Source organism: Ostrea edulis, chromosome 9 (assembly GCF_947568905.1).
Source record: "Ostrea edulis chromosome 9, xbOstEdul1.1, whole genome shotgun sequence".
NCBI lineage: Eukaryota > Metazoa > Mollusca > Bivalvia > Ostreida > Ostreidae > Ostrea > Ostrea edulis.
Genome location: NC_079172.1, coordinates 38,130,704 through 38,193,569, shown reverse-complemented (window position 1 = coordinate 38,193,569; position 62,866 = coordinate 38,130,704). Strand labels below are relative to the sequence as shown.

The 62,866-nt window shown below is 35.7% G+C and overlaps 4 protein-coding genes across 14 annotated transcripts; 3 read left to right on the top strand and 1 right to left on the bottom strand.

Annotated features, from left to right (window-relative positions):
* Nucleotides 1–2,204: 2,204 nt before the first annotated feature.
* Nucleotides 2,205–12,317, top strand: LOC125660356 (uncharacterized). Its single transcript, XM_056150729.1, has 6 exons — nucleotides 2,205–2,245; nucleotides 5,262–5,515; nucleotides 7,217–7,418; nucleotides 8,975–9,201; nucleotides 9,482–9,721; nucleotides 11,896–12,317. Exons 1-6 carry the CDS (start codon nucleotides 2,205–2,207, stop codon nucleotides 12,033–12,035), a joined length of 1,104 nt encoding a protein of 367 aa, XP_056006704.1. The 3' UTR covers nucleotides 12,036–12,317.
* Nucleotides 12,318–14,425: 2,108 nt separating this feature from the next.
* On the top strand, nucleotides 14,426–15,773 carry LOC130050522 (uncharacterized). Its single transcript, XM_056150728.1, has 2 exons — nucleotides 14,426–15,245; nucleotides 15,394–15,773. Exons 1-2 carry the CDS (start codon nucleotides 14,426–14,428, stop codon nucleotides 15,771–15,773), a joined length of 1,200 nt encoding a protein of 399 aa, XP_056006703.1.
* Nucleotides 15,774–22,665: 6,892 nt separating this feature from the next.
* Nucleotides 22,666–45,213, bottom strand: LOC125658752 (arsenite methyltransferase-like). 9 transcript variants are annotated; one of them, XM_056149136.1, is made up of 12 exons: nucleotides 44,729–44,979; nucleotides 44,077–44,662; nucleotides 41,599–42,733; nucleotides 33,564–33,742; nucleotides 32,036–32,186; nucleotides 31,208–31,344; nucleotides 30,861–30,930; nucleotides 29,887–29,968; nucleotides 28,475–28,606; nucleotides 25,235–25,377; nucleotides 24,095–24,223; nucleotides 22,666–22,995 (listed from the first exon to the last, which is right to left on the bottom strand). In XM_056149136.1, exons 4-12 carry the CDS (start codon nucleotides 33,722–33,724, stop codon nucleotides 22,909–22,911), a joined length of 1,092 nt encoding a protein of 363 aa, XP_056005111.1. In that variant the 5' UTR covers nucleotides 33,725–33,742; nucleotides 41,599–42,733; nucleotides 44,077–44,662; nucleotides 44,729–44,979; the 3' UTR covers nucleotides 22,666–22,908. The 9 variants fall into 9 exon arrangements, with proteins under 9 accessions (XP_056005111.1, XP_056005106.1, XP_056005104.1 ...); XM_056149131.1 differs by lacking the exons at nucleotides 41,599–42,733; nucleotides 44,729–44,979 and adding an exon at nucleotides 45,146–45,213 and having other exon boundaries at nucleotides 44,564–44,662; XM_056149129.1 differs by lacking the exon at nucleotides 41,599–42,733 and having other exon boundaries at nucleotides 44,564–44,662; nucleotides 44,934–45,052.
* Nucleotides 45,214–49,610: 4,397 nt separating this feature from the next.
* LOC125658748 (protein mono-ADP-ribosyltransferase PARP14-like) lies at nucleotides 49,611–61,090 on the top strand. Of its 3 annotated transcripts, none has more exons than XM_056149126.1 (8): nucleotides 49,611–49,978; nucleotides 51,730–53,045; nucleotides 53,772–54,230; nucleotides 54,448–54,603; nucleotides 55,790–55,861; nucleotides 57,448–57,657; nucleotides 59,333–59,494; nucleotides 60,479–61,090. In XM_056149126.1, the coding sequence occupies exons 1-8, from the start codon at nucleotides 49,743–49,745 to the stop codon at nucleotides 60,616–60,618; spliced, it is 2,751 nt and encodes a 916-aa protein (XP_056005101.1). In that variant the 5' UTR covers nucleotides 49,611–49,742; the 3' UTR covers nucleotides 60,619–61,090. The 3 variants fall into 3 exon arrangements, with proteins under 3 accessions (XP_056005101.1, XP_056005103.1, XP_056005102.1); XM_056149127.1 differs by lacking the exon at nucleotides 49,611–49,978 and adding an exon at nucleotides 50,234–50,524; XM_056149128.1 differs by lacking the exon at nucleotides 54,448–54,603 and having other exon boundaries at nucleotides 49,621–49,978.
* Nucleotides 61,091–62,866: the final 1,776 nt, after the last annotated feature.

Below are 62,866 nucleotides of genomic sequence, written 5' to 3'. Positions count from 1 at the left end.
AAATCATATTTCGTGACAAAGAAATGTAAACTTGATTTCCAATATATTACTTCCAATGGAGTTCTTTTCTTGAATAACAAATATATTCACAAAAACATGTTCATTTATATTTCTTAATCAATGTTTACAGTTATCTGACTTGACCATGAAAGAGCGCGGGAAATGGCGCTCGGCCCTTTCGATCGAAGATTACATGTTTACACCCAGATTTAGTATTAAAATCTCAAAAAATGCGTCCAAAAGAAATATTTTGGTAAAATTGTACGAAATTAACACATTGGGTTTCAGATAATTACCTTGAGTTAATGCGTTGGCAAGAATATATCAGTTCTCTCAGGCAAGACGTTTTCTCCTTGTTGATAAACAGGATAGCGTGGCGCGTATGGATACAGAGAAATAGTGCAGAGTTTAATATTAAAATTCTAATTACACACAATTTCTGCTTGATAAATACAACAGATCACATACAAGGAAGACTTCTTCAATCTGACATAAAACAGAATTTATATATAACAGTTTAATAAAAATGGAACATAGTATCAATGTGAACTATTTTTTGATAGGCGATAAATCGGCTAATTAACATAATTTTCAGACATAAGAGGAGACAGCTGTTTACCCAGAATTCCTAGAGAAAAATAGACCATGTTTTCCCCGTCTATATGTGAAAATGCGAATGAATACAGAAGCAATGCAAATCGTTTCCTACAGTCCAATTCTGTTTTTCTAAGATTGTGGAATAAAATGTTGGCAAACGACAAATAATTTTGATCTTGTTTACAAACCTAAACACTAATTCGCGATTCCTTTTGATGTATGGACTTTGTTTCATATCGAAGGGATAAAAATTGCGATTTCATAAATTCTTATTTAACTCGCTTATCGTAGAGGGTAAACATATGGATCCTATATCAATCTCAAAGTGAATTGTGACAGCTTTTACGTTGCATTAGCATATGTGACAACAAATTTCTTATATTAAAAATCAAAGTGATTTCGCAAATGGTAGTGATTAAAACAGGGCGCCATTGAAGCTGGGGTCTGACATACGAGGCTGACTTACTTCACCTCGAATTATATTGTTCTAAATTGCTCTTTAAAAATATATCAATGCTACATGGAAAAAATTCGATAAATTATCAGGATAATCACCGTCTTCCAATTGAATTATTATGCTACAGATTTTCTCTTTCCCATGTCCGTTTGAATTAAAGCATATTTTTCGCTGGCAGAGGCTAAGTAAAACGCGTATCTAAAGGGATGAACAGACGGTCCGAACTTAATGATCTTGGTAGAAAATAAATATGTTTGCCTATCTTTATGCACTTCTAGTTGTAAAATACTCAGTGTTAGTCCTTAGTTCGACTGAACCTTTGGAAAAAAAATATGGACCTCCCCCTCCCGCATGTATATGCAACTGCGCTTTTATAACATTGGATTTAATATATGAACAAAAGAATTATTATTACTGATAACAAGTGTTTTTTGCTTCAAGTTAGCATGATACAAGAGCAGCAGTATAATTTCTCGGACAAATTAATTCTAAGCAGACTGGGCAAATATTCATTGGAAATTGATCAACCACATATCTACCAATCATACATTACAATGCAGTCATTGTTGCTGCTTAGTATGCTATCAGCTTTCTAGATCTTGTTTACCGAGTTAATGATCTGCAATGTGTTCTTATGGATTCGCCGAATTCAGGCTTAAAACATTTCAGACACACGTATTTCAGAAGTTTTTAATTCAAACATCCCGTTCAAATACACGCCCATTAACGTTAATAATGTTGTTTAATTATCTCTAAAAATCGAAACAATTTCAGAGTCGACCTCTGTAGATCTTTTCATCATATATCTGGAGATTGTGTCATGGTGCGGGACAGTTTCCTTTGATCTTAGCCATACTTTAAATCAGACAGAAATCCAACTTTATTCATTGTTTGAGATGTCATCCAAATGACTTTGAAATTCTAAAATATCAATGTCACCGATCTCCATGCCGAATGCAGCTATTATCGTTCCTACTTTAACTTTTGATAATCCCATACTTATGCCGTCACATCGTGTACAATTTTGCAATGGTGTTATGAATATTCATCACACAAGACATTTACTGCGGGACTCGACTATCACGCCCCTCTGTACAACCGCCGTGGGTCCTCTATCTTCATCAGACAAACGGAGTAATCTGCAGTCAAAATGAGTGCGGACTTTATACCTTGTCAGAATGAATATAATAGGTATATCAAAATCCTGCATTAGACACAGCAAAACAAAAGTACGTACCATCTGTCCTTCTGCTTTTAGTCAAGCCAGAAGTGATAAAGGAGTTAGATTATATGAGGAATATATTTTGACTCCAGTTTACAAAGACTGTAACAACATTGTCTTTTTTAGTAACTTAAGCTCATTATTACAACCGTACATGTATTTTAAATGAACCTGACATCAAGTCTACATTTGGTAATCATACTTATACACCTTTAAAAAAAATGAAATTCTTCAAAATCAGGAAAAATTAGTTTAAAGAATTTTTCTTCAGTTTTAAACGAATTCAATATCCCAGTCAATGGGACGGATGAATATGAGTTACGGTACCTATTCTGGATTCCTAAACTTCACAAAAACCTTTCAAAGATACAAGTACATTAGTGGATACAGTAAATATTCTACCAAGCCCTATCTTGGCTCCTCAAGAACCACAGTTGTGAAGGAGAAACTTCGAATACATTGTGCCACAACATATGCCGCCAGAAGTGGCGTAAATCAAATATGGATTCTAAACCATTCTAAATAACTTTTAGTAAATTTGAAATCACAAAACTTTTTAAAATCAACATCAATACGTATGACGTTCCAACACTTTACACGACCATCCTCACGATAAATTAAAGACTAGACTTTTTGACACAGACAGTTGCTTCTTTAACAAAATAAGAAAAAGAGTGTATTCATATCTAGTGATCATTCATTCAAAAATCACTTTATCAAACACAACTCTGATTCCACGCACGAGTAATCTGAACCTGATATAAAAATATGCTGGAGTTCCTCATTAACAATGTCTTTGTAGTCTTCGGTGATCAGTTTCACGTCTCTTAACAGTCTGATAGAATTTCCATGAGCATGGATTGTGCTCCTTTGTTAGCTAACCAGTTTCTATATTCTAATGAGGCAGAATTTATTCAAAACATTCTACTTGAGAAGGAGATATCTTTAGCTGTAGCCTTAAATTCGACATTTATATATATATATATATTTATATATATATATATATATCGACGACATTTTATTGATGTTGGCCCAACTCTCTATTTTGTATTACTTATAGAAGTTATGAGATTAATCACTGTTCGTTATCTTCACCTTTCATCTATTAACAATGATAATTTTCATTCATATGCTGATTCGATATATATCCCATTGAACTCAAAATAAAACACACCACAGAGTCTTTTACATCTGCGTCGTACTTAGATATTTTATTGCAAATAGATTATAAAGGCGAAGTAACAACTCAACGTTTTGACAAACGCAATGATTTGAACTTCTTCATCGTCAAATTCACATATATATGAAGCAATATTCCATTATCACTTTACAATTTGTCAATCTACAAGTTGGTAGGAAGTCGGAACATTGTGTTACAAGGTCAAATTTTATTCCCGAGGTGCGAGTGTCTATTTTGTGAAAATGATAAAGATCACAAGAGAAGGCATATACTGTAACTCTGCTTAGCTTCTACATAACCATTGTCTCACAGTTTAACTGGGTTTTAGTTCAACTGCTTTTTGGAAAATTTTACGGACTAACGCGACTGGGTTTTTGAACGACAAAGTCCTTGTATATGCAACACAGATGCTTTAAAAGTAGACGTTCTATTTTCAACCTTAGAACCATGAGCAATATATAAATACTATCAACTCAGAACAGTAGACTCTCTACCTTGATCTTTTAAACAAAGTCTACTTAGAAAAAAATCATGTACTGCATTTTAATATATGATTCCCACTACTATGAAGCCTAATTTATATCAAATAGCAATATTCCATTAACACCTGCATGTGGTGCTTATATCTCTCAGCTGATTCGATACACAAGAGCTTGTTCTGCTTATGTTCAGTTTTTAAATCGAAGCACACTACTGCCAAACAAGTTGATGGTGCAGGGGTTCCAACAGTCTCGTTTAAAGTCAGTATTTCGTAAATTCTATGGTCGTTATAAAGATCTAGTTTGCAAAAAGAACTATCATTGGGTCAAATGCTGTCTGACATGTTTCATACCGATTGTTAGACCGTTCTTGGCACACTGATTTTGAATGGTTATGAAGAGCACATAATTCTCTACAAACGTGAAATATCTTACCTCTGCGTTAGAAAGGTGAAAATAACGAACAGTGATCAATCTCATAACTCAATACAAAATAGAGAGTTGGGCAAACACGGACCCCTGGATATACCAGAGGTGGGATCAGGTGCCTAGGAGGAGTAAGCATCCCCTGTCGACCGGTCACACCTGTCGTGAGCCCTACATCTTGATAAGGTAAATGGAGTTATCCGTAGTCAAAATCAGGCTTTTTCAAAGTGTGCACTGATGGACAAGGATGGGGATTTTATGGTAAGCTTGAAATTTTGATTTAACTAAAGCTTGCTTGCTTTCTGATCTTAAAGATTGCCCCGGTTAATAAATGCGTATCAGTTCAAAGCACCCAACATTGCTGCAAAAACGCCAATTGTGAATTTATTCCACGCCAATTACTCCTTCCAAAATCGTCCACTTATGTGAATATCCTCTCTGAAGTCATGTAAGGGGGTAATATTTTGAAGCTTAGCTAGAAAGTTTCAAATGACCATTCCCTGATGATGAATATGCCAACGAAATTCATTGGAATGCATGATCAATTTCGTTTACAATATATATATATATATATATATATATATATATATATATATATATTGCACAGGATGTCAACGAAAATATTTACCATTACGGTATTTCCCCTTCCAGATCATTTTTTCTCTCGCTACCCTGTTCCATTACAGTGCGAGAGAAATCATGATAACTTTCCAGCAGAGTTAATAATAAAGACACCCTGATTTGTGCTGCATTTTCATTGACTAGATACGGTTATATCGGCTGGTCCTCTGAGATTGATGTTTTAAGAAAAGTATTTGAAACGAGAAAATGTAATTTGTTTAATGTAATATATGTATTATCATCGACATTTTCGTAGCAAAGTTTTTATTGTTATTACAGTTCGGACACTTTCTTCGGAGTTATTGATGTGGGGAAGAATAACCTTTGGACGCAACTTGATGGTACAGTAATAGATAGTTCATTCACGAGCACATTCGATGGATCCACTGGTCAGCCCAACGGCGGAAGTAGTCAAAATTGCATTGTGATTAATGCAGAGCCAAGTAGTACCCATGCGCCAGATAAAACACAGGATAAAGCCTGCTCTTCTAGCTACAAGACAAAATCTATGCTCTGCTACATTGACACTAAAGGTGGTATTGGTATCTCTTTATTTGACGCACAGTCTAATCATACATTCCGATTGTATACAATGTAATTGGATAATTACCTGTAAAAGTGGAATTACATGTATTGCTTTGTACACAGTAAATCCCCACATGCTAAACCGTCCAGTACATTTGCAAAATTACTAAAAATATAAAATTATGAGAAAATGGTTTGAAATTTGAGTAATGTTTAAAATGCTGTAAGACATATTTACACGTCACCGTCCTTTAATCGTGTTTATTTTCAAAAGAATGTTTATATTATCTAGCTATTTATTTATCCATCTAACTATCTATCTATCTGTCTATTTATTTATTTATCTCTCTATCCATGAAAGGTTAAGATAACGAACAGTGATTAATCTCATAATTCCTATAAGCAATACAAAATAGAGAGTTGGGCAAAGATATTTTTTTTTAAAAAACGTCGTCGATATATATAAATGTAGAATTTAAGGCTACAGCTAAAGATATCTTCTTCTCAAATAGAAGGGCAACCTGAATCAATCAGAGGTGGAATCAGGTACTTAGGAGGAGTAAGCATTCCGTGTCTGTCTATCTAGCTATCTATAATAATCTCGTGGAGATCCAGGTTAGAATATATCCTTAGTACTCTTTGCTTATCGTAAGAGGCGACTGAATGGGGCGATCTTTGGATGAGATCGTTAAAATCGAGGTACGGCACTAAAGATCCCTCCCTATTGATAGGCCTAAATCTTACAGTCCTTCACCGGCAATGGTGACGTCTCTATATGAGTGAAAAATTCTCGAGAGGGACGTTAAACAATGTAAAATCTATCTATTTATCTATCTATCTGCGTAGCATTATCATATCATAATAGCCATTCAATACATTTTGTATTTGTAAAAGTGTTTTTTATATCCTGTAGGTGTTGCAGCTTTTGCAATCTTACGTTTACTATGTTAAAGGCGCTATCGTTTGTGTGAGCAGAGTTTCGTATACATGTTTGGATCCAGAATATTTCCTCGAGAGAAAATTAATATTCTTGCTACATGCACACATCGCCAGTACTTGTACAAACGAACTGTAAAATAAGAGGGTCCACACTAGAAAACTGTGGGAGGAATTAGACGGACAAATTATGTACGGTCCTTGATATGACATTATATTTGAAACAAAGGGTCAAAACTCCTGCAAGAGAAGTTGAAATGGGTCAAAATTGCAACATGATATAGAGTGACCCACAAAGAAAGTACACAGTAAGTTTAGCTTGATATGTCACAGAGAAATAGAAATAGAAACATAAATCCCTGGACGGACGGACAGACGGAAGGATGGATATACAGGCATCGCTGCGCCATAATATGTCCCTTTTTATAGCAGGTGTTTGTTCTTCTTGATGTACTAAACGATCTCCTCAATTAGATTCCCCCGTTTCTCTTTTATATACATTGATCTACTGTTGTAGTCCGGCTATGATCATACGGCAACATGCATTTATAGGCTTCCTCGTTTCCAATGTACAGGTAATCATATCTCAGGTTAACGAGATGTGACTTTTCCTGATAGAAAATGACGGTTGTTAAGAATAAAGGAGTTTATTTTGACGTCGACAAGTTCTTGGCCATATGATATATAGGGTTCGAATTTTCTCTGTTCTAATCTTTATTTGCTATGCGGGCGGCTTTTAGACGGCTTGCTATAATTCACTATCTTTGTTTTAGAGTTCTGCTTCGGGTGGACCTCCACTGCAGATAACATAGTTAGAGAACACTGCTACTGGCTCATCACGAAACCTAAGTCTAGCAGTCAATGGAACGTCGTGGACGCCCTCTATCGGTGTACCTCAGAAGGAGGTACCCTAGCACCTGCCATAGACACCGTCCAGATGTCCTTCATTAAGGAGTCTTTGACATCAATATTTGAGTATGTTATTAAAAACAAGGTTTTTGTTTAAACCAGTTATAGGAATGGACCGGAGGAGTCCGAGAAATGACGGTGATAACAAGGTCTAGGATAAATATCCATAGTCCTAAATCCACATCCGGCATTTCGTTACTTCATGGGATTTTGTGTCGCATCTGAATGGCTCGCGTCGATGTTAAAAAAAAAAAGAATACATATTTTGATAAGCATTTTTTAATTTTGATTAATTATCATCCTCATATAATCAAATCTTTAACGTTATGTATGAAAACTAGTTGGTTTTTTTCATGAAATAATATAGGTTTCTTTCAATGCTTTTTATTTGTTTTTGAAAACAAGCACCTTTCACAATTTAAGGAAAATACTTTTATAATTTTGTTCGTTGCCAAGAAAAGAGCAGAGGTCGTTTGAAGTTCGACGCGACCTACCGGTGATGGTCACACACACACACACACACACACACACACACACACACACACACACAAAACGATGTTAAATAAAAACTAATGAAAATGATGTTATTCAGAATGATCATCCGGGTGCTTGATCGGAACAATAATTGGTTAAACGTTTACATGATTATATTGAATTTTGATATCCCTAATAAGTAATAGCTATCTTTCCTTGTCTGAACAACCTTTAATGTTCTGTCATGGGTGCACATAGGTTCAAGTTTCCATGTTTGTAGAGCTAGAAATGCTCATTATGATCCGGGAAACTACAGACCTACCATAATGGACATAATGCTGCAGAAATCAATTCACTTTGGGCTTTCTTCGAGTTGTTACATGTTGCCGTTAACTCCTGTTCAGTGGTTAGAGAATTTGTCTCATGGCTGGAGCGCGTGAGTTCGAGTTCCGCTCGTGTCAGGGTCGCGACGGCGTATAATTAGGTAGTGGTTGCTCCGTCACCAAACTTTCGACATTTAAAAATGAGAACCATGGATCTTTCTGGTATTAATTTTAAAAGGTTGGCCCTGTGTCGCGGCAGGCGTTGGTACGGTAACGACCCCTCACTACTACGGCCCTGTACGCTAAGCATAGGTCTAAATTGATGGTACTTCACCCACGGCTGGTGACGTCTCTATATGAGTAAAGAATTATCGGAGGGACGTCAAACAAACAAAAAACTCCTTTGGTTATACCGACCGACAATGCAATTGTTCTCGGCCATGAAGAAAAGATCATCATAAAACACAATACACGGAAATAATACTAACAACCGAATACTTTCTTACAACAATCTCATTAGCTAACAATTTAAGGGAAATAACGTATTACTTGTGAAAGGAAGTGAACATCACACAAGCGCTTGATGTTCTTCTCGATTACTTCTTGATAGTTGTTACGTCACATGCAGCTATAAGTTCACAAATCCGACAATTTTTCAGATTTGTCCGCCTCTTCTCCATCGATTTCGATAAATATCTGCATATGTTTACGTTGTATACTTCGTTCGGATTAGAAATTAATCAATTATAATGAATAGCATTGCAGACATCCTTAAACAAGAAATTTGCTGTTCAAATTAGCAACATAACTTATATATGTACCCAGGTCCAGCACCGTCACAAAGACTGGGGTTTGGATGGGTTCCAACACAATCAGAGGAAAGGAATGGAACTTGGACAACCAACCCAACTTCCTCTCTTCCACATCTACCGGAAGCATAACTCCCGAGAAGTGCATGCGTCTGGAGAAAGATTCTCTAAATACGGGTTACATCAACTGTCGGAGTGATTCTACGTCAGTACGTGGGGCCGTCTGTGCCAGATATGGTACAGGTAAATGGAATTATTGAAATAGATTTATTTTAGAATTTGTATGAAGACAAAATCTTGCGATAATATGGTCTGGTGTTGTACCATTTAATATTGTATGTAGATAGAATGTTCACACCATATTACTTACTATACGGTCATCAAAGTAAATCATTGCTGGAATCACCTGGTGGAACGTATTGTGTAGTATTTACTAGTACTTATAATCTAAGGACATTTTATTTTCAGAATATACATATATTAATACAAAATTCCATGTATACATGTATAAATCTGTTTATAGGAAATATTGTGATAGAGCATGTGCCATCATCCAGCGCCCCGACAGTCACAAATACAACAACATCAACTACTACACTAAAAGCTACAACAACGACCACAACAACAACGACACCAGAACCCGAAACAACGGTCACTCCAGCATCTACAAACGCGCCATGTGTCGCGAGATCTGACGTCTACAACTTGACTTCTGTGGAAACAATAAAGATGGCGCTAACAGTGGACCCAAAGGAAACTACCGGTAGTTAACGATTGTTTTAACTTATGATTGTTGAGTTTTCCCGAATGGTAATGTGATCGGGGTGAAGGCGTAAGTGATCTTTAATAATCAGAGTTTGTCCATTGTACGTCGTCGTTCTTGCAGCTGTAAATCTTTCACCTTTTTTTTTTACTTTTTCAAAACCACTGGGCCAATTTGAAACAAACTGCCACTGTATGTGGTTGCGTGCAATTTATCCAGGCGAGTTAATCGTTGTGAAATATAGATTCACATTTGCTTTCCATGGCCCATTGTGACAGAGTGTAACTGTGAGAATAAGGGTTCAAAATTTACATTGACATACCAGTATTTAAGAAAATTATTGATATAATTTCCCCTGAAGCTAAGAATAGCTATAGTACAATTTATCAAATAAACATGCAAGATTATTCATGTGTATACCGAAATATTGTTTAGATTTAAAAGAGGGGTCCTCGATAGGTTGTTTCACATGATAATGTTTCTTTAAAAAAGATATTTCAAGAACAAGGGTAACACAATTTATTATTCAATATGCAGACATTTTGATGTTTATATTATGTTTAGTGTAAACCATCTTCCCCCAAACCCTAGCAGTTTCATGATTTACATCTGTACATGTATATAGGAAGGTTTTTTTTAAAATCGTTTTGACTGGTCTTTTTGATTGCTTTTCAATTGATTAATTGACCTATTGTAATTGGGCAGCTTCTGTTGTCGTTCGTGCATCAATAATAAATTATTTGTAACTTCTTGATAGCTACCATTTTTATTCTTTTTAAATTTGACATGAGGCATCTTTTGGGACGAATAAATAAATTATTTGTAACTTTTTGATAGCTACCATTTTTATTCTTTTTAAATTTGACATGAGGCATCTTTTGGGACGAAGGGGGCATATTTTGTAAATTTCAGGACTCCTGCACCCCCGGGGCCATAGGGACGGGACAAAAACTGCCAAATAATTGACAAATTTTCACAAATATTCTCGACAACCGCACATATGTAAGGAAAACTAAATGCATAGTGATGTAAAGCAGGGAAGCTGCTACCATAATATCAAATGTCATGATCCCAGGGTACAGGTTCTGACTTCAGGGTGGGGCCAAACTTGGTATATGTAGTGTATATGTGTAAAGCATTTAGATAAATCTTCTTTAATGCTATTGATACTAAACTGAATAGATATTTAGATTGAGCAGATAGTCCTTTGCTAGAATTATAAATTTCATGATCCCAGGGGTTAGGGATTTGGTTTCAGTGATTATTGTTTTTATCATTTGAAATGCTTCTTTAACTTTGCTGATACGGTATAAAAACTAAATGCATATTTAGGAAAAGCAGAAAAGGGTGTACCAAAATTTTGAATTTTGCAACTCCTGGGTTTTGACTCTAGGACGGGTCCAGATTTTTCATATTGTGTAATATTACATATCTTATATTATGTAAAGTCTTTCATCAGTATAGGCACTTTCTGGGCATTATAGTTGGGTTTTTTTTGTTTTGTTTTTTTAAAAGAACATGTCGTGTTTTATACCGTTGCTGAATTTTAGAATTTAGTTTAATTATGCAGAACAGGAATTTTGTCTTGATTCCATAGCCCTTTGGACTAATTAGCTCAGGTGACCGATATGGCCTCCGTACCTCTTGTTTGTGTTTTACACCTGATTTCATAAACCTGAATGATACAGTTTACCATGGTTATCAAATTTGAAGACGTCGTCGTGTGGTGTAGATTCGTTTTTCTTAATTCCATGACCCATGGGTCAGAGGGGGTTCCCATTGGGGTTCAAGGACTCTTACGCAGCTTTATGTACATGCAGATAATGGATATCTATGAATTGGAAACGTTTTTATAAATGTTTGTGTAATATTTCCCAGTTATCGTAATCCGTTAGAAAATCCTAAAGCTAAGGACTTTCGAAGAATATAGCAAAAAAAAAAACAAAAAAAAAAAAAACAAAAAAACAAAAACAAAAAAAAAAACAAACAAACGGGATGCTTGAAGTTTAGTTTGTTACGAGTCTTTCACTCACATATGTACTCTATACTTTTGCAACAACAACAAAAATGTAATAAAAATAAAAACCAGCCGAACTGAGTTTAAAAAGTGCTAGGAGTTGTTTATACTCGTATTCATACTGATATGCATTAATTTTCTGTGGTCTGATTTACAGCTTACAAGTCCACTCTGACCTGTGCAGAAGATGACCGAGTGGTCTCCCGTTACATCGGCTACACGGGAGTATTCACTATATCAACTGTAATGGCGTCCTTTATATTCATGGACTGCATTAGAATTTGTACTGGATGCTGATGGGACACTTACAAACGGGAAATAATGTTTCACATTCAATTATGGAAGCACTATTTACAGTACATGATATAACAATAGAAATTGTAGAAAACTGCAAATATGCAGGTCTCTACCATACAGTAAAAATTGTACATTCACTACATTTTAAGATGCAAAAGTTATGTCTAGTTTGCTACAGATTGTATTTCAGATGTGTTTGCTATGAATTAATTACTTGAAAATTACACTAAAAATTTCGTAAACACATTTGAAGAGCACTTGATAAAACAAATGGAAGCATGATTTTTCTACTTATTTCGGTTGTAATAACTACAAATATTTAAAAATTCCTAAATTGAAAAGAAAAATATTTGGAAATAAAATCAAAGACAGAAGAAAAAAATAGTAAAAGACACTTTAGATTTCACCCTAAGTGTAGGCCATCACAGGGTGTTCGTGGCGCGAATTCTTTTCTATGATGTTCAAAACGTTGGAATATATTAATCCTCTCGCTATAACCCTATACAAATTTGGACCTCCCCAATTTAGCTGTATCTTGTGACCCTTGTTTTACCATACCTTCTTTCAAAGAAAAATTTATATATCTATCAAACGTTTTGGTAAATATTAAGCACTGAAATATCGCCAGTAAGTATACAGTCTATTCCCCTGGGATATGAGAAGATAGGGTAGAAAACTAAGTTTTTAAAAATGGTCATCCCTAGCCTGATTACTACATAATTATTACCCAAGATATATACAGGTAAGTGAGGCAGAAAGAAAATGTATAATTTTTGCAGAATTTTTTAAATGAATTTCATCACCAGCATAAGATTGTCCAGTCTTGCCTTATGGATACATTTTCATTTATTACAAAAAAAGACATAAGAAAAGTAGAAATCTGGAAAACTTGGTGATCGATATAAACAAAGGCTTTAAAAACGGGCATTCGGTGAATATCAATAGAGATTTAACAAAAAACAAAAAAAAAAACAAAAAACTAAAAAAGAAAAAAAAAAAAAAAAAAAAAAACCCCAGACAAACCCGACTTCAAAGGACTGCATACGTGTAGCTTTTAATGGTAATTAAGCTGTCAGTTAAATCAAAATGCCAAAACTTTAAGTTAAGGTATTAAAGGACATTTTGGGGCATTAAAAATTGCATAATTCAAACGTTGATGTTTTACGAAATCATCGGGGGCCGTATATCACGGATAAAGTAGAAAGGGTTTTCCCCCATTGTTTTGAATATAATTGAGAAATCATGAGGTATAAATTACATACTGTACAGCAAATTGTGTTAATTTTATTTATAAAACATAAATTTATCCGCGAATTCCATCATTTTTGAAAAAAAGGTTTGTTTGTAGCAAATATCGTTAAATCTAGAACCATCTACACCAATATTTATTTGTGTATGGTGAATTAGACTGGGAACCTATTGCTATAAATATGAAAGGAACGTGTGATAAGTTTTCGGTGTCCATTGCACGTTTCACACGACGATAAATTTCCATCAAATTTATTTTGAGTTTTAAAAATCAAAACAATCCTTGTTGCAATTTTATTCAATCCACTTTAAAAGACTGTTACCTTGCATGAATTTAGCAAATAGGTCGACATAGCACGGGTAAAGAAAATTGTTTTAATATTCTATATGATCAAATTCAAATAGTCAGGGTACAGTGAACTATCTAGTTATTTAGATAAAGGTCTTATGGAAACTCCACCGTCATATGATACTAATAGAATCCTTCATTAGTACGAGTGTGGGATAGGGAAATTCCACCGAGGGGACAAGATTCGCAGTCTAGGACGAGGCTTTGCCGAGTCCTAGACAGCGAATCTTGTTCCAGAGGTGGAATTTCCCTATCCCACACGAGTAAATAATGAAGGATTATTTTTCTCACATTTTACCTACAGTTTAGTGCATAAATTTAGGAGCTTTGAGAAAATTCTAAATTATCAAAATCCTCATTTGAACTTCGATGCAAAAACTAATTAGATAGGCAGAAAGAGCATACCCGAAAATGGTTTACACTGTAAGTGTAAACTAAAAAACCCAAGGTTGTCCAACAGAAAGCTATATACATTAAAATTTAAAGATAACAATGCAAAATATTTTTGCTTCACCGTGTAACATAAATCTTCACCGTGTAATGTAAATCATAGAAAATATATGACGTCACAATCAAATGACGTCGCAGCAGTGTGAGACAGAAAAATCTCACATGGCTGTCTCACATGGGTAAAGTCTTTACCCCACCTCTGACAAGTTAGCGCGGGGATCCTGAATAGTGATTGGCTCATTACGGTCACGTGAAGACGTGGGATATTCTATCCCAGGTCACCGTCAAAATTTATACCAGGCGTCCTTGCGAGTTATCTTTCTTGTTGCATTTGTCAACAACAATGGCGGCCAAACGGTTTGCAAGTTTGGCAGCAGACGAGATCGAAAAAAAGAAATTACTGATTAACTCCAAAGAAACTATTCGAAGCAATCAGAAGGCAGCTCGTTTGTTAAAGGCCTACTTAGGAGAACTCAATCAAAATCAAAATTTCGAAGAATTCGATGCTGTTCGCTTGAACGAAGTGCTTTGCCATTTCTACATGAATGCACGAAAACAGGATGGTGAATTTTACAAGGCCACAACGTTTGAAAACATGAGGCATGCGATCAACAGGTACTTGCGGGACCCCCCATATAATAGGAAATTTGATATTATAAAAGATGACGAATTTCGCGATGCAAATGTGTCATTCAAGGCTGCCCTGGCTGAGCTAAAACGGATAGGGAAAGGGAGTGTACAACATCATCCTGTTATTAACGAGAGTGACCGTCAAAAACTGTACGAGTCGAATCAAATGAATCCCCAAACACCGTACGGACTTTTGAATAAAGTTCAATTTGATGTAAGGCTATACTTTTGCCGGAGATCTGTAGAGAACATGCATATTATGTCAAAATCAACGTTTGAGGTCATGCAGGAACCAAAATCAGGACTGAAATATGTGGCGAAATGTACAGACGAATTAACTAAAAACCATAGAGGTAACGACAGGGAAACCACCTCCGGTGTGATGCCAGAATCCCCGGGATCTCCATTCTGTCCGGTAAGATCTCTTGAAAAGTATATTGGCAAACTTCATCCCAGTTGCTCAAGTTTATGGCAGAGACCAAGGGATTCGTTTGACGATGATGATGAAACTTGGTACTGTAACGTGCGATTGGGTGAGAAAAAACTAGCATCATTCATGTCAAAACTAAGCCAGGACACAAATCTATACCAACCATTCAATAAGGGCCACTGGTGCTACAATTTTAACCAAATGTTTGTTTAGTCCATCACAAATAATGGCCGTGACTGGACATAAATCAGTGCAGTCTCTAACAGTCTACCAACGAACCGATACCGAGGAAAAAATCGCCATGGGACAGGCAATGGGGCAGAGTCTTGCACTGCAGAGTTTTAAAACTGTCTCTGCTTTACCGAGCACTGCAACACTTGCTCTACCTCCACCCGAATCTGTTGGAGACACTAGCCTGGTGACATTACCTCAGGAACATGGTGATCATGAAGCGGTTGCCGAATTGCAGGGAATCAACATTTCGGATCTCTTTGGTGACTTTAACTGTGATCATACTCTACAATCTCAAACAGAAACCAGGTTTTCGAGTGTCCAGACCAGGCAAATTATGCCAGCTTTCCACAGATGCACAATAGGGACAATCAACTTCAGCATAAACATATCAAAATAATAACTGAAAATTGTAGTGATTTGTGCCATGTTTTGCCAGTTCTGTGTTCATCACGTTCATATCAATTTGAATAGACTGTGATATCTGTTTAATGATGTTATATTTATATCTGTTAGTGTTCTTATTAAATTGTTATATTTGAATTTTGTATTCTTCCTTCAAAAAGGATGCGACATGAAGCACATAAATGAATTGACTAGGTTATAGGATTGTATTTCCTCTCAATAGCCTGGAATTAAACCCAGCTCTCTATGCAACATGTGCAATGCAGGGAAAAAATTATGGTATGATTTTGTCTGACCACAAAAGCTCGTTTAAATACAGTCGTCTTTGAATAAGGAATATTTATGGTATGGTGTTGTCTGTAGTTCTGGTATGCAATAGCCTCATGCATATTATCAAAATAGGTCATCGGTGGGGTAAATTCGTTACCTAGTCATTTAGTGACCTGGTACGGGATGACACCAGGTCACTAAGTTTTATACCGGGCGAGGCTACGCCTCGCCCGGTATAAAACTTAGTGACCTGGTGTCATCCCGTACCAGGTCACTAAATGACTAGGTAACTAATAATCTCACACTGGTGATAATGTGAGAAAAATAATCCTTCATTATTTACTCGTGTGGGATAAAGCCTCGTCCTAGACTGCGAATCTTGTCCCCTCGGTGGAATTTCCCTATCCCACACTCGTACTAATGAAGGATTCTATTAATCATAGGTTTTTGTAACATCGCTCATTAATCAAACATCGTGCATGATAAGAACAAATCTTGTAGAATATCTGTTCAATAAAAAATCTTTAAACTATTTCACAATGACTTTCTTTTTATTATTTTCTTTCAATTATCAAATATTTCAAGTTTAAAAAAAAAGTTGTCAAGGGCAATAACTCCTATGCTAATATTTTCTCTGTTGTACATGAAAGGCGAAGAAAACGAACAGTGATGAATCTCATAACTCCCATCACTCAATCTCATAACTTCTCAAATTCTACACCATGTTGACGATGCTGCGTCATGCGTATTTAGTTTCGTTTTCGACCGAAATGATTATAAAAGCTGTTGTCTGACTGGCTCCACGCTACAGTCTGTAAACTAATCATATCATGCAGTGCTCGAGCTGGGCTTCGCCATTTTCCAAATTGCAAAATCTTCCATACAAAAACGGAAATTTAATAGGGAATGGTTGAGATACGACTCTAAATTGGGCTTGATGTTTTGTGACATCTGCATTTCCGGCAATGTACACAATGTTTTCACTGAGGGGTGTAGCATCATGAAGTTAATATTTATATGATTTATTATCTGAATTTTGATTTCCATAATAGAATTTATCCAACAAATCAACTTCTTATTATTTCAGAAAGAAGTGTTTAGGTATGGTAGCTGGATATGATTAAGTAATGTAACTGATTCAAAATACTAAAATAAGTGTAATGAATAAAATATTAAAATCAATCGACGGTCACAAATTCTACAACATGTTGACGATGCTGCGTCATGCGTGTTTAGTTTCGTTTTCGACCGAAATGATTATAAAAGCTGTTGTCTGACTGGCTCCACGCTACAGTCTGTAAACTAATCCATATGTTACGTCTCGAGTCCATGTTTTGAATGGTGGCTGGTGTCAAGGGTTAGTGCGAGGTAGCGAATTAATAACTATTGACTTGTGAAGATGAGAATGGCCCAACAATTGGTTTGAAACACGTCGAAAAGCATTCCACCTTATGAAGTTTTTATTTGCAGATAAGATCATTATACATGCAATCTTTGTAATGCCGAATCTACAAGAGACTATTGAAAGTCCTGTAGCAGCTGACGATGGAGAAGCTGAAGTAATACTGTATGAGTTGTTCATTTGCCGTTAACGTTCAATGTTCTATAAAATTTACAAATATGAGTCATATGTGGAAGAATCTGTCGTGTCTTCAATGTCGAGTTCACTAGGAAATATTGTAACAGATAAAACGCCGTTTATGTATCTAATTGTCGAGTTAAAGGACACAACAAGAGATGTTTTCTTCTCACATAGAATGTTTTGAATAAATTGTTTCATACATCAGAATTACAATAGTACCGGAAACAGTACACACACTTCCGGCGCAGGCTTATGAAGGGTATTCTCTTTTTTAAGGCATGAGTTATAAAATTTTACTTAGGTAGTATCAGCCATTATCAAGTTGTGACATACTTTTTTGAATCGTATAAAATAAAAGAGTGAAGCTTGAAAAATGTGACAGAGTGTGGAAAGACAAACCGAGAATTATGTGTACGAGATATGTCTCCAAAATTGACTTAGTATAACAAACAACTTTAATACTCATGCAAACACTCTGTAAATAAGAATATTCTCACTTGCACTCTGCGGTAGGGGTGGGATCGCCGCATTTTCTCAAAACTGATTACGATCAATTCAGTAAAATAAGGAGGTCCTCACTTGAAAACTGTGGGAAGAATTAAACATACAAATTCTGTACTTCTATGTAATGTTTTCTCAAAGCCGGCCAAGTCCAACAAAATGTTGTTTTTCTTCAAAACTTTAAAGTAAATCAAAATTCCGTTCACATACATATCTTCAATACCCACACACTTAGTCTGTAAAATAAGGTCCTCGCTTGAAAACTGTGCGAGGGGTTAGACGGACAAATTGTGTACCCTCCATAAACATAACATTAAATTTCAAATAGAAAGGCAAAATTCTGCAAGAGAAGTCTAAAATGATCAAAACTGCAACATGATGTAGAGTGGCCATAACGAAGCTACACAGAAAGTTTCCGCTTAACCTGTAAAGGAGATATGAGAATAGAATCAGAGAACCCTAAATGGACAGACGCCTGAGATGTATATGCATGTCATGTCTAAAGACGAGCGTATAAAAACAGATTAGTTAATAAAGGAGCACAATTTGTGCGCATGGAAATTCCAGATCAAAAACTACCTATATACTGTCAATAAGAGACTCCAGCATCTTTTTAATATTAGCTTCAGGGTTCTTATGTGTCGAATTAAAGAGGTGGTTATCAACGTCATTTTTAATTACTGCTCATAAGGTGCACGTTAAAAATATTTCTGACTTCCATTTTTATTGAAAAAGCAGCTGTCTATGAAGTCCAAAAGCATAGTTTTAATTGATCGCAAGAAAGTGTCGTGTAATGTGTTCTAAGAAAGGTGAAGATAACGAACAGTGATCAATCTCGTAAATCCTATGAGGAATACAAAATAAAGAGTGGGGCAAACACGGACCCCTGGACATACCTTTGTCAATTTCCAATTTTTAATTTATGAATTGTTCCTGAATGTTAATATGAATTAAAACTGATTATATTTAAGATTTATCAATTGTCAACAAGAATCTTGAATGAGGAAATGCATTTATGGGCAACATTTTTCTATTCACGGGGAAAACAACAAAACATTTTTTAAACAAAGTATGGTCATCACTAATTAGATCATTACTGTTTGTTATCTTCACTTATTCACAGCAACATATCAAAGTAAAACATGAGAAACTCTATTTATAAACTGTATCTAGTGTGGACTCATTCCGCAATGGCAAATTTTTGTGAATTGTCAAAATTTCACGGTTACTTTGGGAAGTAATTTTGTTTCTGTACATTAAAACATCATATACAACTTGTATTTCATTGTGGTTTGCATTTCGTGGGATTGGGGTATCCATGGAATCCATAAAAATTGATACCCTAAAATCTAATGATTCCATAGAGCTCACCAGAAAACAACAAAGCACTAAAATGACCAACGACACGAACGAGATTGTCAAATTTTCGGGACGACCCGTCCCTTCAGGACAAACGAAAACAATTACATAATGTGGTCAATATCAACAGAGCATAATAACAAAAACTACATATAAATACATCTAGCACTACAACTACACTAATCTACAAACGTATTTACAACGCAGACTACATGTTTTTGGTCTTTAGGCTTGCCAATCAATGTTAAAAGTGGAGCGAATTAGGACATGCCTTATTCGTCCAAAGAGCTGATCCAAAATGTCCGAAAAGAAAAACAATAATAAAACTTAATTAATCTCAAGTGGAACGAGTTAACCCAATTACGTTGACAAATAGTAAAGCTAACTCGTACCCAGAGAGATTCTATTTTAACCATGCATAATTTATAAAAGATAATAATAAGTAACAAATACAAAAAAATAAATAATAAATAAATAAATGAAAATAAGCTATGTAAACGAAGTAAGAGATGAACAAAGTTTGAGAGAAAGATAATGTAAACAACAAGTTTGAATAAGTTAACAAAATGGACCAACTCCAAACAAAAACAAAGAATAGGCAGCCCAGGAAATTGAATCAACATCAGACATTCCCGTACTGATTATGTCTAGGGTAGATGTGTAAGAAACACATAGAATCACGGAAACTGATAAATGGGTTTTACATGTAAGCAATCAGTTATGAAGTTCAAAAAAATTTAAAAAGATGGACTGATTGTAAACAGAATTGAAAAGAAAAATAAATTGTGTTCAAAAATGGTCATAGTACCACTGTTAGGGACATGATCAGACGAGTAGGTCTAGATGAAGCTTAAAATCTAGTAAGGGTTTAGCCCGTATTCATCCTGGTGAAGTCAGTAGGTTTGTTGATACCATGCGGTTCAAATGACTTCAACCTGTGCATCCAGAATTTTTCCTTCTGCTTTCTTTCGGTATCTGACCAACTAGGGTCATGATCAATAACCACTACTGTCATGTCCTCCCATCGGTGGTTATTGCCATTGAAATGTGTTGCTACTGGCAAATCTTTTTTGGTTCTGATGGAGGACCGGTGGTTGTTGGGTCTGCGAAGGTCTGTTGTTTCTCCCATGTACTGCTTCCCTATTTATATATATATATATATATATATATATATATTATATATATATATATTATATATATATATATATATATATATATATATATATATATACACACACACACACACAGCTTACTCCACTTATATTGATATATATATATATATATATATATATATATATACACACACACACACACACAGCTTACTCCACTTATATTGAAGTCGCTTATTTGAAATATCGCTTATTTTGAAGTAAAGCAAAATCCCCAGTCTCAGTCTCTTATTTTCTTTGCATTAAAATATCGGTTAAATTGAAATCGCTTATATTGAATTATCGCTTAATTTGAAATCAATAATCGGTCCGCTGAGTAGATAATCTATTGTTTTTATAACGGCTATATTGCGATTAAATGCGATGGTAGTTGTCCGGGTTGGTGGCCTCATAATTACACAGGTAGGTGTCAGTTAATTGGTTTCCCATGGATTACTATTCATTGCGTGCTTTTATAGGAATAAAATAACAGTGGGGTATAATCACTCTTTGAAAGCTTGATGACAGGATCGTTTGTAAAATTTGACCTCCCCACAAAAAAGGAAAACTTTATCATTGGACACCAAATACAAATTAATAACTGCAATAGATATAAGAATTTGAAGTCAAAATCTGAAATGGCAATTTTGCTTAACCCCATTAATTTCAAACACTTTACCGCTATCACAGTGCATTAAAAATACTTTTTGCAAGACTGGGTTCACATTAAAATCTCCAAATAAAGTATACAACATCTGACGCGGACAACGTTAATGTCTTTACAGAAAACATGATGCCACTTGCTTATGTTAGTGAATTTTTTTTTTTTTTTTAAATGGTTCTGAAATTCTGATGTTTGACATACATGTACATGTGTGTCAAACGTTTTCACGGCGATCGTTTCCAGGGAAGAACTTACTTCCGATATTATATACATGTACATACAGCAATGGAAATATCGGCGACGAGAGCAAAAACGAAATTCCGGATGAAAATGTGACGTACAATCAACCTCGAAATTGTATGTGTAAATTTAATAATAATAATAATAAAAAAAAAAAGATTATGAACAGACGCTACCTAAAGTAGACGACGAAATTTTTGTAGACATCGGAAATTGAAATATTCATTCTTGGTCAGCTCAATAAGAAACAAAAGTTAACAAAACTCACATATTTTTTTTAAAATAAAAATCTTCAGTGGACTAAATTCAATCAATTATCTAAATGTTGTAAATTCTGTAATGTAATAAATCCATATTTCTGCTTTTGTAATCGGGATCGAGATGCCAAATGAAGCCTCCGATATGGTCGACATTTCCGATTTCGCTTATTTTGAAATTCGGTTATATTGAAAGAAAAAGATTGGTACCCTGAATTTCAATATATCCGGAGTAAGCTATATATATATATATATATATATATATATATATATATATATATATATGCAAGGTGAAGATAACGAACAGTGATCAATCTCATAACTCCTACAAGCAATACAAAATAGATAGTTGGGCAAACACGGACCCCTGGACACACCAGAGGTGGGATCAGGTGCCTAGGAGGAGTAAGCATCCCCTGTTGACCGGTCACACCCGCCGTGAGCCCCATATCCTGATCAGGTAAACGGAGTTATCCGAAGTCAAAATCAGTGTGCCAAGAACGGCTTAACAATCGGTATGAAACACGTCAGACAGCATTTGACCCAATGATAGGTTGTATTGACGAACTAGATCGTTATAACGACCATAGAATTTGCGAAATGCTGACTTCAATCGAGACTGTTGAAATCCCTGTACCATCAACTTGTTTGTCAGTAGCTTACCTCGATTTAAAAACTGACTATACCCAGAACAAGCTCTTGCATATCGAATCAGTTGAGATATATAAACACCATATGCAGGTGATAATGGAATATTGCTACATAAATGTGGGAAGTTGACGATGGAGAAGCTGAAATCATCCCGTTTGTCATACAGTTGAGTTGTCAGTTTGCCGTTAATGTCTACTTTCAATAAAATATTTAAGTATGAAGCAGAAGTGGACGACTCTGTGGTGTCCTTTATTTCGAGCTCACAGGGATATATCAAATCGACATATATATATATACATGTACAAAACTAGAGACACTGCATATGAAAGGTGAAGATAACGAACAGTGATCAATCCCACAACTCCTATAAGCAATATAAAATAAAGAATATACAATATCATGCAATACTCTGTATTGTATTTGTGTACGTTTTGTAATTGTAATGTCTAAGCAGAACTTTATGATCCACCACAACTGAAGGGTTTCACTTTCTCTCCTTTCTTGGCCAGGTTCTCCAGGTATTCAAATGGATTTTCAAACTCCACCTATGAGACATAAAAAACAAATTAAAACCTAATGAATATCGGTGAATAAGATGTTCATAAATATTCATCGTGAAATAATACTAAGAAATACTGCATGTTTGGTTCCATGTTGTTTTAATGAAAACTCCTTCGAAATTTATAAACACTAAGTTTGACCTCGCCCCGGGGTCAAAACGCCTACCCCCGGGGATCATGAAATTTACAATTTTGGTAGAGACCTTCTTGCTCTACATCATTATGCATTTAGTTTTTTCTTAAACATGTGCGGTTTTAGAGAAGAAGATTTTTGAAAATTGGTTAATTTGGGGGAGTTTTTGCCCCGCCCCTAAGGTGCAAGGGTCCTGCAATTTACAATTTATGCCGCCCTTGTTCCAAAGATGCTTCATACCAAATTTGAAAAGAATTGGAATGCCAGTTATCGAGAAGTTAAAATTTTCTGATGTTCACACATTTAATAACTGACAATTTTGGCCGCACCCTACTACCAAAACCCCTACCCTTGGGATTATCAAATTTACAATTTTGGTAAAGGACTACCTGCTCTTTCTAAATATCCATTTAGTTTCAATTTAATATCAATAGCACTAAAGAAGATGTTATTTAAGTGTTTGCACATAAACACTATATACTATATTTGACCTCGCCCTGGTGTCACAACTCCCACCCCGGGGATCATGAAATTTACACTTTTGGTAGAAGCCTTCCTGCTCTACACCATTGTGCATTTAGTTTTTCTAAAATATGTGCGGTTCTAGAGAAGACGATTTTTGAAAATTTGTTAGGTTTGGGCAGTTTTTGCCCCCACCCCTTGTGCCCCCAGGGGTGCAGGAGTCCCGACATTTACAATTTACCCCCCCCCCCACTGTCCCACAAATGTTTCATACCATATTTGAAAAGAATTGGAATGGCAGTTATCAAGAAGAACTTAAAAATTTTCAATTGTTAACGGACGACAACCAATTGCAATAGGTCACAAAACCAAACCTACATCACTGACAATAAACCTGTAATACTGATTTCAAGTACCTTAGCAACAATTTGTCAATGAATAAACCACTCATTCCATCATTCCCAAACCTGTTTCCCAGTTCCAACTAACCTTGTTACACGTGATTCCATTTGTGTCAGAGGAGTTCCTAGGGAATGGATGGTACTCAAACTCATCCGAGAATCGCGAACACTTCAGGAATGCAGCAACTGGCCCAGGAACCGTGCGAACATCATTCTTCTACTCGTAAAGATAGAAATCAAAGACGATACATGAACATCACTAGCATAACTTCATCAAAGCATACAACTGATCATAATCTCTACTTACTAATCAGTACTATCGGTTGTGGTCAGAATGTCTGATGAACAAACAGGAGGCACCATGTTCAATTCTCTATCCTACCTCAAACCAAAGACAATTTACATTGGCCATAACTTTCCATCACCAAGAGTCCGGTATTAGAAATGGAATTCATTGGTCTCTTACTTTAGATAAGGAGATCACGTGTTACAGTAGACGTTCACACGATAATGAACCACCTCTCTCACTGTCTAAGACATGTCATTACATAATTTCAAAAATATGGAATGGGACGTAAAGAATAAACAAATTGAATGCCTGATTTGATTTAAACATATTTCATTGATAAAATGAAACGATTAGGCAACAGGTACACCCTATATAGGTCCTCTCTAAAATCCTATAAAAATGCACAATATGAAAAGTAGGGTGAACAAGGGAACCTGGAAAAACCAGAGGTAGGATTGAGTATCTAGAGGGAGTAAGCATCCCCTGTTGACCGGTAACACTCGCCGCGAACGTTACATCTTGATCAGGTAAACCGAGTCATTCGTAGTTAAAATCAGTATGCAAAGAATGACCTAACATTGAATGCTTCATGAAATAACCAAATATGTATTACTCATTTCATATTTACACATATTTTTAATTGATTACATACGGTTCCATCAAATATCTGGTATTTTTTTTTTTCAATTGTTAATATTATTTGGAATATTTCTTCGAAGTATTTTAATGAAAACATATTCTTATAACATTATTAAGATAAGTATAATTATATATGGAACTGTGTGTTGTCAATATTGTGTATCCGCATAATCCACGTTGTGCAATAGTCCAGAAAATACGGTTTTGAAAAGCACGTATCTAATTATCATTTAAGATGTAATCAATGCAAGTCAACACCAGATAGTATGCTATTACACAGATAGAAAGAATCATATTTACCTTGATTATGTACTGATGATCAAACTTAAATTCTTCCTCATAGCCAGATATTTCGCCTTTGTAGGTGACCTGTGTCGGCGCTTCATTAGCAGTGGGCGGAAGTTTAAAGAGTCGGTAAGTCACAGAGGCATAGCGAGCATCACCTGGTCAATACATACATTACTACACTAAGAATAAATACATGAAGAGGTTAACAAAACGAAAAGTGATCAATTTCAAATAAGAATACACAAAATGGACAGTAGAACGTATATGGACCCCTGAAAAAACCATAGGCAGCATCAGATGCTCATACAGAATAAGCTTCCACTGCTGACCGCTCAAACTCGCTGTGAGGATTACACCTTGATCAGATAAACAGAGTAATCTGTAGTTAAAATCAGGTCTAGCATTTGATTTGAAATATACCAGACAGCAGTGAACCTAAATACAGATTGTATTTGAAAAGGTTACGATACCAAACAGTGATCAATCTCATAACTCCTGCAAGAAATTAAGAGTTGAGCATATTAGGACCTCTGGACATACATGTACCAGATGTAGGATCAAGTATCCAGCAGCAGTAAGCACCCTCTGTTGACCGGTCACACATACGACGTGAGTTCTATATATTGATCAGGTAAACGGGTAATCCGTAATCAAAATCAATAGGTAAAGAACGTCGTAACAATTGTAATGAAATACGTCAGACCGTATTGGACCACATGACAGGTTGTACTGGCTATAACGACCATAGAAATTCGCGAAATGCTGACTTTTAAACAAGATTGTTGAAACCCCTGCCATATCAACTTGGTTTCAGTAGGCTGATTCGATTTAAAAACTTATGAAACGCAGAACAAGCTCTTCCTTATCGTTTCAGTTGAGAAACATAAAGACCATATGGAGATGATAATGGGGTATTGCTAAATAAATATGGGATTTTAACGATGGAGAAGCTGAAGTCATCCGGTTTGTCATGAAGTTGAGTTATTAGTTTGCCGTCAACATCTATGATGAATAAAAAATCTAACTTCGAATAAGATGTAGTGTCTTATTTCGAGATCACTGGGATATATCGAATCTATATATGAATGAAAAGGATTATTGCTAATAAATAAAACGTAGTCGATATACAAGTTAAATGCACAGTTGAAGGCCACAACAAGAGAATTGTTCTTCTTGTGCAGAAGGTTTGAACAAATTCTGCTTCATAAAAATATAAAAACATGTCATCTTAGAAAAGAGCACAATTCATGCCCATGTGAATTTCATAAGATTTTTGGCGAGGGTCTCTACAGCCCAGTAGCTAAGTACTTCGTTACTCGCTTGAAAATACGGATGTATATTTAATTGCTGTTATAAAATTTAGAAATTCATTTCAAAATTAAGGATTATCTCCCTCATGCATAGCTCTTATCCTTGGACGAATTTGGCTCCACCTTTTTTGGCACGCTGTTTTTGGCTATATTTAGCTCTAAAGCTTCATAGTTATTTCGGATTTCAAACATTTCGGTTGAGCATCACTGAAGAGACATTATTAGTCGAAATGCGCATCTGGTGCATCAAAATTGGTACCGTATAAGTTTTATAATATGATCACCAAAGAATACAAAGATATTGTCAATGAGGAACTCCAGGATCTTTTTGATATGAACTTCAGAGTACATGTGCGTAGAATCATGTAGTGGAGCTTAACAAACTAAATTTTAGAATGATTGATCACTAGAAGGAATATTTCCCTTTTTTCATTTTTGTTGAAGAGGCAACTTTCTATGATGTCAAAAAATCTAGTCTTTGATTTATAATGAGGAATGATCGTGTAAAGTGTTCAAAGGTCATACATTTTGATGTTGTTGGTTTGAGAAGATCTTTGTGATTTCAAATTTACTATAAGTAGCTTTGAATTTTATAGAATCCACATTTGATTTACACCATTCCTGGCACATGTTGTGGCAGAAAAATATTTAAGTTTCTCCTTCCCAGCTGTTAATAGTTTCGTGAGGAGCAAAGATAGGGGCTTGGTAGAACACTTACTGGGTCCAGCAATGTGTCTTTATTGTATGTGTTTTTTGTGAAGTTTAGGAATCCAGTATAGGTACGGTAACTCATATTCATTCGACCCATTGACTGGGATATTAAATGTGTCTAAAACTGAAACATGGTTTTGAAGAATTTCATCTTTTGAAAGGGCAGTTGGAGTATACGTACGATTACCAAAAGTGGAATTAATACCAAGTTCGTTTAAAATACAGTTACAAGAATGAACCTTACAAACAAAGAGAATGTTATTACAAGGTTTGTCAGCTAGAACAAAACATATTCTTGATGTAACCTATCTAATTCTTGGATCACTGCTGGTTTACCACTCACAGAAGGATAAATGATACGCATTTTTGTTTTGATATGTTTAATACGTGCTTTTGATATTTCTCTTATACTTTTAATCCATTGTCACAAGGTATCAAGTTCTTTTACATATTTAGTCCATCGTCTGGCATATTCTTCGACATTATTCATGAAAGAGATGAAGTTCTGTCGCCACTTGAAAGACCAGGGTTCTCTGGATTTTGAACTTTTAAGATAAATGATTTCAGGTCCTCAATTTAAACCATATAACATCATCACTAATGACATGTCCAGCTGGACCATAGTTGAGATAAGACGAACAACAACAACACGTAGGTGGATTAAGTATAAGATGGTCTATATCTAGCCACTGTCAAGTTTGTAATCAATTTTTTTAGATGCAATAATAGAAATATGTTTGTAAGAAATACAGGGTGTAGACTTGAACTTAAAGTATGCTTGAATAAAAGACTGAATCTTTTATGACGAAGAATGTTGCTTCTGTTGACGGCATCTTTTCCTTTGTTTGTAAAATAAGATCATAATAACGACCACAGAGTTTTGCGAAATAATAACTCTAAACGAGAAAGCTCTGTAATATCAAATTATCTATCAGAGCCTACATCGGTTTCAAATTAATTATATGCAGTACGTGCTCACATTATCGAATCAGCACCAGATAATAAGGAAGATTATTATTATTTTAAGTTGGCGGTGGAGAACCTGAAGCTATCCGTTTGCCATATAGTTGAGTTGTTAGTTTGCTGTTAACGTCAATGTTCTGAGAAAATATATATATAAAGCAGATGTGAAATACTCTGCGGTGTCTTTTATTTAGAGTTCATCGGGATAATTTGCATCGACATGTCAATGAAAGTAAATATTGTTAATATATAAAATTTAGTTACACACCAAGGATCTGTTTAAAGTCCTCCCTTTCAACGGCTACTGGTACTGCAGTCACGAGGTATGGTCGACTGAATCCAACTTCAGCAGCAATTGTGACCAAATCCTTCCAGTACAAGGCTCCAGAAAAACCCTCTCCTACATTTCAAAGCAAATATGCTATCTTGTGATCAACGAAAAATAAATACTGTTAGATCTAGTGAATCATTTCTAATTGAATTGTAATGAGTAGTCCATAACCTTCAGTTAAAAGTATCATTAAATGATCAAGAATCTTGATGCTATTTGATTGATCACACGATTATTCTAGTGTGCACCCTGGGGTTAGTTCATCTCCATATTAACTTTGAGAGGTTTATTTGAGATGTCACTCTTAACCAACAACAGATTTGATTATAGTTTTATCGGCCAATCAAATTACACATTTTAAAGCATGTATCGGTAAGCCAAATTCAATGTCGTTAATGGCTTTCCCAAACATTACTAATTGTTGTTAAATCACTATCATGAAAGGTGAAGATAACGAACTGTGATCAATCTCATAACTCCTACAAGCAATAAAAAAATAGATAGTTAGGCAAACACGGACCCCTGGACACACCAGAGGTGGGATCCGGTACCTAGGAGGAGTAAGCATCCCCTGTCGACCGGTCACACCCGCCGTGAGCCTTATATTCTGTTCAGGTAAACGGAGTTATCCGTAGTCAAAATCAGTGTGCCAAGAACGGCTTAACAATGGGTATGAAACACTACATCTACAACGTAAAAAAAAACCTTGAGATAATATCTCATCACTGTTAAGTTTTCTGGGTTTTGGCGGTTGGGGTATTTTTATTTGTTGAGGGAATAAGACATGAAACATGTAGCAGAAAGTTCTGATCATTTAATAAAGCCGTTATTGACTTTTGATTCAGTCAACTCACAACTATACGGACCTAGTCAGGTATTGGTTAACCAGCCTCGGTCAACCGCTATCTGAACAGGTCCGTATAGGTACGTGTAGACCGACTTAACAGTCAATTATCGAATAATATTAACCTAATTTAGAATCCTGATCATAGTATTTACATAACGGAAGGGAGCAACTCCAACGGGTTATACCGGGTTTCCTTTATTTCTCCAGTTCGGTACCATACCAATTAAGGTGTCTTGTCACCAACCATTGAAGACTACATTTTACGGAGTCCCGGGGCCACGCTAAATCTAAGATTTTTTGTTATAAGCAGTGAGGTTTCTTCGCCAAGCGTCCGACGTTAGAAGTTACGAGTCTGTTAACAAATGTCCCATGTCATAGTTTGCGTTAGCATGGTAACGAAACATCAATACTACAATCCTGAACACAATGCGTGACTCTAGATGGGTGGCCCTTCACCTACACCCGGTGAAGTCTGTAACTGTTTCTCGAATCAAACACTTACCCCACAGAATTTTATGTTTTCTGATAGAATCATCCAGCTGCCTGTCGACATAAATGTCACTGAAGTAAAGCTCGCCTCCCTCCTGACGGAGAAAATGAAGAGATGAATGTAGTTATGGTCTGAAATTAACTATTTTTGCGTTTGATGTTTTGATTTAAAAAGTTTCTATCATGTAAACCTAGACATGACATGTAAAACTAGACACACTAGAAGCCGCTGAAGTAATAGTCTAGTAATAGTCATTTTTTAAAATTAGCTGCAGAACTGTACCTTCTTGGGATATACCAAAAAGCTACAGAAAAACCCACATTTTCTGTGTACCATTTGTGTTGCATCTCTGCAATGTTACACCGGTGACCTATCTAATATTTTCAACATACTGTTCCAGTACACATGCCTTATCAAGAAATATCTTTAATTATCTTGCTATCGCCCCATCCAAACCAAAATACACCAAAGCGATGGATCAGGGGTTTGCGCATTTGTTTTGTAGTAAAAGAGGGAAAAAAATGGAGATACCAGTGTATCAAATCTGATTTCTACCAAGCAAATGGTTCACAAGATATATTTGAGCGGACATTTTTTCATGTCTGGAGTAATTTGACCATGGCCTTTGACCTTGTAACCTAATATCATTTTGGAGTTTCACTGAATAAATATCTTTGAAAAATAGTTCAAATATAGGCGTTCTTTGTAAATGTAGAATGAGACTGATATACATGGGGGTACGAAATGACTAGGTAACGGTTACATGGCGAGCTTGGAAAAAGCAACTTTCAGCTCCAATGGGTCTTTAATGAACTTCCGGTATTCAAAGGAAATGGTTGACACATGTGCACGGAGGAATACATTGTATTTTAGATATTGTTAGATGTTAAAATCTTGAGGGGGATGTAAAATTACGGATATACCAGATCTGTAGTTAATAATTGATACGAAACTTCCATACACTTTATCAGAACTGAGGACTTTACCTTTAACACGTTAAAAGCCTCCCGTATAACAGCTCTCTTGTCTGGGGATAGATTGATCGTACAGTTTGAACTAAAAAAAAACAAAAACAAAGTAACGATTGTCTAGTAACACATATTCTGCGTCGTTTCCAATTATAGATATGCATCAACACACATGATGATGCCAATGACAGTTTTCTTTCCGTCTCATCTGCCTGTTTGTTATACATGTATATAAAATACCATATATTGAAATATAGTTCTCCTTAATATGTTTGTATATATCTATAAAGGTGTTATTACTGGATAATAGTATATCAATTAACCTTTAGTTTTGCCTAGTCATGAAATATTTACAAAATGATTACATGATGATGTCAAAGCAATTCCTCTGTAGTCCCGCCTCCTGCAGTCTTTCAATGTAACCCTTTACAAATTCTATATTAGCTTCTTTATAGCCAAACTTTTCTGTGTGGTAGTCTATATACTTTCGAGCAACAGCTATCTACAAAATATCAATAGTTCAGCTATAGTCTAATTATTAAATATACTACACACCAAGAACCAACAATATATCTGAATGCAAGTTTGTGCATATATGTACCATGAAAGGTAAAGATAACGAACAGTGATCAATCTCATAACTTCTATTAGGGAATACAAAATAAAGAATTGGGCAAACACAGACCTCTGGCCATACCAGAGGTGGGATCCATATATGCAATCGTTTATATTTTAGCTACAATAAAAACCGTCCTCCTCAGAAGCTCTACATGAACAAGTAGCGATCAGTGACCAATCTCATCATTCCTATAAAGAATAGAAAATTAAGAGAAGACCAACCACAACTCCTAGGACTTACCAGAGGTGGAATCGGGTGCCCAGGAGAAGTTCACATCCCCTGTGGACCGGTCACATTCTCAGTGACAAATGTTACCTCGTGGTTTTATTTCATTGGTTTATCATTCAGTCATAGCAATCTTGGAAATATCTTATTTTCAAAGCCTTAAATTTGTTATATTTTTAGACATTTTCCTTAAATGTTGAGGTCAAAACAACGGAAATTTGAAAATGAAACTACACAATGCAATGTACGCGATATAAAGCTGATGTTTTACTGAGTCAAATACATGTATGACTCCCCCATAGTCTACTGCATATTCATGATCGTCTACAACATTGCCCTTATGTACTACCTGTTCATCCGTCATGTCAATTCCAGTCACATGACCATTTGGTCCAATCAGCTTACTAAGAGCAAAACAGTCACGCCCACTTCCACTTCCTAAATCCAGGATCTTCATTCCTCTCAGCTTCTCTGGAATCACCAACCCACATCCAAAGTACCTATTCCATCAATAAGTTATAATAATCACAAATCAATTAAGTAATGAACTTGAATTATTATAATATTTGATAGAAATTCAAATTGTCTCTCACCTCCGGTGTGTTATGTGTCTGTGTGCGTGTGTGTGACATCAATCATCCAATTAAATATCATTCAACAGGTAATGATTGATTGATTGTATATTGTTTAACGTCCCACTCGAGAATCTTTCACTTATATGGAAACGCTCAATAGGTAATGTATAATCATCAAGTATATAAATTATCGAATGTAAGGTTTTGTTTTTCTTTTAGAGACTTTTCCTCCAATATAAAAACTACACCGTTACCACATCAAAAAGGTAATGAAATTCCACAATTTTGCCAGTAGTATTCAATTCCTTTAACTTCGATGTTTATCAATAATCAATGTTGTAATGATTTTCAAGACAGTTCATGCATTAGTACGAGTATCTTATGAAATGTCCCTAGTACGAAATCATGTCTGCAGAGAGACGGCAAGACGGATTGACAGACTAACACAATGATTTCATTCTGTCCCTCCTAAATATATACAGTTGTCTCTACGAGAGGACACGTGGTTACAAAATCTAAAACAAACCACGAACCAAAATGTATCAATCAAAACACCAGTAAAATGAATAGAAATTGTTCAATATTGATCCAAATATCAAGCGAACTTCTGTTGAGTCTCTTGAAGGAATATGTACAGACAAAATCATGTCTAAAGACAGATGCTTCTGATGGACAGACAGACAGACGGACAGACTTACTGATTCCAATATAACTATCTCATCTTTGTTCGCGGGGGTATGATGAGTCTTACATACAAATACTGTGTTGTCACGAGCTTTGTCAACTTAAATCAGTGCATATCCTTCATGGTTTAATAATCACACAAGGGATTTTAGTTTTAATGAGATTTTAATCTTCATCCATTCTGACAAGGTGACAATGTCTCCCCCTCTATATATCTAGCCTATCGTCTGACATGAGGCATAATAGAAATGAAGTTTTGTCACCAGATGGGTTCTTCGAATTTCTGACTTCTCAAAATGAGTGATTCCATGTCGTCAATTTCATCTTATTTACATAACAAGTAATGATGTGCCCAGCTAGACTTTACTTGACAGCGGAAGATCAATGATAACACTTATAGGTGCTCGTGTCTGTAAATGGCTACCTTGATATCTCGTATAACATCAGGAACATCAAATATTCATGCATAAACCAAAATCTGCACTCAACGCAAGCGCAAACTGGTCCTATATTCACTGGTAAGGGTAGCCAACAGATATCATGGATTATTTCTAATTTGCCCAGAAGGGGGTGTGTTTTCGGGGTGTTTTTTCACAATAATTCTTATAATGAAGTCACCTAGAAGCCACCTCTTCATGAACAGCGGCAACAGCCTCTCGGACAGGTTTAGTGACCTTTCTCCCCGCGATCACGCATGCCTGGGTCTTCAGATCATCGACCGACTTTAGTTGTTTGCCGTAGTAGTCCTTCACGGCATCATGAACATTGGTATCCTCCATGACTGGTGATCTCTATACCTGTTCGTAAATAGCATATAAATATTACTATAATTACGCCTAAATCCATATATTTCAAAGTGTCTATTCGTTTTTCTTTTATTTCTATCTTCACAAAATAGTATCTAAAATAACTGGTACATGTACGTCGTAGTAAGTTTTCGAGACAACCGCCTCGACTTCAGTTCAGAACAAAAAAGCTAATCACACGTGGAAAAAAAAACACCAAATCAATGAAGAAACCGTCGCTGTTAAGAACATACGGGCCATACAGGTTTTGTTTTATTTGAGGTACTTTGCCGAAAGCTGGTGATGTCTCTACAGTAGTGATTTTTTGGAGGGTGTAAACAGCATGCAAAAAAGTACGATAGCTAGATCAATTTAGTGGATATGATAGGTAAATCCACTTAGTGAATATGATATCAAGCGGTATAAAACTAGATCCACTTAGTGAATATGATATCAAGCGGTATAAAACTAGATCCACTTAGTGAATTTGATATCAAGCCGTATAAAACTAGATCCACTTTGTGAAAATGATATCAAGCGGTATAAAACTAGATCCACTTTGTGAATATGATATCAAACGGTATAAAACTAGATCCACATAGCGGATATGATGTCAAGCGGTATAAAACTAGATCTACTGAATGGATATGATATTAAGCGGTATAAAACACACGACATCACTCAGATGTCATCATTCATGATCGTAATATTATGCGAAGGCCAATACAATCATATTTATGGATTGAATTAATCAACGAAGGGTAAGGGCCAAAAACTCTTTATACTTTAGACTGTCTTCTAAAAGAGATGTGCAGAAAAGTATTCTTTTAGACTAATCTTGGTTTTTAAACATGGAATGGAATGGTATAAACAACAGGAAGTCAACATCACAGTAAAAATGCAAAACAGAAACTCAGTGCCACAACACAGCAGTAAACCAGTACCAGAGTAAGACAGCACAACCACCACAAAATATTTCACTACAATAACACCGCGCCACCACCACAACATATTTCATTACAATAACACCGCACCACCAACACCATTACAAAAATATTTCACTACATTAACACCGCACAACCGCCACCACAAAAATATCAACACCATAACACCGTACCACCACCACAAAATATATCACTACATTAACACCGCACAACCACCACAAAAATATTTCACTTCAATTACACCGCACCACCACCACCATCACAGAAACATTTCACTACAATAACACCGCATCGCCACCACCATTACAAAAATATTTCACTACAATAACACCGCACCACCACCACAAAAAGATATCACGACAACCACACCGCACCACCACCACAACCACAACAATATATCACTATAAATATATCGCACCACCTACTCCACAAAATTATATTGCTACAAAATCACATCATCACCACCACCACCACTAAAAGATATTATCACATTAACATTACACCACCACCTCAACAAGATAACACCACATTAACATCACACCAGCACCAGAAAAAGATATCACCACATCAACATTGCACCACCATAACGACAAAATGTCAGCACAATAACACTGCACCACCACCACAGAAAGATATCACCACTTTAACACTGCATCACCACCACAAAAAGATATCACCACATTAACACTGCACCACAACAAAAAGATTTCACCACATTAACACTGCATCACCATCGCAACAAAACATCACCACATTAACATCACACCACTATCACAAAAAGATATCCCCACATCAACATTGCAACACCACCACAACAAAAAGATTTCACCACATTAACATTGCATCACCACCTTAAATAGATATAATTTATGCATCGACACCACAAAAATATATAACCACATTAACACTGCATCGATACCGCAAAAAGATATCACTATATTAACACCGAACCACCACCACAAAAAGATATCACCACATTAATATTACATCATCACCACAAAAAGATATCACCACATTAACACTGCACGACCACCACAAAAATATATCACCACAATAACACTGCATCATCACCACAAAAAGATATCACCACATTAATACTGCATCAACACCACAAAACATCTCACCACATTAACACTGCACGACCACCATAAAAATGTATCACGTACACATTAACACTGCATCATCACCACAAAAAGATATCACCACATTAATACTGCATCAACACCACAAAAAGGTACCACCACATTAACACTGCACGACCACCACAAAAATATATCACCACATTAACACTGCATCATCACCACAAAAAGATATCACCACATTAATACTGCATCAACACCACAAAACATCTCACCACATTAACACTGCACGACCACCACAAAAATATATCACCACATTAACACCGCATCATCACCACAAAAAGATATCACCACATTAATACTGCATCAACACCACAAAAAGGTACCACCACATTAACACTGCACGACCACCACAAAAATATATCACCACATTAACACCGCATCATCACCACAAAAAGATATCACCACATTAATACTGCATCAACACCACAAAAAGATATCACCACATTAACACTGCATCACCACCACAAAACATATCACCACATTAACACTGCACGACCACCACAAAAATATATCACCACATTAACACCGCATCATCACCACAAAAAGATATCACCACATTAACACTGCATCAACACCACAAAAAGATATCATCACATTAATACTGCATCAACATCATAAAAAGATACCACCACATTAACACTGCACGACCACCACAAAAATATATCACCACATTAACACTGCATCACCACCACAAAAAGATATCACCACATTAACACTGCATCAACATCATAAAAAGATATCACCACATTAACACTGCACCACTGCGAGTAACATAACACCAGTAACACAGAATTACAAAAGCCCACACCAGCTGAGTCCCTACCGAGCTATTACACTTAACCAAATCCTACACTAAAATTCATTTTAATTCATCTGTCAAAGTTACTAAAAATAAATTGATAACAGACACAAAAACGTTCATATACATGAATAAGAAAAGATGTTTCGTGAATAAAGAAATGAATCTGATAATTCTTTTTTTTTATGCTGGTATCATAGGGAACATTGGACAGATCGCCGTAATTTCATGAAGAAAATAAATATTAAATGATAATGCATTGCTGTTAATCTTTACTTCAATGAAAAATAATGAATAGTGAAACCATATGTCGAGGAATCTTCCGATTGTGAAAGATATTATAAGAAAAACAAACAATTCCTCAAATTATTTTATTTCTGTTATCTATTTGTTTCATTAAAAAAGAGGTGAGGGCATTTTTTTTTTCAATCTCAAAAATCGTTTAAAGAAGTGGGATCGGGTACCTATGAGTAAGCATCCCCTGTTGACCGGCCACACTCGCTGTGCGTCCTACACTTTGACCAGGTAAATGGAGTAATCTGTAGTCAAAATCAGTAAGCAAAAAACGGCCTAAAGTTCGATATGAAGCACGTCAGACCGCATTCAATGTAATGACAGGTTCTATTTACCAATAACACTATCATAATGACCACAGAATTTGCGAAATGTCTATATCTTATCTTGTTTAGTATATACATGGACGGGCGAACAATGACCTTGCAGATTCATCGACTCATTATATTTTACCATTCACCCATCATCTTCACAAGATAAGGATTATTGATTCGTTACCTCGAATTAAGTTAGTGCGAGGTAACAAATCCTTTTTTGTGAAGATGTTTACCCATCTGCTTCGATGAATGTGTTTAATAGGCAGCAGGTCAAAATTTCTATAAAAACTGTTCTAATTTCAAACACTAACAAAACCTCGAACTTGATCTCTTTTCATTTTCATTTCCAATTAAAAATAAAATCTCTAACAAATTAAATGTATGGAAGTGGTAAAAGGAACTTCTGTATTACAGCTATTTCAAACAGAAACCCGTGTATTCCAGCTGTGGTAACACAGCTCTACCCTTTGTTTAGTATGTGAACATTGGTTGATGAGGGCTACAATTACAAATTTTACAAATGGTCATTTATATATTGCATTGCTGTTATGATTCACAACCCCTGCCGTCTTGAAATCAGTGAATGTTTAGACGCAACAACTTATTTTCAAATGATTCGATGTTGGGTACAACAACGTATTTACATGTAGTTTTATCAATCGTAATAAGTTCGAAGTGAACTGAAAGGATTGATGAATAAATGCTAGAGATTCAAAACTTTAAAATTACACCACAAAAAAAAAACCCGACTGCTATCTAAGTATTAATTGATTAGAATTGGTCCGTGTGCACTCACGTGCTTCTTGTGACGTGTGCACTCACGTGCTTCTTGTGATGCGGTTTATAACATAACACGTACCTATATAGAAAATTTAAATGACGATAATATTGAAGATGAGAATATGCAGGCCCAATTACTGAGTAAATGAATAACCTGCTCTTGGCTGTATTCATCTATTTTGAAGACATCTTAAGGAAGTTTCCCACAAAAGAAAGCTTTGGTGGTTTAATTATCTAACATAACAGATGTCAAGATGCCGCCGATTGTTTGGTCAATATACAAAATGGGTCAATATCTCTGTTGCTTTTGAGGATATAATACTAGTAATAAAATTTCATTAATATGCTTATGCTTAACTGTTTGTTGATATTACATTTCCGGAATCTTCCAAACACATTTGTTTGCGTGCTCATTACATTTCTGATTTGTCGACATTTCTTCTGGCTTAGAAGATTATTCATTGCCATTCTATATGGAGGATTAGCTTAAATAGAGGTACTATGTACATGCACCATTCTCTCACCAGATGCGTGTTACACAGGAGCGCACGGAACTCTGGGTAGAGAATGGTACTATACTGAAAAAATGTACATAGGTAGTGAATGCTTCCTCGCCAAACGTTCGGCATTTAATGCAACATGTGTGTTTAAAATGTGCCCTATAACATTAACGAGGTAAGCTAAACCAGAGAAATTTGATGTAGATGAAAAGTGGAGGATATATACAACAATATTTTGAAGTTTAAAAAGGTCAAATTTACTTTAATTTGTCAAAAAATACAGTTTTAGTAGAGTCGACTAGGTATTTAAATGGAAAAGGAAAAGACAAATATTGCTGATATAGATTTTTTCATCCATGTTTTTAAAGGAAGTCAGCAATTATGACGATGTAGAGTACTACCTTAACATGATTAGCACGAGTTTGTAAAATAAAATACATGTGACGTGTACAGGTATCAAAAACATCACCAATCATCTTCTATTAATAATTCTCGATTGTTGTCTAAGTTCAATCCTTCTGTTGTGTAATAATCAATTCCGTAGGAGTCAAACTATGGTAGATACGGGTTATCATTTTCGTTGATGTTATAGGGTGAATTTTATTAAAGCATTGTCCTGACAATAAACTACTAGTATAACATTTTGGGCAAGTTCTATACTGACATTTGTCTTTGAGAGAAATGGTCATTCATTTGGGGGATATAAATAACAAATGTCCTTTTCTCAAAAGGATTTAAGAGTAATTTTGTTTCTTCGCTCCATCAATTCTACATGCGTAAAATGTACAATTCTCCTTAAACAGGGGCAAAACACTGGAACCATGAAATATGCATTTTTTCTGAAAGATAAAATCGTTATTCTACCTATTCAAGGGCACATAACCAAGTGGGATTTATAATTGTCACAGCGCAATCTCTACCCAGAGTTATCGTTCCCGCTACGCTCCACTAATACCTCTGTCAACGTCTAAAAAGTTATATCAAAACGTACAAAAACTAACTTAGCATATCGAACTGTAATGATAATATCTGGGCAAATCAAACACTTCTCTGAATTTTTTAAAATCAGAAGATGGTAAATATGAGACACCTGAGCGAATTAGAAGGTTTATATAAATATTCATTCATTCAATAATACTAGTATAATCATGGAATTCGTTGTTTTTGTGAACCTACTTAAAGATTTAAAGTATAAAACTTAAACTTATAAAATTATTATCCATGATGCTATAGGTATAGGTAAGTTTTGCCAAGAATCTTGACATTTAGACGTTGACAGAGGTGTTGTAGCGCAGCGTAATGCGCCCTCTGGTGAGAGATTGGTCACAGCGTTGACGTTTAATATTTAAATTGTTTGATTGACGTTTAATATCTAAGTTGTTTCTATGACAACTCTATTGAGGTGTTAAATGTTTCTTTAAAGATTCATACTTTAACTGAAATTTTCATTTCTAGTTAAAATGTAGTTGAATGTACGGTTGTATGGCTTTTGTCTCATTGCGATTCGGGGTCGGTCTACAATTTAACCTTTCGAGTTTGGTATACCTGAAATATCTCAACCTTCACTGCACTCTTTAATGGACCTAACAGTCTCCATACATAACCACCCATGCAGTACACTGAAAGATTATAAAGAGACTATTTGATGAATTTTCAAGTTCAATGTCTGTATGTTGAGAAAATCAATAATAACTTAGAAAAGGAGAGAATGTTGCTATTTCCCATGCACCAGAAGCTGAGAAGGGTGTTTACATAATTCCACACCACATTCAAACTACATTGAGGTATTTCATGTTTTACAGGCGAAGTCTTTATTTTTTTTTATTTTATTTTATTATTTTTTTTTTTTGGTTATACAGCGCTATATAATACATATGAAAATATTTGAAAGCGCACATGTTTAAAAAATGGAGCCGTGTGTGTGTGTGTGTGTGTGTGTGTAACGCAGCAGGTTTCCACAGAATATATGACAAGATGCTTTATAATGATTAAACATATGTAATGTCATGTCTCCTGCGGAACTTTTATCTATCATCTGACATGTAGTATTACTTCAGTGCATAAAACTACAACATCCAGGGGGGAACCTTCACCGGCAATAATGACGTCTCCATATGCGTGGAAATTTTTTTGAGTGGGACGTTAAACAATATACATGTACAATCAATCAACAAGAAAGAGATGCTGGAGTTCCTTATTGATCTTTTTTTTTTAATAGTCTATAGACACCTGGTCTTCCAAAGGTCTGTTGAAATCCCATGGAAACAAAGGCCGGGAGTAACCTAGAAAAATTTACACCCCTACAGCAATTAAGCATATATGGCAGGAGGGCAGGGCTTAGCAGTGTTATCAGAATAAGCAGCAATCTGATGCTTGACTCTACACGTGCTCTGTAGCAGACGATATTTTGAACAGGGAGACTGGCATGATTTATCAAAATAAACTAAAGTTTTCCCGCATTTTTCTACCACTCTGCTCGATCTGTGAGGCACTGAAAGGATATGTTTTTACTTTAACAAAACTTCACCCTAGGAACTAGAAAATGAATTCATCATTGTTTTATCCATGTCTTTTAAAACATGTAGTTTTTTTTTTTGATAATATACACAAATATTGGTATATTTGATATACTAATACTTATGATTTTCCTCTTGGTACCTTTCAATTATGAGAAGAATTTGGGGGGAATTGTAGCTGTGCAATGGAGGACATGTGCATTGAAGGATTATTAAGAAACACTTTGTCCATTATGATATTTGGAGACCTACTATCTGTGATTGTCTCTTTTGACATTGTAATCTCCACACGTAAGAGTCCAGATTGAGAGTAATTTTAGAGTGATGGTTGAACAATTGGACATATTTGTCCTCATTGATGAGAGACAATGGGAGTTACACAACTGGCCTAGGAGATTGTTGCTTAATCAGACAAACACCATGCTTGACATTTTTCGAGAAAAGGTACCAGCAATCCTGCAAAACTCTGAAACAGCGATCAGACTGAACAGTCCTAATGAGTTATTTTTATAAAGTTAACCAATTTTTTTAAAGGAATGTGATTATATATAATTAAAAAATAAAATCTGGATTTACCAATGATATATGAGTAAGTACTTTTTCCACGTTGTACATTGATTTGATTACATGTTTCCTTTGGTGCAATCCCTCTTATCTAGAACTAGACAAGCATGCTCGTGCAATTTGTGAGTCAACATCCGGTGTAAACAATAACAAAAGATAATCACACCCACAAACTGCCAATCTCTAGTTTGAAATACAAATTTAGCCCTGCTTCAGATTTTTTAGGCCAAAATTAAAACTTCATGAGAATTTATATCTAAAATAGATATGGCCAATATATGCACAGTTATGAGGGGAACAAGCATACCCATTTTAAAATTTCAGTACAACAGCTTAATCTTTATTTTTGCAAAATAAGTGCTGCAATCTGAATGTGACCAGAAAATTCATATATTCCACCATTTTCACCGATTGGCTGCTTTTATACCCAACTGCTTAGTTTTTTGTCAGACATTGAACTTTTAATCTCGCTCCTTTAAAGTCGTCAATTAGTAGGATAAATTACATTAGTTTTATCATTGGGTAGAGGGGGGTGTACATAAGATCTTTATATACACGCTTCAAGTGCCTGTGGTTTCTACAAAATTTGGAGATCACAAATCAATATTTGAAATGAAAACTGACCGCTCTTGGATTTGACAATTCAATGAACTATGATTATGATATCAATTTTACATTAATTAGACAATTTTCTAAAAGAAGATGTACTTGGGCATGACGTGTCATTATCAATGACATTGAAAAAATCAGATTATCCCGACTCCGAAATACTTTTGTCATGATTCAACTAAATACTTCATTCCAAGTATTTATTTCCCAAAATTGTTTGCCACAAACTTGCTAGAATCGTTTGCTGCGAACATTTGCCGAACTGTTTGCAGCAAATTTACAAGAACTGTTTGCTGCAAATTTGCCAGAACCAGATTGCTATCAATATGCATGCCAGAAATGTTTGCCAGAATCGTTTGCCTCAAGTTTGCCAGAACTGTTTGCCGCAAACTTGCCAGAACTGTTTGCCACAAAGATCATTTGCATGGCAATTATAAATTTGCAGCAAACTTGCAGCAAATATTTGCCAGAGGTTTGCTGCAAACTTGCGGCAAATTTATCACAACTGTTTGCCAGAACCTTTGTGTTTCGGTAAGGGCTGTAGAATGACGAAAAAACATAACGTCAAACGTAAACACGAATTTGCATAAAAAGCAGATAGCATGACCTATCGATAAAATGAAATTACGTAGAAAAGACGAATTTGCATAAAATGCAGATATCATGACCTATCAATAGAATGAAATTACTTAGAAAACACGAATTTGCATGAAATGTAGATATAGTGAACTATCGATACAATGAAATTATACTTAGAAAACACGAATTCGTATAAGAAGCAAATACCATGAACTATCAATAGAATGAAATTACTTAGAAAACACGAATTCGCATAAATTGCAGATATATCGTGATCTATCGATAGAATGAAATTACTTTGAAAACACGAATTTGCATGAAATGCAGATATCATGAACTATCGATAGAATGAAATTACTTAGAAAACACGAATTCGCATAAAATGCAGATATCATGACCTATTGATAGAATGAAATTACTTAGAAAACACGTATTCGCGTAAAATGCAGATATCGTTACCTATCGATAGAATGAAATTACTTTGAAAACACGAATTCGCATAAATTGCAGATATCATGACCAATCAATAGAATGAAATTACTTAGAAAACACGAATTCGCATAAATTGCAGATATCGTGACCCATCGATAGAATGAAATTACTTTGAAAACATGAATTCGCATAAAATACAGATATCATGACCTATCAATAGCATGCAATTACTTAGGAAACACGAATTTGCATGAAATGCAGATATCATCGAACTATCGATAGAATGAAATTACTTAGAAAAACACAAATTCGCATAAAATGCAGATATCATGACCTATCAATAGAATAAAATTACTATCATGAACTATCGATAGAATGAAGTTACTTAGAAAACACGAATTTGCATAAAATGCAGATATTGTGACTAATCCGAGATTCCTCTGACTCTTACCCCCGCTTTTATATTTGACATGTGCGGGGGAGAGTCAGAGCGGACTCCATATTGAAAAGTGGGAATTCAGCGACACCAGCTGGTGTCGCTGCTTTACCTACCTCTTACAACTTTATTTCGCGGATCTATCTTCCAAGACGTGAGAATTCAGTTAACGGAAGATAAATCTATAAATAGATCATGATTAATACGATGCTATCGCCGTTTAAACGGCCCTAATACCGACAAATGGAGCATCACTTGAATTAGGTCGCCGCCTCGCCATTTGATTTCTTTGCGCATGACGTCAGCACATGTAAACACAAAATTCCATCGTTTAAACGGCGATAGCATCGTATTAATCATGATGTATTTGTAGAATAATCTTTTCAATAATTTTCAATATGGAGTCCGCTCTGACTCTCCCCCGCACATGTCACAATATAAAAGCGGGGGTTGTATAAATGAAATGAAATTACTTTGAAAACACGAATTCGCATAAATTGCAGATATCGTGACCTATTGATAGAATGAAATTACTTAGAAAACACGCATTCGCATTAAATGCATATACATGTATCATGACCTATCAACAGAATGAAATTATTTTGAAAAACACGAATTTGCATAAAATGCAGACATGCAAATATGTATAAGAATTGTACCAATAGTTTGAATATACAGCTAATTTTCGATAGTTTTATTGTCTTTCTGAGCGTATGCATGCCATTTTACGACATCGTTATATGTGTGCCCATGCAGTCCCCAATAAATTCATATTCGAGATGTGCACGGTTGACGTCAAACTAAAACTTCACAGGCAATTGTATTGCTTGGGTTCGAATTTACTATAAAATTATTAGCATTCTTCTATTGTGCTGATTGGCTTCATGAGGAAAAAACTGTAGTAATAAGGGCTATACGGACCGTGAATATCGGCCTGAATAGCTCAGTGGTTAGAGCACCTGACTAGTAATGCTAGGGTCCCGGCCGGTCCAGCCAAAGATTTTTCTCCTCTCTCCTATACTACAAAACAAATACACTCTCATGATCTAGTAATTCTAAAACGTAATTCTTGTATTTTAACTATACCTTGAATCAGTAACAAATTCCAATCGCAGATCCTCTTCCACAACTACTACAAAGGTTGGGAGAATGTGGACTAAATTTACACGGTTCAATTTAAACACTATTAACGTGAATCCCTATACATTCAGGTTGAATACAAAACACGAACCTCACAAGCAGAAGTTTAACTGATATAGATGTTCTAAATAATTACACAATCTACATGTACCTATGTAGTACAGTTCGTGAAATTGAAATATCTACCAGGTTGATCAAGTGTGCGATAAACTCTGCATGGAGAACGCACCATCGAAATAAATCATGACCTTATACCGTGCACATATAAAGGGCTTGTCGTTTACAGGTAAATGGTGGCGAATTTCAGCTACACACTATAGGGAAAAGAGTACCAATTCATTTCCCATGGACCTCGATACTAACCTTTGGCCATCTCACTAATTAACAATATTCATTATCAACAAATGACCGCAATCAGTTCATTCCAAGTGTTGATAAAAAACGACAAAAATTATATAGGGTCCCGCGTGCCTTTTATAGGACATATTTGTACACCCTTCATGTTAAGCACACCCCTACCATGGTAATTTCCTCAGTCATTTCTCGATTTTGTGCGATAATTTTTATGCCCCCGAGATCGAAGATCGGAGGGCATATTGTTTTTGTCCTGTCTGTCATTCTGTAATTCTGTAATGTCATTCTGTAATTATGTCATTCATTCTGTCATTCTGTCTGAAACTTTAACCTTGCTAATAACTTTTGAACAGTAAATGATAGAGCTTTGATATTTCACATGGGTATTCCTTGTGACAAGACCTTTCCATGGGTACCAACATTTTTGACCCCGTGACCTTGACCTTGGAGTTTGACCTACTTTTTGAAAACTTTAACCTTGCTAATAACTTTTGAACAGTAAATGATAGAGATTTGATATTTCACATGGGTATTCCTTGTGACAAGACCTTTCCATGGGTACCAACATTTTTGACCCCGTGACCTTGACCTTGGAGTTTGACCTACTTTTTGAAAACTTTAACCTTGCTAATAACTTTTGAATAATAAATGATAGAGCTTTGATATTTCACATGAGTATTCCTTGTGACAAGACCTTTCCGTGGGTACCAACATTTTTTACCCCGTGACCTTGACCTTGGAGTTTGACCTACTTTTTGAAAACTTTAACATTGCTAATAACTTTTGAACAATAAGTGATATAGCTTTGATATTTCACATGAGTATTCCTTGTGACAAGAAATTTCCGTGGGTACAAACATTTTTGACCCCATGACCTTGGAGTTTGACCTACTTTTTGAAAACTTTCACCTTGCTAATAACTTTTGAACAATAAGAGATAGAGCTTTGATATTTCACATGAGTATTCCTTGTGACAAGACCTTTCCGTGGGTACCAACATTTTTGACCCGTGACCTTGGAGTTTGACCTACTTTTTGAAAACTTTAACATTGCTAATAACTTTTGAACAATAAGTGATAGAGCTTTGATATTTCACATGATTATTCCTTGTGACAAGAACTTTCCGTGGGTACCAAAATTTTTAACCCCGTGACCTTGGAGTTTGACCTACTTTTTGAAAACTTTAACCTTGCTAATAACTTTTGAACAGTAAGAGATAAAGCTTTGATATTTCACATGAGTATTCCTTGTTATAAGACCTTTCTGTTGGTATTGAACCTTTTGAACTTGACATTTGACCTACTGTTAATTTTTTTTTTTTACATTGGTCATAACTTCTAAATGGTAAATATTAGAGTTTTCATATTGTACATGAGCATTTCTTTTGACAAGATCTTTCTACTGGTACCAAGATATTTGCCCTTGTGACCTTGGCTATCTTCGGAATTGGTCATTATCGGGGGCATTTGTGTTTCACAAACACATCTTGTTCATCCTGACAATTGATTTGAACCTCTATACTATTTCTTTTAATTCCAAATAATTTCACTCTTGATATTAGCCAATCACGCAACACCCTAGACATGTATACCTTCGCTCAATCTTGGTACATGTAAACTGCGTCCGGGTTACGCATGCGGGGGTTTGGTTTGATACTCTCATTCCTCTAGCGTCTCACAAAAAAGTTTTTTTCGCCTCGTGTGGTTATTAACTTCTTCCAAATCCATTTTATACACCCGTCTTTAGACGGGACGTATTATGGTACAGCAATGTATGTACGTCCGTCCGTCCGTTCGGGGTTTTCTCTTTATAATTTTATTTTCCTTTCATATATCATGCTGGAACTTGCTGTATAGCTTCTTGGTGGGTCACTCTAGATCATACTGCAATTTTGATCCATTTCGACCTTTTTTCCGGGAGTTTTGCCCCTTTATTTGGAAGTTAATATTCTATGGAGGGTACATTATTTGTCCGCCCTACTCCTCTCACAGTTTTCAAGCGAGGACCTTCTTATTTTGTGGAGTGTTTGTATGGGTATTGAAGATGTGCATGTGGGATGGATTTTGCTTTTCTACAATTTTTGAGAAAATTATAGGTTGTTGAACTTAGTCTATTTGGAAATTAATATTCTATGGAGGGTAAATACTAGTAATTTGTCTACACTACTCCTCCCACAGTTTGCAAGTGAGGACCTTCTTATTTTGTGGAGTGTTTTGTAGGTGTATAGGTACTAAAGATCTGCATGTGGGATGGATTTTGATTTTCTACAATTTTTGAGAAAATTACAGGTTGTTGAACTTAGTCTATTTGGATATTAATATTCTATGGAGGGTACATAATTTGCCTGCACTACTCCTCCCACAGTTTTCAAGCGAGGACCTTCTTATTTTGTGGAGTGTTTGTATGGGTATTGAAGATGTCCATGAGGGATGGATTTTGATTTTCTACAATTTTTGAGAAAATTACAGGTTGTTGAACTTAGTTTATTTGGAAATTAATATTTTATGGAGGGTACATAATTTGTCCGCCCAACTCCTCTCACAGTTTTCAAGTGAGGACCATCTTATTTTGTGGAGTGTTTGTATGGGTATTGAAGATGTGCATCTGGGGAAGGATTTTGATTTTCTTCCATTTTTGAAAAAATTACAGGTTGTTGAACTTGGTCCATTTTGAGGAAATCTAAATTTTTAAGCTAAGACCCTTTGTTCATATGAAAGTTTGTCACAGCCTCATGATGGCTGATACTACCTGAAGCAAAGTTATACAAATTATAGCACAAGAAAAACACCCTATGTAAGCATTTCACGGGCGTATTATGTACCGTTTGCGGTACTCTTGTTTATTTTCTTGATAGTTTATAACTATAAGTCTTACTGTCAATGTCTTTATCTGCAGAACACGTGGACTTTCATTGACAAATACAGTCATGTATATTATCTTTGATAATAAGCGAACATTGATGAACATGTGTCGAGCGACAAATAATGCTACCTGGCGTTTCAATGCGAAAAATACATTGTATAAATGTAAGGGCATCTCATTGTACCAAAATTGTATTTAATGACTCGTTAAAACACTGTATGAAGCATGATTTTAGCATCGAAAGAGTGATACGTACAAGCTTTCAATCATGTCATCTGATTTTTTTTCGATTTTTTCCGGAAAGATGAAACAAAAGATGTTTTGTTTGCAAATAAGAGATTTTTTGTTTCAAATTTCGCTGTGAAGTGATACATGACATGAATATGTGATAAAACATGCCTAAAATACTCCGATAGACGATCTAATTTTTAAATAAAAATATGAATGAAAATTGATAACGTTACTTGGTTGTTTTTTTTAATCTACGGCTAAAATCTTTTTACAAAAATATGTCAGTTAGAAAAAAGATATATCGGACGAATGCATTTTAAAAAGAAATTGAAATGTACTGGCCAAATTCAGAAATATTGCGATTTTTCTTTGAATCAAGCCCGTGGTCATACAAAACTTTGTGATCTGAAAACTACATTTCCTTGATGTAAAATGGTTACAAATTGAATGAATTCAAAAAAGAAACTAATTTCTAGATGAAAATCATTTAAAATTAGCAACAACGTGATTACTTTAGTAATTTCTATCAATTTTGATCGGCATCAGGATTTTTTTTTCTTCTGTGGTTTGGTTAAAATCAAAATAGAGATATTCTAAAATTTCATCATTTCATTTCAATTTCTTTTTAAAAAAACATATTCAGGGCCGTAAATTACATGGAGGCGGAGGAGGCAGCTGCCTCCTCCAACTTTTGAGCCAAAAAAAATTAAAATTTAAAGTTCATTAGAATTTATGTTGTTTCCAATAACTAAGAACATGATACCTCCCTTAAAAAGCATTCCAAATCTTTCTTTTAGAATGAGTTAGTCAAGTAACATCTTAGAAGGCCCTAGAATCAAGGATTTTGCACGAAACGTGTTCAGTGTGCACAAAATGTGCTCAGCGTCTGGGGGCCTGGGCGGCCCCCAGACCCCCGCCTAATTTCCTGCCTCCTCAAAATTGAAGGTTAATTTACGGCCCTGATATTTGTCTAATTATATGCTTTTTTTCAATGACATGTAGTCGTATATTAAAATGATGTTAACCAAAACCCGTTATATAATTTTCAGAAATGATATCAGAACATTTAAACAGCGACATATGCCATGTCCCTGATTTAAACGAGTCTTCTTGGCAGGATTTTTAGATATTCATAGCATGCATCAAATCAAACTAAAGTTTAGATTTTAAAATCTCTTATTTGCAAACAAAATTATACATTTTATTGTTCCGGGAAAAAATAATTGAGAGCGTGTATGATTTTTTTCGATGATGAAATCATGCTTCATAAATGCAAGAAATCTTCCAAACTACAATAAAACAAGGTTGCGAATATACATTCAATGCTTTGCGTAAACTCCTCAGAAAAAATGAGATCCGCCAAAATACCCTATGTACTTACAGATAAGAACACATTGATTTGTCACAATGATTGTCTTCCGGGTGTGCTGATTTCATTACATACACCGTACATGTAGCTGTATACATTGTAAACACGCATTGTTTTTAAAGAAAAGAACATGCTTTGATTCGGATGAATTGTCTAACCATGGACGGGATCTCTTCCATTCGGGTATCTGGCGGATTTCCACTTTCGCTTTCTACACGAAGTGTCTACATTGAAATCGAAAGTTTTAAACTTGAATTTATTCTCTCTTCAAACTCTACACAACAAGAACTGGATCGGGAGCTGTCCGTGTTTTATGCTTGTGTGGATTGGGCGGATAACGGGGACACTGGATTATACATACGATGTACAGATCCGAACAGGTGCTTGTCATTGTAAAACATACATATACTTTATTGTTTTACGTCCTACCTATTTTCACTCCTGTAGAGACTGTCAGCTTTAGATTTTGACCCGTGCGTGGCGGTTCTTCATAGGCGTAGCTTGGGTTCGAATATTACCGAGGCTGGGGGTCTAGGGGGCGCAACCCCCCAGAAGCTATCGACATTTTAACAACGTAAAAGGTGTTGTTGTTTTTTACCGAGGCAGCTGCCTCGGTTGCCTCAATGGAAGCTACGCCATTGCTCTTTCTCGTGTCAACGCCTACCATGACCACTAGACCTCCGTTTTTATGCTCCTAAACAATTACGTCATTTTCACTTCTAGTCCTGGGCGCTTGGCACGGAAAACTGGTAGTCTCAATCAAGACTGAAAAACTCGCTATTCATCTTTTGAAATAGGATTGACGTAGGACGGGGATTGAACCTCCCGGTTGCGATGCGTTCGGCCTTATTCACTAGGATACGGAGAATAGGCTCTGCATTGTATCCTTATCGTGTCGCACAATATCTGATTATCTTTAAGTTATTGTAAGTGCAGGATAGTTGTGGTGTTTATTGTTGATATCTGCTATAATCAAACTTTCTGCCCCACCCCAAGATGATGTAGTACAACTTAACTGTTGAAATTTAGTTCTATTCCTGTGAATATTTCAAAATGAGATTTTTAAAAGTATTGGCAACTCAGATGTAATGTTTCCGATCAACAAAAATATATTTATAGATATAAAGATATCAAATTTCAATCTAGGTCGTGCATATATAGATAGATAGATGAATATGGGGACATGTCCTCTTGAACAAGACAACTCGATTGCATCACTGTTAAGTTGTAGGCTTTCTATGAAATATCAACAGAATTAATCCAGTAAAATATCGGACTGTTTTCACGATGTCAAACAAGACACACTTATACGCAAAACACCGGGTGAAAATTTAATATAAAAGCGGGTAAAAATTCAACATAACACCGGATAAAAATTCAACATAACACCTGATAAAAATTCAACATAACACCTGATAAAAATTCAACATAACACCTGATAAAAATTCAACATAACACCGGGTAAAAATTCAACATAACACCTGATAAAAATTCAACAAAACACCTGATAAAAATTCAACATAACACCGGGAAAAAATTCAATATAACACCGGGTAAAAATTCAACATAACACCTGATAAAAATTCAACATAACACCGGGTAAAAATTCAACATAACTGTGATCGGGTAAAAATTCAACATAACACTGCGGGTAGAAATTCAACATAACACCGGTAAAAATTCAACATAACACCGCAGGTAAAAATCAATATCACACCGGGTCAAAATCAATATAACACCGGGTAAAAATCAATATTACACCGGGTCAAAATCAATATAACACCGGGTCAAAATTCAATATAACACCGGATAAAACTTCAATATAACACCGGGTTAAAAGAGGAATGCCGCGGTCATTATTCTGCGATATACCTTCACAAGTAATAACTCATTATGAGAAAATTGATACACGTCTCACTTGTACTTCATGGTTTGCTAATACAGTAATAAAGTCGACCGGACGACAGAGAATGCTTACTCCTACTAAGCACCTGATCCCACCTCTGGTATATCCAGTGGTCTGTGTTTGCCATACTCTCTATCTTGTTATATGAGATTGATCATTGTTCTTCATCACCTTTGCAATATAAGTGATTCTTTGGTTTTAGGCATTATTTTTTTCTCTTAACAGGGACATATTGAACTGGAGAAAGGATGTGGAGGGGTGTCTTCAACATTTCGTTAGCAATATCTCTGTCAAAGCTACATCTTTGAAATCACACGAACATTCACATATTTTACAAAAATTAGGAAGTCTACAAAATATTTTAATGAAAACTGATTTAGACTCCAGGACGGTATACATTATTGGTTTGACATATTTTGTTGATAAAGCCATCATGGAAATTGAACGATTGGAGTGTGACGACTCTTCACAGGAACAACAGATGGAAATCCCACTGTCAGCGTGCGAAGCTTTTCTGTTGATGAATTCTGGCATTGAAAACCAAATAACAAAACAGGTGAAGAATGTAAAGATGACGATGGATCTGACTGAATATAAGATAAAACTACTGGGGTGTGAGAAGGCGCTAATTTCTGCCAAAAGCATTATATCAAATGAGCGATACCTCATCAAAGAAAGACTGGTCAGCAACCTATCCCCAGAACGCCGCTACCTTATAGGTCTGGAAAATGCAAAGAAATATCTAAGTAAAAAAATCCAAGCATCGAAGGCATTGTGCTTCATAGACACGTCATCATTAGACGCTGTGAAGTTGTGTGCATTTACAGAAATGGAATTGAATAAATCCGAAAATATTCTGCTAAGTAGTATTGTAGAAGAGTACGTTGATATCCAAGGCGACTTTGCCGGCTCAATAAGCCCTACAGAATATAGTCCGATGTTTAAACAAATAGAAAGCAAATATCCGGGCCTTGTTAAGATTGGATTTGTGCCAGTGGAAGGGGCTGTCCACGTCGTATCCGTTGTAGATCACAGTCGTTCTACAGTGAAAGAGGTTCGCGACATTCTGTCCAGGAGCCAGGTTTTTGAAACTGTGGACTTGTACAGGCCTTGTGTATTTAGATATATATTGCAAAACAGGGCAGAGGAAATCAAATCCCTTTCACGGAAGCATAATGCTGTGTCATCGACAAACTCTAAAATCTTTGCAATCAGAGTTAGTGGGAAATATGATGATGTTGTTCGTTTCAGAAATGAGATTGCAGACATTATACAAACTATTCATTGGTCGGTCCATCACGTATCAATTCCCTCTCGATATAAAGACACTTTTCCCGACATTTGTTCTGCTGTAGAAACCCAGATTGACTGTACAAACGACATTGTCAATTTGTCGTGTATTAGCGAGGCTGAATCTGAAGCTAGAAAAGTTATCGTAATGGCGGGCAGTCTTAAATACGTAGAATGTGACGTTATGGTTGTGTACGCAAACATTCAACATAAGCCAAACTGCCGCCAATCAGAGCTTGTAGTCAAAGCAGGTAAATGTACATATCTTCTTTACTATTTTGAAGATGATTACATTGTTTTAGCAAAGAAAGTGAAGACATTTATTGCTTTTTGGTTTGTTTGTTTTACGTTCCTTTGAGAATGTTTCACTCATATAGAAACGTTACCAAGTGTAGATGTGGTACACAGATTTGGACGTAGGCATAGCTATTAGACCAATAGCAGTGAAAGTTTGGACGTAGGCATAGCTATCAGACCAATAGCAGTGAAGGTTCTTTGACGTGTCAACACCTGTCCCGAGGTTGGACCTCTTTTAAAAGGTTACATCCAAAACACCCGTGACTCTCACCTCTGAATCTTTAAAGGATTCTTGGGTTTGTGACTCAGGTTATGACTTAGGTTTGACGCTGTCATGCCAAGATCAGGGCCGGAACGAGCAACACCCCGGTGGCGAAGCGAACGCTCTGTCTCTGAGCTACCGCGACCGGTGTGAAGTAAAAAGGAACGGCGGTCAACATCGTAAATCCCCTAAGTCATACAAAATCAAGAGTAGAGCAAACTCGGACCCCTGGTGTAAATCCTATAATTCATACAAAATCAAGAGTAGAGCAAACTCGGACCTCTGGCGTAAATCCTATAATTCATACAAAATCAAGAGTAGAGCAAACACCGACCCTTGGAACGATCAGAGGTAAAATCTGTTTTATATTCTATATGTATATACATTGCTTTTTAAACTGTCTACTTTAATTACAAAGCAGGTGGAATGACGATTATAAAGGAATGTAAGGAAACCGCACTGGAGGATGGGAAACCGGGAGAGTGGGACGTGGTAGCGACTGGCGCCGGGAAGCTGAAAAATTGTCTGACGCTGCTACACATCATCATCCCAGATCTCAGCTCTGATGTCCAGAGAGAACAGCTCGAGATAGCCTATCATCTCTGCTTTTCCAAGATAGAACGGCAGAGATTTCGGTCCATTGCCTTTTCCGTTACTGACAAACTATCATTGAGCAGACAAGTTCAGGCTTTAGCCGGTACCACTAAGGCTTATTTTACTTCTCGCCCTTGGAGCGGGATAAGGACCGTCGTATTCTGTGATGACAGGAAATCCTCTCATTCTTTCCTTTACGAGTTTATGTCATCACGACCTTCCTGCGATTGTCTCCTTGAAGGGCATTTCAAGAATGATTTTACTTCACATTTTGTCAAAACAGGTTCGCCATTGTTGAATTTACTTCCAATTTTAATTCTTTCATAATTCAAACAACAGCTTTATAGAATTATTTTCTTTTGCGTTTAGATTGTAGGTCCAGAAGATACTCAACCCCAATTATTAGTGGGTTTTTATTGATAAAGTCGTAATAAATATCTAATTTATGTGTGGTGTATAAGTGTTGATTCAGTGGCCGTTAATGATAAAGTCTCTTATAGGTGAGAACTGGGATACCACTCCGCGAATAAATTTATCTTCAGCCTTTACATTCAATGTGGGACAGGTTATGGTTCATGGAATTTTAGGTGACATCACTGAAACACAAGTAGACGCCTTTGTGAACAGCTCTAACAAATTTCTTGATCTCACTAAAGGTTTGCATGTTGTTCTGAACTTATTAACCTTATTGTCCTATAAGGATGTTCATTTCCTCTACCCTGTAAATAATGCTCCATAAACGAAATATTGAATGTTGTTGAGGATCTTTTTAAATTGATATAGAACATAATATTACAGGCAAGGGTCTGACTGCAAATTATCGAAATTGAAAGGAATATGTAATACAATAGCTATTAGGGGTCGTTAAGATGACACTTAAATCGAGGTTCTGTATCGAGGTAGACTTTAAGAACCATCATTACTAAATTACTATCAGTTTGAAATACAGTGTTGTGTCCACGTTGGGTTTAACCGGTTAACAGAGAATGCTTACTTCTCCTAGGCACTTGATCCCACATCTGATGTGTCCACCGATCCATGTTTGCCCTACTCTTAATTTGTGTTCGTCATAGGGCAGGATAATAAATATCAATATATCTTTATTTCCATGGTGATGATAACGAACAGAGATCAATCTCATAACTTTTATAAACAATACAAAATAGAGAGTTAGGCAAACATAGACCCTTTGATACACCAGTGGTGAGATCAGGTACCTAGGAGGAGTAAGCATCTCCTGTCGACCGGTCACACCTGCCGTGAGCTGTGAGATATATGTGATTGTTCGTTGTCTTCTCTTTTCATTCAATGTTTTTCCACAAGGCTGGTAAAGTCTCTATATGAAACACTGCTATGTGCGATCAGTGAAATATCCCATACACATATTATGTGTGTGTGTGTTACTAGAATAGATCGCCATTCCAATGTTGAAAGAATCCATTTTTCCACATTATAGCTCTTGATTCCACGCCGGCCAATCATATACGTGCTATACAACACTGAAACCTCTATCATAGTCTCACCAAGCAATCATAGATATCCTCCACAACAAAATTTGTACTTTTACCGCCCAAGAAAGGTGAAAGATCCCAAAAATGCACAAAATTGACCATTAACAAATTCTTCAATCAAGGAGGAGAGGATACAACCCCCTAACGCTCACTGTAGATCTGCCACTTCTGAAACAATTTTCACAGTTTAAATAATGAATATATTGCAAATAAATTCCTAAAGTCATATCAATCTCTGAAATGCACATCTATGGGTATTTCCTGATGTAGTTTTAACAATGCAACATAACACATTATACGGAGGATTTGTGTATCAATTGTTAAATTGCAGGTGCAGTTTCTCAAAATATTCTGATTAAAGGTGGAACATCACTGGAAAAGCAATTGAATTCTACAGAGAAACGTACGTAAAATACATTTGCCCTACTTTCAATTGTTTTATTTTTTACAGGATTTATGAGATTGGTCACAGTTAGTTACTTCCCTTTCCATTATATACACAAGTCTTGTTTGAATTCTGTTTCAGTATATCATTTCCTTATTATTCAAAATGATTTATTTAGAAATTAATTGAATTTGATTATCTTTTCCCGTTGATTCTTCTTTACTATCTCTGCCATCTTTGAATTACAATATACTCCGGATATTATAAGATTTAGCGGGCCGACCTGAATTGGACATTATACCAAAAGTTCAATATAACTGACGTTGAACCATATAAATAATGTTACTGGGAATTTATTTTTACTTCATTATCACAGAGAGTTCAATAGAAGCGACGTATACTATAGTAAAACGTGAGTATAACGAACAGTGATCAATCTCATAACTCCTGTAAGCAATACAAAATAGAGTTGGGCAAAACACGGATATACTAGAGACGGGACCAGGTGCCTAGGAGGAGTAAGCATTGTGTACATAATATACCTACATGTATTTACGCAGATAGATATGAAAGTTTAATAAAATATTCAAGATTTGAGAGCAATTTATTTGATTTGTATGTATAAATAATTCAAACTCGATGAATTTTTCTCTTCAGTCTGAATATTATGCTATCATAATTTTGTTGTATGATAAAATATTGGTAACAGCTATAAACCTTTATTGTATGTCCTGAGCCATAAATTTAAATAGTAATTTTTTGTCCATTATTGGGACTGAAAAGTTAAATGCTGAAAGAATTTAATCCCACATACACGCGCGCCTCAAAAGACTGATTCGTGGAATGAGATCATATACGCATGTACTTGAGTAGTATAAATTTATTAAACACCTAACGATAAAAATTTATAGTACACCTTTATAGCTTCATTTCAATGATATATATTAAATTCTCAAACTATTTCATAAGTACATACGAGAAGTCAGAATCGCCAGCGTAGCCAAACTACTTATATCGTTACAGTACTTATCTTCCTGTCACAGTACAGTTGATTATTTTCTTTCTAAAACTTAACTTGTATTCGTCTTTTGTAAATCACTGGATAAGTATTTCAAATAATTTTTCCCGGGGTGATGTTACGTATAACATATCAAGAGGGAAAGAAGGCGAAAGTTAGATCCCACACACACATACTCATGTACAGTTCCTGTATTTTCATGTTAACTAGGCTGCATTAGGACCTGACCCAAGGACATATGGTCAAGTTTAAGGTTTTTATGTCACACAGCTCCGACGGAAGACCTCTCGTTCCTTTGCAACGAGCTTGGCTCTAGTTTTGTATTCCTTTTGGGAGTTATGAGATAGATCATTGATTGTTATCTTCATCTGGTCATGCTCAGAACATTCATACTGACGTCACAGTTGCTGTTAAGTGTTTCTTCATATTATTTATCTGTTCACTGAACTCCGTGTCCATTTAATTAGGAATCTCGATCAAAGAGGAAATTGAAAGTGTGAAATGTACGCTGAAAATGGCTTTTGGTGGCTGTTTAATGCTTCATTATGTCCTGGCAATGATATTCATTCTAGGTTCTACTTTTTAGGTCGAGAGATGGATAAGCATGGTCTGGTTGTCACGACATCAGGCGACTCCTGTCAGATCCCCGCCCTGTTTATAATCCATGTTGATGCTACATCTGTCAGACGGACCTTTAGTAAAGTCAACCTGGCGTGGAGAAAAATGGTTTTAAAATGTCTGCAAAAGGCAGAGCAAATGAAACTGACAAGCTTGGCCTTCCCTGCTTTGGGAACTGGTAAGTAGACGACTAACCATTGGCTGCAGAAAAACTCGTTTATCAAGAAATTACTAATAACAAAATTTGTTGGGGGGGGGGGAGTTTTGAGAGAAAACAATTCATAAAGCTTCGTTATATTGAATAATGTTGGTATAATAACACAGTTAAACAGAGTAATACGTAGTCAAAATGAGAAGAACTGCAAAACAATTGCTAGGAAACTTGTCCGACAACATTTGACCTAATGATCGATTGTATTTGCAAATTAAACCAATACACAGACCATAATGCTGACTGTTGAAACCCCTGTAAAATCCACTTGTTGATAAGTATCATGCCTCGGTTCAAAAATTAATCATACGCAGAACACGATCTTGCGTATCGAAGTAGTTGATAAACAGAACACCGCATGCAGGTGATAATGGAATATTGCTACATAAATATGGGAAGTTAATAATGGAGAAGCTGAAATCACCCCGTTTGTTATAGAGTTAGGTTGTTAGTTTGCCGTTAATATCTACTTTCAATAAAATATCTAAGTATGAAGCAGAAGTGGATGACTATGTGGTGTCTTTTATTTCGAATTCACTGGGATATATCGAAGGACATATGAATGAAAAGTATTATTGTCAATACATAATACGTCGTCGATATATCTAAATGTCGAATTGAAGGCCATAGCAAGAGATTTTTTCTTCTCGCGTAGAAGTTTTTTTTAATAAATTCTGCAGCATAGGAATATAAAAACAGGTCAGCTAACAAAGGAGCACAATTCGTGCCCATGGGAATTCCAGCAGACGGTTGGAACACTTGATCACCTAAGACCACAAAGATATTGTCAATGAGGAACTCCAGCTGCATATTTTTTTTATTTCAACTTCAGAGTACTTGTGTATGGAATCGGAGTGGCGTTTAACAAAGTAATTTTTTGGATGACTGATCACTATATAGGAATATTTGAGTTTTTCATTTTTGTTGAAGAAGCAACTGCCTATGATGTCAAAAAGTCTAGTCTTTAATTTATCGTGAGGAATGGTCGTGTAAAGTGTTGAAAAGTCATACGTTTTGATGTTGTTGATTTGAGAAAAGTTTTGCGATTTCAAGTTTACTAAAAGTGCCTCAGAATCCACATTTGATTTACACCACTTAGCATTACACTAATTAGCATTACGGATTTCCAGGCCATCGAATAAGTGCTAATTTGAATCTAACTTCAAAGAATTTGAAATGCTTTACAAAGATTTTAACGCTTTTGTTAGGAATGGAGGCATTCTCCAAGTCATTATGTGCACGTGTCATTCGCGAGGAAATAAATGCATCGTGCTTAAATTATTGTGTAAAGGATTGGACTATTGGATGTCCATTTGATGAAGAAAGTGTAAATCAATACTTTTGTTCCTCTGCCTACATTTTGGTCGGAGGGTAGACAACAAGAGTTATTTTAATACCAAAAAGTATTAGCCAGTTTGTAAGTTTCAACTAAATATCAATCTTTTTATTTCCGTCTTTATAAAGATGATGATCATCTAAAAAAAAACTACCACTAGTATTTATCTCTTTTTGTTTTATACCTATGCATTTGTTTAAATGATACAGTTTCCTTAAAAACTATTATGATGATATAATTAACAAAGCAATCACTCATCGTTAAATTGTGAAAGACACTATTCAGTTGTGCTTTGTTATTTTCTAGGATCTTTACAAGGAAACATTGGAGCAACAGCAGGATTTATATTAGAGGCTGTGGAGGAATTCGTCAAAAGAAAACCGGTCTACCTGAACCAAATTTACGTCGTAGTTCTAGAGCAATCTGTGTTAGTGGACCTGCACAATAGAATACGTGATCGATACATCGGTAAACATCTTCTTCTTTACGTAGTAGCAAATCACGAAGGGAATTCGGGTGTTGCGATATCCGGGGGGGGGGGGGGGGCTTGGTACTTTTTGCAAAGGCGTGGGAGGGGGAGTGTCAAATCTGCAGATCGCCGTGCTCCTGTGATGTTTCTTCACCCGCACCAAACTTTATTCAAGAGTAATAAAAATATCCTTTCCCCTCATCTCCTTCTGAAATACAATCATAAATAACTGCTTTATTTTGCAATTATCGAAACGAAACTAAAACTGTATAGATAATGTAATCAAAATCGTATATATGATGTAATGTAAGAGGGGTCAAATTATCCTATGTGTCGTATATATAATGTAATCTGATAGCAATCAAATTATCCTATGTGGTTCTGTGCAGGATTTCTTTCTTTTTTCTAGACTACTTTGAAATTATAATTATTACCATTTTGCAGTTAGCGTGAAGTTATGAAACCCTGATTATGTGGTAGCATTGCCATTTTTAAACGCTGGGCATAATATACAATGTGTATAATGGCGGCGGTCTATCCAACCTCTGGTGTCTCTAGGAGGTCCGAATGTGCCCATTTCGAATTCCGTATAGGATTGAAGAGTTTGATCATTATTCGCTCTCTATCTTTTTTTTCTATTTGCAATCCATTCACATGCACTTCTTGTTCAACGCCATCTAGAGTTGACCGTGTTTTGGTCGTATCGTCAAGTACAGGAATACAGTTATTTATGACGTCAACTATTTCTATAAATGTCATAATATTCAGTTACTGTCAATCCTATTCATAAATTTATCAAATTTGCGAGGAATTGCACATGCATTTAGAACTGCGAGTGAAAAATACTAGCATTACATTTGGTTTATGTTGTCATATCTTGTGCAAATGTGAGTATTCACATGCCATCGTATTCAGTACTTTTAGTACTTTGATTACAAATTACTTAAAACCTTAATTATATGACAACATTACGTTTTGAACAGATAACATGAAATTGTGGAACCCTGATTATGAAGAGGACGTGTGTGCAGATGTCCTAATCTGTGGAAGATCCCAGGATATTGTGAACAAAGCTGCTCAACGAATCAAAACGTCTCTGTATGCTGTCCAAACCGATACATAACAATGTCAATGCTCAGGCCAACCATGCTCGGGCGATATAAACTTATTTATCTGTGAACAAGAAATACCGCTACTTCTGATGCAAATATTTATTTCTCACGCAAGATAAAGGGTTTGACAGATTTTATGCTCTCTAATATCCAAATTCAGCACTGGGTAAGATCATGCAAAGAAAGGAATAAATGGGGATGGAACAGAAGAAACATGAAAGAGACGAGATCCTGTGTCATAACTGCGTCATAATTGCAGTACATTACTGACTAGCTACCTTCTACTTTAGTATTTGTGATCGCTAATGCTGATTTTTAAAGGTGGCTTTCTAGACCAAATTTAATGAATGACTCATTAAGGCATTTAATATATATGGAGTGTGATTTCGCCCTCGAAAGAGTGATACAAGCTCTCAATTATTTTACAGGAATGTTTTGTGTTTTTCGTCTTTTCTAATAATAAAACAGTGTTTTGTTTGCAAATAAGAGTATTCATACTCAAAATTTCTCTTTAATATGAATATATATGACAGTGAACTCGAAATTAAAGACACCACAGGGTCTTCCACATCTGCTTCGTGCTTAGATATTTTATTGAACATAGATATTAACAGCAAACCAACAACTCAACTTTATGATAAACATCCCGTTTGAATACGCAATTTCCGAAATATCAGCTCTTTTTTATGGAAGTACGTTCAGTATTCTGTTGAACGCTTTGGTGGGTACTTGTAAGATGTATACATACAGTATAGATTGGCTATGTAAATAAGGATAAACATTCTGAAAGCGTAAAAAAAATTACCAGACGTTGGTATACATTAAACTGACCATATCAAGAATAATTTGTTCGAATTAGACCATTAGATTAAATATGAAATTACTATTTATTTCCTCTTCTACAAGAGTAATATTTTAATCAAAGAAAGATGGTGGTTATCAATTTTTGTTTGAGCTATTTTATTAACAAATACTCTTAAACTTACTAAATGTGTGTGTCCCTGCAATTCGGTGGTTGCATGACGTCTGGTAACCATCCTTTAGGCAATATTTGAACGCAGCGATAAGCTTCTGTAACCACCGTGTGAATACGAAAACATATATTGAGCCCCACGGTGCGTAAGAGTTCATCAAAGGGAAATAACTACCGGGCAACTCGGATATTGCATATCAAATTCAGCTTTTCCATAGTCAACTTTCCCTTTTTTTATATAGCAATATCGTCCCCTGCACATTATGTTTTCGCCTCTCACCTGTTTGGATACGCGAGACAAGGCTCTTGGAAATTATTTTTATCTAGAACCAATGGGCTCAGAAAAGTTGAAATCTAATTGAAAGCTTTCTGACATAGAATAGATTCTTTGTTCAAACCATGGCTCCGAGCCGGGGATAGGGTTAGGCCACAATCGGTAATCAAAGTTTTACACACACACATATATATATATATATATATATATGAGAAAAATGTTTTTGAAAATTCTTCTAAAGATCAACGGGACCATGATTAATCATATTGATATGCACGCATCCCTATGTAGTGTAGATTCAGGTTCTAATATTGGGGTCCCTTGAAGTAGGGTGTGGCTACGATAAGGAATCAAGGTTTAACAATGGAATATTCAAAAATATCCATCTCAACAACAGCAAGGTCATGCATGGGTAGTCATATTGATATGCAAATATTTCAGGTAGATAAATCTCCAATACGCAACTTCCGCGATATCAGCTCTTTTGTGATAGAGGTACGTTCAGTATTCTGTTGAGCGCTTGGGTGGGTACAAGAGGCTATATTAGATGACCTTAAAGATTTTAAAGAGATGTCTGGTCTAACTGTCAATTATAGTAAAAGTCAAGTGGTATGGATTGGTAGTAAGAGATATTCAGTAAAAAGATTAGTGGAAGATAAAGAATTGATATGGGGCAAAATAAATTCCAAGTTCTTGGAATAGAATTTGATGTTGATTTAGGTGAAACAGTAAAAATAAATTTTGATAAAAAAATTATTGCTATTCAAAATCTTTTGAAACATTGGGAAAGAAGTCATCTTACTCCTATAGGGCGTATTACAGTGATTAAATCATTATCAATTTCAAAACTGGTACACTTATTTATTTCATTACCAAATCCATCTAAAGACATCATAGACAAGTTAAATCAAATATTCTTCAAGTTTTTATGGAAAAGTCCTGTCGCAAAAGTTAAAAAATCAGTCGTCACACAAGAATATGACAAAGGAGGATTAAATATGGTAAATATTCA

Excerpts from the sequence above, each read along its gene's own strand:
- LOC125660356 (XM_056150729.1), top strand. The coding sequence starts at position 2,205 with ATGAGTGCGGACTTTATACCTTGTCAGAATGAATATAATAG. Across the intron at positions 5,516-7,216 it reads CTGCTACATTGACACTAAAG|AGTTCTGCTTCGGGTGGACC; the intron begins GTGGTATTGGTA and ends TCTTTGTTTTAG. Across the intron at positions 9,202-9,481 it reads CTGTGCCAGATATGGTACAG|GAAATATTGTGATAGAGCAT; the intron begins GTAAATGGAATT and ends ATCTGTTTATAG.
- LOC130050522 (XM_056150728.1), top strand. The coding sequence starts at position 14,426 with ATGGCGGCCAAACGGTTTGCAAGTTTGGCAGCAGACGAGATCGAAAAA. Across the intron at positions 15,246-15,393 it reads GTACTGTAACGTGCGATTGG|TGCAGTCTCTAACAGTCTAC; the intron begins GTGAGAAAAAAC and ends GACATAAATCAG.
- LOC125658752 (XM_056149131.1), bottom strand. The coding sequence starts at position 33,724 with ATGGAGGATACCAATGTTCATGATGCCGTGAAGGACTACTACGGCAAA. Across the intron at positions 32,187-33,563 it reads CATGAAGAGGTGGCTTCTAG|GTACTTTGGATGTGGGTTGG; the intron begins GTGACTTCATTA and ends TTGATGGAATAG. Across the intron at positions 30,931-31,207 it reads AATTGCTTTGACATCATCAT|TTCAAACTGTACGATCAATC; the intron begins GTAATCATTTTG and ends GTTTTTTTTTAG.
- LOC125658748 (XM_056149126.1), top strand. The coding sequence starts at position 49,743 with ATGAATTGTCTAACCATGGACGGGATCTCTTCCATTCGGGTATCTGGC. Across the intron at positions 54,231-54,447 it reads TTCACATTTTGTCAAAACAG|GTGAGAACTGGGATACCACT; the intron begins GTTCGCCATTGT and ends AGTCTCTTATAG. Across the intron at positions 55,862-57,447 it reads ATTGAATTCTACAGAGAAAC|GTCGAGAGATGGATAAGCAT; the intron begins GTACGTAAAATA and ends TCTACTTTTTAG.